Genomic DNA, 60948 nt, shown 5'->3' with positions numbered 1-60948 from the left:
TTAATCATGTAACGAAGTTAAGTATAGCGTAATTGAATTGAGGTATAGATTGCAAACTCTTGGTTGCATGTTTTTCATGAGATTCGCTACCAATGGTGTGCCTGGATAAATCTTTCATTCATAGTCGAGGTTAAGATATCGCTGTTTGAGATATTGTAACCTACCACTGTCTCTTTCGCGCTCTTAAGGCCGTATTGCACGTCGCACGATACGCCTATCGCGTTCACCTACGCATCAGCTCCGTAAACGTAAACATCGGAAACTGCAGACCGGTTCACGTTGCCCGATCAGACGACGCACGGATGATAGTCCTCACGCGAATACGTGCATCCACACTAGATGACAACACCATGCGAAACTCTTAGGGAACCATCTGATTTCTTGTGAAACCGTTCATTTTAATTACATTTTCTGAGAACTTAAAGTTCATATTTATTAAGTAGTCGTTATATTTTTTTTGTCATTTTTTATTGAGTAATTGTTCTCTCATATAGCTATCACCGAATTATGCTACAGTATTAGTGTTCTGTCTTATGGTCTCAACTATTCGTTTTATTTTATGGCACTTAAGTTGCACAAGCTTATATTTATATATATTTATCGAAATTTACATTTATACAGCATTTCGCCCATGGAGGACGCATTGACATTCGAGGTGCTGGCCTGTAACCCTTAAGATTAGGGCAGGATGACGTCGACGAAAAGCCAGACGTTGTTGGGTTAAAACCATGACTGGGAAGAAGGGGCAAAGGCAGACGTGATGTGACTCATATCATACTATCAATGAAGAAGTTAAGTCCACACAGTTTATTCATTCATTTCGTGATCGGACCATCTCACCGACTTCTGTCAGTTTCTCTTTCCTGGCGTACTAAAATAAAGCAAAATATGCAATCAAATCAGACGTGACCTTTCGTCAATTTTAACACATTACCCATACAAATCGAAAATGACACTTGTAAAGTCATATGCATGATTACTCAGAAATAAACGATTGGTGGCGTGTCTTATCACGATACAGTGGGTCGTGGGAGGAATACAAACACCTTTCCTCGCAATATGCCTGAATTAAGACGATTAATGCTTGTTTGATCCATTCTATTTCTAGAATAAGAAGCAATCAAAGTACAAAGAATCTCTTTCGAAAATAGCTTGAGTAAAGAAAGTCTGCTGGAAAAAAATTGTTTAGTTGTTATATTTATAAAAATTTGAAGAATGGACAAAATCTTCAATATAAAAACTTGAAGTTGGGATCTGGACACAGACGTTAATAGCAACAGTAAACCATAAACAAATAAGCAGAAAGCTGACTGCAGTACCCCCTTGTGCGCATGCGCGAGTTATTCCTATATAGTGCACATGCGCGGATTCGTATCATCCTACGTTTTTCTGTGCTCTTTCCAATTCCACAGCACCTTATATTTCATAATAAAGCAGCTGTCAGCCCTCACACACTGCAAATTTAGCTTAACTTTTGTTTCGTCGAAATACAAAGCATAGGTATTTTGCTTTTAATTTGTCTGAGAACTTGCTTCTGCCACTACTATTTATGTGAGAAGACGACATACTTCTAAAGTGTAGGATACAATCGTATACAGCGACATTACTTCACTGCTAATTTGCTAATTCTGTTAGTTCAACCAGTGCTGCCACTAAATGGCTGTCGCACTAGACTAATATTACAGAGCCTATATAGAGAGAATATAGGCTCTCTATCCAATACCTTTCTTGGCGTATCGCCGTGTAATACCGTCTTTAAACAAAAGCTTTTTAATGAATAATTTCAAGTTCGAGTTTCGAATGTTATCCTGTTCAGATTCATATTAAATTTTAGTGAGGTAATGTTGTTGTATACGATTGAATCCTACTGTTTAGAAGTATGTCGTCTTCTCAGGTAAATAGTAATGACCGGCAAGTTCTCAGACAAATTAAAAGCAAAATAACTAAGCTTTGTATTTAGAAGAAATGAAAGTTAAGCTAAATTTGCTGTGTGGGAGGGCTGTCAGCTGCGTTATGAATTACAAGGGTGATGTGGACTTGGAAAGGCATCTTAGCACAGAAAAACTTAGGATGATATGAACCAAACCACGTCTGCCTCACTGCTACATTTTGTTACTATAAAACAGACGTCTGTAGTTAGATACGTTCAAGCCACACAACCAAACCGGCATACCACGTAATTTTGCACCACCTTTCGCATACAATCGATTCCTCTTTCCTGGCATACTGAAATAAAACAGTAGAGGCAATCAAATCAGACGTGACATTTCATCAATTAAGGCATTACACGTATAAATCGAGAATCACACTTGTAACGTCATATGCATGTTTACTCAGAAATAAACTATTTCTGGCATATGTTATCATAACACAGTCCGATTCTAACCTCATTGACAATTTCAGACATGTCCTGCCATCTGTGAGTAAGATGTGGAACTTTTTGCATTCGGTAAGAATCGTGCCATCGCAGACTAGAATGAATCGTGAAAGAATCGTGAACGAATCGTAGGAATCGATTCGCAATGTGAGATTGAATCGTAGGAATCGAATCGGGAAAAAGAATCGTGATGCCCAACTCTACTGTCAACACTACACTGGCGAATAAACTTCCAACAACGAGTCCAACCAGCCAGAGAGTGCACACAGCGCAGTCAGCGATTTTAACAGAGAGCGCTACGTGGCGTTACCAACATAAAAACCTAAACAGCCTACTTACAGTAGTTGCCGATCTAGTGGTGTTAACATTGGCACACGCATGGGTCGTCGGCTGCGGAGGCCCATGATTAGGAGTGTTCGGTGCACCGTGTGTTCAAAGACACTTGCACTCTGCCCAGCATTAAAGTCTGATATTAGTTCCGTTACTGTTCACCGCCCGTCCAGTTTTACATTTGCCCTTACTACGACGTCCGACATTCGTAATGGGGGGTGACCGCCAAACCCCACGACGTCAGGACGTGGTTTCACCTTGATTTTGCCAAGTGTTGAAGACACTCACCACAGCACTCCTCGAGCACCCGGCAAGTCGTGGAGTTTCCGAAATGCTCCTGCCGAGCCTCCTGGCCGTCACGATCTGCCTTCGTTCAAACTCAGGTAGATAGCGCGCCTTCCCCACTCTACGCACGGACAGCACGCTCACTGATACTACACGCACCGTGCGTGTGTCTGACTACCAGTCGTTCGTCGCCAGGTGATGCTACAATCGCCTGACGTGTTTATATCGATAGTAGGTCTGTGGTCATAATACTCTGGCTGATCAGTGTAGATATCCCATCAGGGCCAGTTGCTTTTCCGTGTTCAGCGATGTTAGCTGAGTTTCTATCCCACGGTTACTTATTTTGATACTTGTTATTTTGACGTTCACTATACAATTGAAAGGGGAACCGCATTTCGATTTTCCTCAATAAACGACATTTATAAAAATGAATTTACTATTTTTGTGTTCTTTCTGTTATCCTCTGTTTGGATGTCATTAATGTCACAGAGTGTATATACAAATGGCTTTCATCTGTTTACTATTTAACATGAGATGGGTTTTCTGTCAGATCGTTAGATAAAATTTTACTGTCGAATTTGCTGAGAGCTTCACGCAAGGCTCTTCATACACTAATTTTGGCTTCGTTCAGCAATTCAAGAATCTGGCTACGTGCAAAACTGCAGTGAAGCTTTCTATGCTTTCGGGACAACTTTCTAACACGACTGTCAAATCACAGTGATTCCTTCTCATCTGTCGTACCTTTGCACGGCACATACGTTTCAAAGGCGCAGTGTACAACACCCTTGAACTTTGTCGATTTACACTGCACGCTTATAACAGAGAAGGATGTTTGATGTTGAGTGCTCAGGTATTCTGAGATATGTTGCTTGTCAGGCTTATTAAGCAGAAACATCTTACATTTCTCTATGTTCTCTATAAATTCAATGATGATATAGTGGCCTCTTTCTCTGTTGTAAGATGAGCCGAAAAGTTCGGGCCTGGTGGTGATCAGGAGATCTAATATGTTATTTTCAGGAGTCGGTTCTCTGATTAACAGCTCTAGGTAATTTTCTTAGGCTTTTAGAACAATATCATACGATTCCCTGTCCCAGATATTCGCCTTAATTGCCTGTCTGCCAGTCTGTAACTCGAAAGTCAAAATCTCCCACTAATCTTTAATGCGCGGAAGCGCTATAACAAATATGCATGAAAAGGCCGCATCGCGGTTTGGAGGGGTCTTGTTGCTCGGTTCCTATTTGAGCCAGGAACATGGAGTAAAAAACTTTTAGTTCAGTCCGGACCAGCGGCCATCTGTACACCCATTCGAAATCTGTCTTACTGGAGCTATATTTCAGTATATTAAGCAAGGTTTGAACGACAAACCGGAGTAGGCGCCCAGAAAATTGTGCGAATCGATTAATTACTTTGGCGAAAGATTTTAATTGGGTTGAAATTAATGATCAGCTAATGTCACCATTTGTATGTGCGCCGTTCGGATTTTATGTGTAAAAACAATCACTCTCGTTCGGATTTTAGGTGCAAAAATAGCCACCCTTAATAACTCGGAGCTGGAGCGAAACTGATTCGATCTACCGTTTGAAAAATGTTTCTTCGTTTGGATTTGACGTGCAAAAAACACGTTTCTCTGGGAGGTTTTAAAGCGTACCATTTCCATACCTCAAACTTGTACGAGTCGATAATACTTGCCCGAAGTCAGATAAATGGATAAAGTAAAAACGAACTTTTTTATCCAATAATCTTTATCTGTTGTCGAGATACGATTGTTTAAAAGTCAAGCTAGTTGTAGCACGTGAAGTTCGTTCTTTAGTGAACTGAATGCGCGGTAACGGTTAAAGGTGAATCAAATAAACAAAAATATGCACTCTTACGATATAATTGAAAAATCACTGTCAATAATTTAGCTTGATTTCGATTTTACTTCCAGAAAACACGTTCTTTGTGATTTTTTAAATTTTTTTTTTTACGCTCACCACTTCTATATTTCAACGTTTCAAATTTGTGCGAGCCGGTTCAAAGTTTGTAAGAAGTTAGACAAATACATGTAGTTAGTGGCCGTCCTGTTGTTTTGTTAAAGCTTTATCCGTTGCCACGATATAAGCAACGTAGTTCGGAAAAAAAAACCTGTACGGGATCAATCGTCGCCTGAGTCAACAAAAGTCTATATTGTTGCCAAGTTATGACAGTCTATTGGCAAAATTATGGTAGAGTAAAAGTTGAGAACAAGAATGAAAATGCTTCTATCAAAGCATAAAAAGCGGGAATATGTTCTAGGCAGAGTAAACTGTGTGAAAGAAGGGAACTAGCTTTTAGACTTATCTGGAAGCATCAAAGACATTTAAATTAAAATACCTTGACGTATTCGCCCGTTTTTACGAGTTAACCCCACTTCCCCAGTGCAGTGAGCTCTCTTAGCTGCAATATGTTGGCACAGCTGCATCTTGCAATTTATAATCGGAAGTCCCTAATCCCCTGCTCGAAATCCAGAAGATTCGCCCGCCATAGTAACAATCTGTACTCTCATATCAAACTTGAATGATACGTTGTGTCACGTTGCACGACATGACAAATGCCATGTTTGATGACTTGATGGCAAGTGTCATGTTATACGACATGACAACGTGTATCATGTTACTTTACTTGGAAAATTGGAAATTTGTGGTAAGGTCTTATGAGACCAAACTGCTGAGGTCATAGGTCCCTAAGCCTACACCCTACTTACTCTAACACTACTTACGGTATGGACAACACACACATCCATGCCCGAGGGAGGACTCGAACCTCGAATGGGGGAAGCCTCACGGGTCGAGCGGCTACCCCGCGCGGCAGGTTACTTTACTTGACGCGAAGCTTTATATCACGAAACAAGGGTATTAATACCAGGAAGTAAAAGAGCGCGAATATGTCCAGATGTTTAGACTTAAAGGTTCTTGATGCTTCCAGATAAATGGAAAAGCAGGTTCCCTTTTTTCACATCCGTAACTCTGCCCAGGACATATTAACCTTCTTTTGTGCTGTAAGGGGAACATTTTTTCATTTCGGTTAATAATATGATAAGAAAATTACGCGCGACCTTCTCGAAGTTTTTCTTGAAATATTCCGCCACACGGGCACCTGAGATCGTGGCCTCATAAAAGCATTTTACTACATTTAACAATTATCTTCACCGAAATTACGTGCAATCGGGTTAAGTATTAACTACAATAGCTACTATCATAATATTTATGGCTATAGAGACACCCCACCACCGGCATCCAGCCTATACTTGCGATATAAATTCCAAATAGAAATTGGAATTTCATTGGTATAAACATTTGGTTTCAAAAAAATGGTTGAAATGGCTCTGAGCACTATGGGACTTAACATCTGTGGTCATCAGTCCCCTAGACCTTAGAACTACTTAAACCTAACTAACCTAAGGACATCATACACATCCATGCCCGAGGCAGGATTCGAACCTGCGACCGTAGCAGTCGCGCGGTTCCGGACTGAGCGCCTAGAACCGCTAGACCACCGCGGCCGGCATTTGGTTTCAGCCAGCAATTTAATCATACCAGTTATCCGATAACATTTCCACAAAATTTACTTAATAAGGGACTGGTATTTCATAGTGTAACACACTCCATTTCCGTCAGCGTATTTGGTGAAAGACTTCTGTATAGCGCTTGTTAATTGGCTGTATGAATTTTCAGACAGCAGATTTTGGGAGCCGAGGAGTGTAATACAGCGCAATTGAGTACAAGCCTGCTTGTACGCAGCCTTCATATTGTCCTCGTTCGGGCATTACTCCGGTTTATTTGCAGTATTCGTAACGTCAAAACTGAAAATAAAAGAAGTTACCGCGTAGGAACTCGACCCCAGGACCCTCGTGTTGCCGCTCTGTAGTATTTCCGCTGCTTGATCTGTCTGTAATCTACTCCAACATAAATGGCTCATGACTCGTCCTACCCGCTCCAAAAATACTATTTTTCCTAAACGGTTTGCCAACTGAAGCTCCAGCTTCTGTGACAGCCAAAGTTGGGCAAAATCGGTGATGGCAAGTAGGCACGATCCCTTTGTCAGTTGTGATTTGCAGCCATCCGGGATGGCCGATCGGTTCTAGGCGCTACAGTCTGGAACCGCGCGACCGCTACGGTCGCAGGTTCAAATCCTGCCTCGGGCATGGATGTGTGTGGTGTCCTTAGGTTAGTTAGGTTTAAGTAGTTCTAAGTTCTAGGGGACTGATGACCTCAGAAGTTAAGTCCCATAGTGCTCAGAGCCATTTGAACCCTTTTTTCCGGCCGGAGTGGCCAAGCGTTTCTAGGCGCTGCAGTCCGGGACCACGCGACCGCCCCGGTCGCAGGTTCGAATCCTGCCTCGGGCATGGATGTGTGTGATGCCCTTAGGTTAGTTAGGTTTAAGTAGTTCTAAGTTCTAGGGGACTGATGACCACAGCAGTTAAGTCCCATAGTGCTCAGAGCCATTTGAACCATTTTTGAACCTTTTTTTTTGTGATTTGCAGACATTGCAGTTAGTGGAAATGAAATGCTTTACAGCTGAAAAACGCATTGTCATCGTTAAAACAATATACAGGTAAAGTTCTTTAGTGAAACTTCGCAAATTGCGTACATTTTCAGTTGTCAAAGCGTATCGGCTACAATGACATCTCCGTGGAAAAGTTTCAAGAAAATAATTCAGATGGCAATGCCGGCTTGTCTGCTGAAAATATTATTCCAGTAACTGAGAGAGTAGCCAAAAGATAAACCTCGACTTGTCGTTGATCAGAAGAAATGATAATTTCGAGGAGCACCATGCAGCGAATTTCAACAAAGGACTTTCATTTACGCACTTACATGGTTCATCTGACGTCACAACTACTGTCAAACGACGATTTGCAATAGCTCGGGCCGCAGTAGAAAGTACTTATCGGTAGAAGCGCCGTATTTTCCATCAGCGCGTCGCCCCGTGCCTTGGGGTGGAAAGTGCATTAGCACCAGGATGCGGCCGGGGAAAGCGTACCTGACGGGGGGTGAAAGCGCCCCTTCTAGAGATACCCCGGCCGGCGGCCGAGTCAGTCCACACGATGCCGCTGCCCGGGTCGCTGCTGGTGGTACTGGTGCTGTGCGCGTCGCTGGGTCCGCGAGCCGCCTCCGGCCGCCCCCAGGCACCCGCGCCGCCCCCGCAGCCGGTGTCGCCGCACGTGCTGGCCGCCGCCAGCAGGGGCAGCACCCACCACCTGGCCAGGGTGCTCTCCGACGACGGCTTCGTGCGCCGCCAGATCGAGTGCGTTCTGGGCGACGCCCCCTGCGACGCCATCGGGCGCAATCTCAAGCGTGAGTGCGCCTGCTCTGCCGCACAGGCTCGTACACCAATCTCAAGCGTACATGCCTTGGCCCACTTGCGAAATACGGCACAATGATAAGCATTACTTTTATAGGCTGGGCGGACCTCTCACTTTTTTTTTTTTTTGCATCATCAGATTCTGACTTGTTTGACACACCCGCCACGAATTTCTCTCCCATGCTAACATACACTGAAGAGCCAAAGAAACTAGTTCACCTGCTTGTTGAAAGTTGAAATAAGTAGTTCATGTAATGTTCAAATGGTTCAAATGGCTCTGAGCACTATGGGACTTAACTACTGTGGTCATCAGTCCCCTAGAACTTAGAACTACTTGAACCTAACTAACCTAAGGACATCACACACATCCATGCCCGAGGCAGGATTCGAACCTGCGACCGTAGCGGTCACGCGGTTCCAGACTGTAGCGCCTATAACCGCACGGCCACTCCGGCCGGCTCATGTAATGTTAAACAGCTGATTCCTCAAACTGGGGGGCTATCAGGTACGGGGTCCCACAGGGTTCGGTCTTAGGTCCTTTACTGTTCTTGATATACATTAATGACTTACCATTCCACATTGATGAAGATGCAAAGTTAGTTCTTTTTGCTGATGATACAAGTATAGTAATAATAACATCCAAAAACCAAGAACTAAGTGATGTAATTGTAAATGATGTTTTTCACAAAATTATTAAGTGGTTCTCAGCAAACGGACTCTCTTTAAATTTTGATAAAACACAGTATATACAGTTCCGTACAGTAAATGGCACAACTCCAGTAATAAATATAGACTTTGAACGGAAGTCTGTAGCTAAGGTAGAATTTTCAAAATTTTTAGGTGTGTCCATTGATGAGAGGTTAAACTGGAAGCAACACATTGATGGTCTGCTGAAATGTCTGAGTTCAGCTACGTATGCTATTAGGGTTACTGCAAATTTTAGTGATAAGAATCTCAGTAAATTAGCTTACTATGCCTACTTTCATTCACTGCTTTCGTATGGCATCATATTCTGGGGTAATTCATCGTTGAGTAGAAAAGTATTTATTGCTCAAAAACGTATAATCAGAATAATTGCTGGTGTCCACCCACGGTCATCCTGCAGATATCTATTTAAGGATCTAGGGATCCTCACAGTAACCTCACAGTATATATATTCACTTATGAAATTTGTTGTTAATACTCCAACCCAGTTCAAAAGTAATAGCAGTGTGCATAGCTATAACACCGGGAGAAAGGATGATCTTCATTATGCAGGGTTAAATCTGACTTTGGCACAGAAAGGGGTAAATTATGCTGCTACAAAAGTCTTTGGTCACCTACCAAAGTGCTCCCATAGTGCTCAGAGCCATTTGAACCATTTAGGGAAATCACGGAAAGAACGTGAATGGATGCAGGTGATCAGACAGGATGCTTACATACCTGTCACCTGTCAGAGTCGTATCTAGATGTATCAGGGGCCCCTTATCACTCCAACTGCACACGTCCCACACCATTGCCGGCCGGGGTGGCCGAGCGGTTCTCGGCGCTACAGACTGGAACCGCGCGACCGCTTCGGTCGCAGGTTCGAATCCTGCCTCGGGCATGGATGTGTGTGATCTTCTTAGGTTAGTTAAGTTTAAGTAGTTCTAAGTTCTAGGGGACTGATGACCTCAGAAGTTAAGTCCCATAGTGCTCAGAGCCATTTGAACCACACCATTACAGAGCCTCCACCCGCTTCAACAGTCCATTGCTGATATGCAAGGTCCATGGTTGTCTCCATACCGGTACACGACCATCCGCTCGATACAATTTGAAACGAGTCTTGTCTGACTACGCAACGTGTTTCCAGTCATCAACAGTCCAATGTCGGTGTCGATGGGCCCAGGCGAGGCGTAAAGCTTTGTGTCGTATAGTCATCAAGGGTACACAAGTGGACCTTCGGCTCCGAAAGCCCATATTGACTGTGACACTTGCTGATGGCCCAGCATTGAAATGTGTAGCAAAGTGCGGAAGAGTTGCACTTCTGTCACGTTGAACGATTCTCTTCAGTCGTCGTTGGTCCCGTTCTTGCAGGATCTTTTTCCGGCAGTAGCGATGTCGGATATCTGATGTTTTACCGGATTCCTGATATTCACGTTACAGTCGTGAAATGGTCGCACAGGAAAATCCCCCTTCATCGCTACCTCGGAGATGCTGTCCTATCGCTCATGTGTGGATTTTAACACCACGTTCAAACTCACTTAATGTTGGTAACCTGCCATTGTAGCAGCAGAAACCGATCTAACAACTGCGCAGACACTTGTTTTATATAGGCATTGCCGACCGCAGCGCCGTATTCTACCTGTTCACATATCTCTGTATACGCATGCCTATACCAGTTTCTTTGCCGCTTCAGAGTATTTCTCAGATATAAGCCCATTGCACCCAACATCTTCGATGATTTGTAGCATATGTTCTAATCTGTCTTCTCCTACAATTTTTACCCCTCTCTGTCTCCCTCAAGCACTATGAAAAGTATTCCTTGACGTCCAACACATATACTACCATGCTCCCCGTTATTCTCGGCAGTGTTTTCCACATATTGTTCTCCTCACTGCTTCTGCGGAGAACCAATTCAGTTGTTTTATACTATCAGTACGTCGAATTTTCAGTTTCTGCTGATCGTTTGACCTTGATTATAAAACACTTAGTTCAGAATGCTCTACAAACTCTCGTATACACTTCTGCTGTTACATTTTATTCTAAACTGTAGCGGATGTGGCCTTACCTAGGTCGTTCATCAGTGGCCAGAAGAGTTATTCCTTTATGTTCAGCTGAGCTTGGTGCAAAACGACTGACAACACAAGCGGGCGGAGAAAGCACTTTTTTGAAAATTTGTGAATTTTGGCAGCGCTGAAATTTCCGAGCAATGTAATGCGCTAAAACAGGCCTGGGAAAGCAAAAGGACCCAGTGCCCGGTGGTTCCCGAGGCGGATTTCCTGGGAAAATGTTTTTGAACACAAAGTTCACGGTGTCAATCTAACCGGCTGTTTTGTCATGGTTCGCAGCTAGCAAACTGGTAAGTAGTCACCCTGTCCGTTAACCCTAGAACACTACAGAGGGACAATGTTGAATTATTACTGAACCATCGTAAATTTTGCTACTCCATATTTTGCTGAAAGGACGTCATGATTTATAGTTTATGCACTAATTAACTACAATTATAAGGTTGCTAATGATATGTCACATAGAAAATAAATATAAGGTGTCCTGTTTTACACGCTGTGCTGACAATACCAGACTGGCAGGAAACGCGAATTGGTACCAACTGCAATCGTAAATTTTACAAGAGTTTAGTAATCTAGGATTAAGATACTCTGCCAAAAGTTTGTTTCAGCCTACTTCCATCTGCTAAGAGCATAGCACTTTACAGCCAAATCAGGGTACGTCTGCTGGCTCACTTACGAAGACTGCACAGTGCGAGTGCCTTTGCAGTCGACTATACTGCTAGTAATGTTCAGACTCGTGGAAGTTGATTAATTTTTCCAAGGGGTTCGCAGGCATATAAAATTTTTAAGGACTTCTAAGTCGTTTTTGATTGTTAAATATATTTATTGTTGAAAACGACAACTGCCATATCTTCCCTGAGCCATTTTTAAGTAGAAAATTCAAAAAATTTCGATCGTCAGTTTTTTTTAAATTTTGACATGTGCTGAAGCACGAAATTTTCAGTGTTTTCTTGCAGAAAATTTTCAGGAATCTCACACTTTTTACTGATTATGCGGTTATCTATAACGTAGTATTCCCTGAAAGAGTTTAAAGTTTTGCTTCACTGAACGCAAAAACTACAGTATCGGAGAGTCACACTTGGCTCAAGCCATTTCACACAAATACACTGTGTGATCAAAAGTATCCGGGCACCTAACTTACAAGTTCGTGGCACCCTCCATCGGTAATGCTGGAATTCAATATGGTGTAGGCCCAACGTTAACCTTGATGACAGCTTCCATTCTCGCAGGCATACGTTCAATCAGGTGCCGGAAGGTTTCTTGGGGAATGGCAGCCCATTCTTCACGGTGTGCTGCACTGAGGAGAGGTATCGATTTCGGTCGGTGAAGCCTGGCACGAAGTCGGCGTTCCAAAACATCCCAAAGCTGTTCTATAGGATTCGGTCAGGACTCTGTGCAGGCTAGTCCATTACAGGGATATTATTGTCGTGTAATCACTCCGCCACAGGCCGTGGATTATAAACAGGTGCTCGATCGTGTTGAAAGAGGCAATCGCCATCCCCGAATTGTTCTTCAACAGTGAGAAGCAAGAAGGTGCTTAAAACATCAATGTTGGCCTGTGCTGTGATGGTGCCGCGCAAAACAACAAGAAGTGCAAGCCCCCTCCATGAAAACCACGATCACACCATAATACCACCGCTGGCAGATGACGTTCACCGGGCATTCGCCATATCTTACTATCGGATCGCCACATTGTGTACCGTGATTCGTCACAACGTTTTCCCACTGTTCAGTCGCCCAATATTTACGCTCCTTACACCAAGCGAGACGTCGTTTGGCATTTACCGTCGCGATGTGTGGCTTATCAATAGTCGCTCGATCATGAAATCCAAGTTTTGTCATCTGCCGCCTAACCGCCATAGTACATGCAGTGGATCCTGATGCAGTTTGGGATTCCTGTGTGGTGGTCTGGATAGATGCCTGCCTATTACACATTACTACCTTCTTCACCTGTCGGCGGTCTCTGTCAGTCAACAGACGAGGTCGGCCAGAACGCTTTTGTATTGTACGTGTCCCTTCACGTTTGCACTTCACTATCACATCGGAAACAGTGGACCTAGGGATGTTTAGGAGTGTGGAAATCTCACCTACAGACGTATGACACAAGTGACACCCAATCACCTGACCACGTTCGAAGTCATTGAGTCCCGCGGAACGCCCCATTCTGCTCTCTCACGATGTCTAATGACTACTGAGGTCACTGATATGGAGTACTTGGCAGTAGGTGGCAGCACAATGTACCTAATATGAAAAAGTATTTTTTGGGGTGTCCGGATACGTTTGATCACATAGTGTACCTGGGGTGAAATGCAGTGATGACATAGGCTCAGTCGTAGATGAGGCAGCTTTAGATTCATTCCTAGGATACCGGGAGCATTCAAAGATTATACGAATGAAATTGCGAAAGCACGCGTGTCACTCAGATTTCTAGTCATAATATATGACGTGAACGGGGGATATTGAACGTATACAAAGAAAGGCAGCAAGAATGGCCGGAGGTTTGCTGGACCCACGTTAGAGTCTTACAGCAAATGCTGAGGTGCGTGAACTACCTGGCACTTGGTATCAGACGCCAACTATTCTGCAAAAACCTACTTGCAATGTTTCGAGAAACAGTATTAAATGGGGAATCTAGGAATATGAGACAACTTCCTATGTATCACTAATCTGAGGATCACGAATATACGTGAATTCTGTACACAGGTCCTACCTGGCCTATCGGTACCGACCGACCACAGTGTCATCCTTCCCAATGGCGGAGCTGGCTGGGATGGCCGAGCGGTTCTCGGCGCTACAGTCTGGAACCGCGCGACCGTTACGGTCGCAGGTTCGAATCCTGCCTCGGGCATGGACGTGTGTGATGTCCTTAGGTTATTTAGGTTTAAGTAGTTCTAAGTTCTAGGGGACTGATGACCTCAGAAGTTAAGTCCATAGCGCTCAGAGTCATTTGAACCATTTGAACCCAATGGCGTCATTGGATGTGGTATGGGGAGAGGGGGCGGCGATGTGAGGTCACCACAACGCTCTCCTGTCCGTTGTGTTCTCGTGTCCAGGAGTCGCTACTTCTCGTTTAGGTAGCTCCTCAGTTTGCACCACGAGGTTGTGTACACCCCGTTCCAGTCCTCCCACAAACGAAAATTCGCCAACAGCGCTGGGAATCGAACCCAGGCCCTCCACATGGAAGTCAGCTAAGGGGGCGGAGCCCATAGAGATAGGATGAGACAAATTACAGCGCGCACGTAGGCATTTAAGCAATCGTTATCTCTGCACTCCATACGCCAATCGAAAGGAAAGAAACAACTTGTTAACTTCGATCTCCATTTTCTCGCAAGAATTTTTGACGAGGCCTGGCCCTGGAGCATCCTGTGAACAGGCGAAGCTCATTTTTCTCTGATGGGTGAGGCGAAAGCACAGAATTTCCGATTGTGGGGATCTCCACCTCCAGTCACTGTGCATGAATTTCCTCTGTATGGTGAACGTGTCACCGGGTGGTGTGGCTCCATCACTACGTTCGTTATTGGCGCATTCTTTTTTGAACAGATTGGCGCCTAAGGGCCAAAGACGTGCTGTGTGACTGGCCAGCGTTACTGCGATATGCTTTGCCAACATGTCATTCCCTCCCTACAGGAGAGAGACGAATTGAACTCAAAAGTTTTCATGTAAGATGGGCCCCACCGCACATTAATCGTGAAGTTCATCTGCTTCTTCGAAACGCATTTGGAAACGATTGAATTATCAGTCGATCGTTTCCAAATGCTTGGCCGACTCGATCACCTGATCTCACTCCCTGTGATTTCTGATTGTGGGGCTACCTGAAGGACAAGGTTTACCAGGAGATCATTCGCACGTATGCTGATCTGCAGCCCAGCATATCAAGAGAGGTAGTCAGCATACATACGGTCATGCTTCCTTCTGCTGTGTACAATGTGAACCTGCGCTTTCAGACTCTTCTGGACACTGAAGGGCGCCATATTGAGCCCCTTTTGTAGCAGTAATGGTACCGGTATGTAATGGTATGACGTACCGTAGCAGCACATTAAAAGTGTTGTAAGTAGGCTGTTTAGGTTTTTATATTGGTAACGCCACGTAGCGCTCGGTATGAAAATCACTGGCTGTGCTGTGTGCAGTCTGTGGCTGGTTTGCATTTTTGTTGGCTATTGTAGTGTTGGGCAGTTGGCTGTTCACAGCGCGTAGCGTTGCGCAGTTGGAGGTGAGCCGCCAGCAGTGGTGGATGTGGGGGAGAGAGATGGCGGAATTTTGAGAGCGGACGATCTGGACGTGTGTCCATCAGAAAGAGTAAATTTGTAATATTGGATATCATGGACATATATAATATTATGACTTTTGAACACTATTAAGGTAAGTACATTGCTTGTTCTCTATCAAAATCTTTCATTTGCTAACTATGCCTATCAGTAGTTAGTGCCTTCAGTAGTTTGAATCTTTTATTTAGCTGGCAGTAGTGGCGCTCGCTGTATTGCAGTAGCTTGAGTAACGAAGATTTTCGTGAGGTAAGTGATTTGTGAAAGGTATAGGTTTATGTTAGTCAGGGCCATTCTTTTGTAGGGATTATTGAAAGTCAGATTCCGTTGCCCTAAAAATATTGTGTCAGTTTAAGCACAGTCATGTATAATTTTTCTAAGGGGACGTTTCAGTGTTTCAATTGAATTGATTTTGCGTTATTTCCCTTCCCCATGTCCTTGACATTATTTCTACCAAGTTTGGTACTCGCTCGGTAATTAGTTTCCATTTTACAACGCGTTAAATAGGTAAAATTTAATTATAGCCACACGGTATTTTACTCAAAAATTAAATTGCTCTGTCTTATTAGGATACCCTTTAGCATACTGTATACACATAACAAGTAAAATTTCGTTATTTTCTATTCTTCTTGGCTTTGCAGTACTTACGTCCAACAATGTGCAAGATACATCTCGCGTAATGATCACTGCGCTAAAATGAGAGAAATCGACCCACATGGTGAGGTTCCGGCACCCTTTCTTCTCGCGTACCACCCGAAAATGGAGTATCAAAAGCGGGGTGAGAGGAGTGAATGAACCTGGTGCATATGTTCAAAAATGTTCAAATGTGTGTGAAATCTTATGTGATTTAACTATTAAGGTCATCAGGCCCTAAGCTTACACACTACTTTACCTCAATTATCCTAAGGACAAACACATACAACGATGCCCGAGGGAGGACTCGAACCTCCGCCGGGACCAGCCGCACAGTGCAGTATGTATCCTCCCCGATAACCAGCACGATGGCTTGACGGGTAAAGACGTACACTATCTGATCAAAAGTATCCTAACACCATTTAATGGACAGTAATGCAGGATGTTCCCATCCTTCCCTTTTATGACGGCTTGAACTCTGTTGGCGACAGTTTCAGTGATGTGTCTCAATGTCGGTGCAGGAAAGGCCGCCCAGTCTTCCCCAAGATCGGAGACCAGAGAAAGTGTTGAAGCGGACGCTGGGGTCTGGAGTGAAATCGACGTTCTAATTTATACTAAAGTTGCTACAATGGATTCAAGTCGGGACTCTCACCAGGCCTGTCCATTTCGCGAATGTTATTCACAAATCACTACCTCACAAATGCTACTAAATGACTTGGTCCATTGTCTTGCTGATAAAGAACAGTTCCTCAGCTACAAGCAGTGCGCAACGCTGTAACAATGTGTCCATATCCTTCCGTATGAAGCGTTTTCTCAACTGCAATAGTGGAGCCACACACTAACCACAAAAACACCCCAGTTCCATAATACCAATTCCTCTGTACTCCACCACTGGATGTAGCCATAATGGCAGATAACGCTCTCCAGGCATTCGACAAATCCAAACGCTTTCGTCGGATTGCCACAAGGTAGAGCATGATACGCCATTCCAAATCATTCGTTTCCAGTCCTCCAAAGTCCTGTGGTGCCGCTCTTCACACCATCTCAAGCGTCACATAGCACTGACTGCAGAAATGTATTGCTTATCAGGAGGTACTCGACCATTGTACACTTTTTTTAACTTACTTCGCCTTGCTGATAACACATTGAAACTCACGAGTGATTGCTTGTGGTGATTTCATGTGATTCTTTACAACCGTCTCCCGCAATACTCGTCGGTCCCTGTTCGTCAGTACTTGAGGTCCATCTGCTCTTGGTTTAGCTGTGATTGTTCCTTCGCGTCTCCACTTCACTTTCACACCACCAACAGTCAACTGGTCAACTTGAGAAGGCTTGAAATGTCCCTCATAGATTTGTCCCTCAGGTGACAAAAACAGGTGACTATAATCCGTTCATCATAAGAATAAACCTGATGTAAACAAACACAAACGCGATGATTGGTCAGAATCCGTAGCACACGTACACTGGTGTTGTTACGCTCTTGGAAGTAGGTCCTACTAATGTATTAGATATCTTATTACTAAATTACATTAAATGAAACTTTAAGATATTCAAATGTACACTACTGGCCATTAAAATTGCTACACCAAGAAGAAATGCAGATGATAAACGGGTATTCATTGGACAAATATATTATACTAGAACTGACATGTGATTACATTTTCACGCAATTTGGGTGCATAGATCCTGAGAAATCAGTACCCAGAACAACCACCTCTGGCCGTAATAACGGCCTTGATACACCTGGGCATTGAGTCAAACAGAACTATGATGGCGTGTACAGGTACAGCTGCCCATGCAGCTTCAACACGAGCCAGTTGCTCGTCCACAATTGACCAGACTTTTCAATTGGTGAGCGATCTGGAGAATGTGCTGGCCAGGGCAGCAGCCGAACATTTTCTGTATCCAGAAAGGCCCGTACAGGACCTGCAACATGCAGTCGTGCATTATCCTGCTGAAATGTAGGGTTTCGCAGGGATCGAATGAACCACGGGTCGTAACACATCTGAAATGTAACGTCCACTGTTCATAGTGCCGTCAATGCGAACAACAGGTGACCGAGACGTGTAACCAATGGCACCCCATACCATCGCGCCGGGTGATACGCCAGTATGGCGATGAATACACGCGCTTCCAATGTGCGTTCACCGCGATGTCGCCAAACACGGATGCGACCATCATGATGCTGTAAACAGAACCTGGATTCGTCCGAAAAAATGACGTTTTGCCATTCGTGCACCCAGGTTCGTCGTTGAGTACACCATCGCAGGCGCTCCTGTCTGTGATGCAGCGTCAAGGGTAACCGCAGCCATGGTCTCCGAGATGATAGTCCATGCTGCTGCAAACGTCATCGAACTGTTCGTGCAGATGGTTGTTGTCTTGCAAACGTCGCCATCTGTTGACTCAGGGATCGAGACGTGGCTGCACGATCCGTTACAGCCATGCGAATAAGATGCCTGTCATCTCGACTGCTAGGGATACGAGGCCGTTGGGATCCAGCATCGCGTCCCATATTACCCTCCTGAACCCACCGATTTCAAATTCTGCTAACAGTCATTGGATCTCGACCAACGCGAGCAGCAATGTCGCGATACGATAAACCGCAATCGCGATATCCTACAATCTGTCCTTTATCAAATTCTGAAACGTGATGGTATGCATTTCTCCTCCTTACACGAGGCATCACAACAACGTTTCACCAGGCAACGCCGGTTAACTGCTGTTTGTGTATGAGAAATCGGTTGGAAACTTTCCTCATTGTCAGCACGTTGAAGGTGTCGCCACCGGCGCCAACCTTGTGTGAATGCTCTAAAAAGCTAATCATTTGCACATCACAGGATCTTCTTCCTTCGTAGTGTAGCAAATTTAATGGACAGTAGTGTATTAACAGCCATCAACGTTTTTCTTAATACGCTTTAGCTACGTAGTTTTTATTTCAAAAATCGTGTAGTCACAGCCTCTGCAGGGTTGTGCTCTGATTGTCGTGCTGTTAATGCGCAGTTTGGAAATGGCTGAGGCTGCTTTCTGTTCCGTAATGAAACGCGCTTGGAACACAATTAAAAATGCCGAGAAATAGGCTGTTCTTAATGTTTTTCATAAATTTACGAAGATATTCGGCTTTGAAGTTTTCCCAGCGATGTATATAATGCAGTTGATAAAGAAACACCCATAAGGGGCTCCGGAAAGGCTCAAAATCCTGAAAAGTTCAATTTTTACTTTTTTGCGTTTTCTGAATCTGCAGACTATTACCTTTTAATAGATATATAATTTATTCAATTCCGAAAACTACAACTATTTTTAAATTTTTTTTGAAATGTGTTCTACATGGGCGTGACCCACTGTGGCGCTGTTAAACTGCTGTCAAATGGTGTTATTATTAACGTCCGTGTTCATCAGGTACATTTTAGTGATGTGAGATAAAGTATGTGTTGTGGCTAACCTGTGATGGTTCAATATATATCGCTGGTGTGATTGTCGATTGTTTCATATTTATTTACTCTGTCGTTATCTCGAAAATATTCGTAATTAATTCTGTTTGTTGAGTCTCTGTTTTGTTGAAGTATAATAATAAGTAAAAGTAAAGTTATTAGAAATCCTCTGAAGGCTTTTAAGAAAAGGAGAAATGTTGGAAAGCCAAAGGTATGTGTTATTACTGTAAACAATAAAGACGATAACCAAGTGAGTGAACCTAACCTCTCAAGTACACCTGCGCATAGCAGTCAAAGCGGGAAAGAAAATACTTCACAGAAGAAGCTTGGTTCAATGAGTGAAAACTATGAATGTTTTATGGGCGAATCGGATGTGAATGAAATATTTGATATGTCGGTTCTCAAAGGATTTTTTTCAAACTGTGTAAGATGTATTCATTGTAGTGAAGTTGGTCTGGAACTCTCCATAATAATGCACGTAGGACTTGCTAGTGAAATACGACTGAAATGTGATAAGTGTTCATACATGACCACCTTTTGGAACAGTGCTGCAGTAGCTGCAACTGAAGAAAATGGTAGCAAAATCTACGAACACAACAACGAGCGATGCTTGCTTTAGACAAGGAACGCCTTCAGGCTGCAGACAGGGCTGTAAAGAGTCTAGAAATACAAGCAAGAGTAAACAGGAGGAGGAACAAGAGGAAGCTGGAGGAGGAGTTTGCAGAGGATGAAGATAATCCATCCTATGGACCTGGAATGCACTAAAAAGTTAATCCAATCTTTGTCGCTCGATTCCCAAAACTTTTATTTTCTCATACTAATTACATGTTTTCTAAGGATCTTCCAAACATATTTGTTTCAAACTTTCAGTAAATGTTACACAGTACCTTCTGCATAATTTAACACAGCCTTTTTCCAAAAAACTGTATATTTTTGAATACATAAATAAAAAATTGCAAAAAAATGTTGTGAATTTTCATTACAATTGAAAAAAAATCATATTTAATAACTGAACTAAAATTTTGTAAAATCCCTGTGTTAAGTTGTAGCCCATATTCCAATAAATAATCTGTAAAAAGTTCAACTTCCTACCTCAAATACTTTGAGCGGAAAGATGTAATTTATAAGCGTTATTTTAACACTGCAAGTATAGGGCGTTCCGGAGCCCCTTAACGTGTAGCGCAGTCGGTAGCGTGACGGGTCGTGAACCAAATGCGGTTTTCATTTGTTGGTTCAAATCACCCCAGTATCATTTCTCGTTCAATTTGAAATACCTAACTAACTCACGCCGTCTTTCGGCCACGAGAGGCCATTCGGTACCATACGGCCGCCTTGTCATCCCCAGCTAAGGATGCGGATAGGAGGAGCGTGTGGTCAGAACACCGCTCTCCCGGCCTTTACGGAGCCGCTACTATTCCGTCGAGTAGGTCCTCAGTTTGGATTACGAGGCTAAGTGCACCCCGAAAAATGGCAACGGCGGATGGCGGCCCGGATGGTCACCCATCCAAGTGCCGGCCACGCCCGACAGCGCTTAACTTCGGTGATCTGACGGGAAACCGTGTATCCACTGCGACAAGGCAGTTGCCTCTTGAAATATCTACATCTCGTAATTGTACAACTCATCATCATTTTCTATGAATAATGGTTCAAATGGTTCTAAGCGCTATGGGACTTTACATCCGAGGGCATCAGTCCCCTAGACTTAGAACTTCTTAAACCTAACTAACCTAAGGACATCACACACATCCATTCCCGAGGCAGCATTCGAACCTGAGACCATAGCAGCAGCGCAGTTACGGACTGAAGCGCCTAGAACCGCTCGGTTTTATGAATAATGCACATCTTCTTGTTTCTAATTACATATTGGACGCGAAATTCCTGTTTCCATTTCAAATACAAAATATTAATTATTGATGTTGCACACAGCTTATGCATAAGTTTCCCTGTGGTTAAGTCAGGAATTTTCATTATTCTTGTTTTTAATTACAATAGTACGTTAGCTAATAACGATATGGTGTTGAGTATTTCGTCTAGTCGTCTAAGGAGCGTATTGTGGATGATTTGCAGTGTATTATTTCATTCTGCTAAAAAATTAAATCACATTCGAATCTGTATTGCTCGTCTCTTTTTACGTGTGAACTGCAGCTGGCCACGTCACTGCAGGCTAGCTGTACCAGCTGACCGGGCACTGCTGTCCAAATTAAATGCGCCGGTAAAGCTGTTGCCCCGTATTATCGCTAAGTCGATGTGCGCGTAACGCACAACACAAAACGTGCCCTTATTATTGTACCTGATACCACTCGAGACAGCTTGGCTGCAGTCCCACATGAAACCGAAATCCAATGAGGTTCCAGCAAGCGCGGAAGAACACATTGTGCAATGATTACATCAGGTTTATTCTTATGTTGAACGGATTATAGTCCACGTTCGACGTCACTGACCCCTTCTGAACGACCCGTTCTGCTGTTACTGTTTCTTGTACCGACAATGTTCCCCACCTCCTTTCATACTGGCGAGTCAGATACTCGTGACATCTAGTGCATAATTCCACATTACGTAGATACTTTTGATCATGTGGTGTGTAACGTTCCTGTTATTGCTGAATAAGTGATCACCGCAGGGTAGGCTATGTATAACATTGTGGGGCGAGGACTGCAAATTTGTGTACTGTATTAGTAAACAAACTTGTAAACGTTCGCGATAGAGTTAGCTGTATTTAAATTTTACCAGGTTCAGAATTGCGATGGGTGAACTGATCTATTATTCAAATATAAATACAATGGCAATACATTAAACTTATTAATTGATGAGGAAGGGATATATAGTATCTATAGAAAGCAAACGATTAATTCATATTACTTCTGCTCACTTAATATTTCTTCTATAGCCTTACTTGACAGATTGGTTTAGGCCGGCCTGGGTGGCCGAGCGGTTCTAGGCGGTACAGACTGGAACCGCGCGACCGCTACGGTCGCAGGTTCGAATCCTGCCTCAGGCATGGATGTGTGTGTGTTGTCCTTAGGGTAGTTAGGTTTAAGTAGTTCTAAGTTCTAGGGGACTGATGACCTTAGAAGTTAAGTCCCATAGTGCTCAGAGCCATTTGAACAATTTAGAACGGTTTAGATAGCATTGACATACGAAGAAAAAAAAATCAAGTCATAATATCAATACGTGGACACGAAAATTGAAGTACTGATTTTTAATATTAATTGTGCAAGGACACCAATGAGCCGCGCGGGATTAGCCGAGCGGTCTCAGGCGCTGCAGTCATGAACTGTGCGGCTGGTCCCGGCGGAGGTTCGAGTCCTCTCTCGGGCATGGGTGTGTGTTTTTGTCCTTAGGATAATTTAGGTTAAGTAGTGTGTAAGCTTAGGGATTGATGACCTTAGTAGTTAAGTCCCATAAGATTTCACACACATTTGAACATTTGACACCAATGATCCTTATATAATCCTAAACGTATTTTGCCATGGATGTGCACAAAGAAAAAATAATGTGCGTATGTGACCATTAAGAGCGGTCAAAGGACAAGATGCCTTCACATTCATGGAAAAACTAGTAGAAGCCAACCTTGGGGAAGATCAGTTAGGATTCCGTAGAAATATTGGAACACGTGAGGCAATACTGACCTTACGACTTATCTTAGAAGAAAGATTAAGGAAAGGTAAACCTACGTTTCTAGCATTTGTAGACTTAGAGAAAGCTTTTGACAATGTTGACTGGAACACTCTCTTTCAAATTCTAAAGGTGGCAGGAGTAAAATACAGGGAGCGAAAGGCTATTTACAATTTGTACAGAAACCAGATGGCAGTTATAAGAGTCGAGGGGCATGAAAGGGAAGCACTGGTTGGGAAGGGAGTGAGACAGGGTTGTAGCCTCTCCCCAATGTTATTCAATCTGTATATTGAGCAAGCAGTAAAGGAAACAAAAGAAAACTTCGGAGTTGGTATTAAAATCCATGGAGAAGAAATAAAAACTTTGAGGTTCGCCGATGACATTGTAATTCTGTCAGAGACAGCAAAGGACTTGGAAGAGCAGTTGAATGGAATGGACAGTGCCTTGAAAGGAGGATGTAAGATGATCATCAACAAAAGCAAAACGAGGATAATGGAATGTAGTCGAATTGAATCGGGTGATGCTGAGGGAATTAGAGTAGGAAATGAGACACTAGAAGTAGTAAAGGAGTTTTGCTATTTGGGGAGCAAAATAACTGATGATGGTCGAAGTAGAGAGGATATAAAATGTAGACTGGCAATGGCAAGGAAAGCGTTTCCGAAGAAGAGAAATTTGTTAACATCGAGTATAGATTTAAGTGTAAGGAAGTCGTTTATGAAAGTATTTGTATGGAGTGTAGCCATGTATGGAAGTGAAACATGGACGATAAGTAGTTTGGACAAGAAGAGAATAGAAGTTTTTGAAATGTGGTGCTACAAAAGAATGCTGAAGATTAGATGGGTAGATCACATAACTAATGAGGAGATATTGAATACAATTGGGGAGAAGAGGAGTTTGTGGCACAACTTGACAAGAAGAAGGGACCGGTTGGTAGGACATGTTCTGAGGCATCAAGGGATCACAAATTTAACGTTGAAGGGCAGTGTGGAGGGTAAAAATCATAGAGGGAGACCAAGAGATGAATACACTAAGGAGATTCAGAAGGACGTAGATTGCACTAAGTACTGGGAGATGAAGAAGCTTGCACAGGATAGAGTAGCATGGAGAGCTGCATCAAACCAGTCTCAGGACTGAAGACCACAACAACAACATCAACAACCAACCTCTGCCCTGGGCACCGATCAGATTATGTGGTAGAAACTATACACGAAAGCGACAACATTTCGTGAAATCTCATTATAGGGACTTTCATATTTATATGGTTCATTTGCAGTAAAACATGCATACCGGGCAGTTACAATGCGACAACTGTTACGTCATAACATATTGTAGTAACGGGGTCTGTAAATAAGGTTGTACATTGGCGTCGTTATTTCGCTTGCTTTTCTGTAGGAGCAACTGTGTGCTCATTTCCTGCCATTACCAGAAGTTATTAATTTTTCAGTCCTTCATTTTGAGTAAAAGCTACGACTTCTGGCTTATGCAGAAACTGCATATTTTTTCAGGACATGCCTAAACGTAGCATGCCAACGGGCCAGAGTGGAAGATGCAGAGCTAGACAGATACAATTTTTGCGTAGAGAATGCAGTAGTACTGTGGACATTCATAATGATAATGCATCTGTTTTATTTAACGATAATAATATAAATACGTGAGCATCGAAAATTGAAGTACCGATTGTTAAAATTAATTATTCCCGGAGCCAATGAAACTTAAATAATTCGAAGGGAACTTTGCTGTAGATGTGCTCAACAGAAAAAAATCACATGTGTACATAAACGTTAGGAGAGGTAAATGGAAGTAGACACAGTTGAGAAGTTTTCCTTTGTCTCTGACTTTGCTGCCAACTTCTACCACGCGTAACGATCGGGTGCTACTGTAGAAATGACACACGAAAGTAACGTTTCGTGAAGTTACATTCTAGGGACGTTCATGTTTAAATGTTTCAGATAGTTCATTTGCAGTAACACATGCATACTGGACAGCTACAATACCGAACTGATACATCGTTGATGTTGTCAACAGTGGAAAACTAAACGCCGTAACGAAGCCGTCGGGGACAACAAATGTTGTTTATGTTTTTTCACTTTCTTTGGTCTAAGAGTAAACGGAACTACCTCTGTGTTTGTTTGCCGCCATCACCACAAAATTTAGTGTGTTCCTAATTTTCAGTATCTTCATTTTGAGTAACTACTACGTCCCTTATTATAGGGAAACTATATTTATTTTAGGCTATGCCTGCAAGAAGAACATTAACGGGTTGAACTGAAAGACGAAGAGCTAGAGAGACACAATTCCTATGTAGAGAAAGTAATAGGAGTAATGCATATGTTGATAACGATACTTCTACGACATTCTGAAAGATACATTTAAATGTGCACTGAGCATAATTCCAAATAAATTTGAGAACTGTAATTGCGGTTTGATGAATTTACAGTGCGCATTTTGTAATGCAAATCATTTCGCGTCTGAGGTGACTTTACGCGATAGAGCGGCATTCATATTTTGTTGTCATAAGGGAAAAGTTAATTTGCCGCCATTAACACAAAATTTATTTTTCAACGCAGTGTATCAAGAACTCACTTCAGATGATCGAACAATTAAAGAGAAACCAAAGAATTATTTCATGAACACACGTGGCTACAACGTAGAATTTACGACGTATCAGTTCTGCTACTGAAACTGCAGACACTTTAAGATCCAATTCCATTTGCTATCACAAATCAGGTCCACTGACGCAACTCGTCGAATTTCGACCACAGGCGATAATAGTGGTTTTTCATCTGCTTAGGGGATCTCTAATACCACACATAAAACTCTCGTCTGCGTGGACCGTACGGAAACCTGGTGAGACAAGAGAGATGGAAGTGCATACTGTCCATCACCTGGGCTCAAGGCTTATGGAATTTGGTAGAACCACATACAATCGCATGGATCATCATATATGGCTACGAGAAGTTTAATCAAGCATCAAAAGTGTACCGAAGCCACCCATTCGGTATTTGTATGAGCAGTTCTTGAAAAATAAGCAGCAGGATATGAGTAATTAATTTATAATCCATTCGTGAACTGAAAATCAGGAATCTAATTAGGTTACCGAAATTAATCTGATGAAAAACTCACATCTTAGAATGAACAATGCCTAATAGAACTTAACACACAACCTGCAGTACTGCATTTACCATCAAAAAGTCGGTGCTGATTTCCTCCAACGACAGTAGTCGCGATGCCGCTAACGTCCAGCTTCCTGCGTCTGCCTCCTCCAGAGTCCATCGGCCAAGAACCTTGTATTTCGGAATCTAAAACCAGAATAAATACGCTACGTCTTTTCTAAGCCCCACTTATACTCTGAATAAGAAAACGCTTAATCCAGTTTGCTGGCTAATCACGTACAAGCAACTATTGATCCGCCAGTCAGGTGCGAATCTGTTTTCATTTCATACCATCTCTACATTAAATTTTGGAGTTCAGCCAACGGGGCAGAGAGAAACTGATTTTTTCTCATCCCCTCCTAACGAGCCTCAGAGGAAATTTTCCACGAAAGATTTATACAGAAATAGACAGAAAAGGAACAAGAGAGACAGTGCGTGTTTGTGCAAACCATTTTGGTGCCAATTTGTCATGGATTTTGGATCCTTTTAGAAAATGTCTTTATGTTGTAACTACAAAGAGTGCTTCTCTTTCCACTGTCTATCCCAAGACATGTCCGAGCATCTACTGGGAAGATATAGTCATTCAGCCCAGCCTCGTCTGGTGCCACCAGTTCAGCCCATCTAACTTTACATCTAACGTCTCCGTCGCCGTTTAGTTCAACACCTGGAAGTCGCCTAACATCACCGGAGGAACATGTAACTATCTCCTATTGTTAGGGAGTGGCTATCTCTCCCCCGACAGCACTGGCCACCGTCGAAGCGACGTCCCCTCTTATACAAAACTCACTTCACAAGGACTCGCCCCAGCCGTGTCCTTACACAGGCGTGAAGCCAAAATCAAGCTTTAAGTTAAGACTTCGCTCTCAGTGGGGTGCCGCAAGGTTCGGTCTTGGGTCCTCTGCGGTTCTTAATATATATTGATGACTTACCATTCTATATTCACGAAGATGCAGAGCTGGTACTTTTTGCCGATGATACAAGTATAGCTATCACACCCGACAGACAAGAATTAACTGGTGAAATTGTAAACGATGTTTTTCAGAAAATCATTAAGTGGTTCTCTGCAAATGGGCTCTCATTAAACTTTGACAAAACACAGTATATACAGTTCCATACAGTAAATGGAATGACCCCATTAATAAATATAGACTTCGATCAGAAATCGGTAGGTAAGAGTCTATGCATTGACGAGGGGTTGAACTGGAAAAAGCACACTGAGGATCTGCTGAAACGTTTGAGTTCAGCTACTTATGCTATTAGGGTCATTGCCTATTTTGGCGATATACATCAGAGTAAATTAGCTTACCACGCCTATTTTCATTCTCTGCTTTCGTACGGCATCATATTCTGGGTAACTCATCATTGAGTGAAAGAGTGTTCATTGCACAAAAGCGTGTAATCAGAATAATTGGTGGAGCTCATCCAAGATCATCCTGCAGACACTTATTTAAAGAGCTAGAAATCTTCACTGTAGCCTCACAATATATATATTCAGTTATGAGATTTGTTATTAACAATCCGAATGCATTCAAAAGTAATAGCAGTGTACATGGCTACAACACTAGGAGAAAGGGTGATCTTCACTACTCTGGGTTAAATCTAACTTTGGCTCAGAAGGGGGTAAATTATGCTGCCACAAAAGTCTTTGGTCACTTACCTAATAGCATCAAAAGTCTGGCAGGTAGCCATATAGCATTTAAAAGGAAATTAAAAGAATTTCTTAATGGCAACCCCTTCTACTCATTAGATGAATTTTTGGATATAGTAAGTGGGTAATTTCCCAACCCCTACAAAAAATTACAATAAATAAAAATATAAAAAAATTAAAAATATTGAGTGTCATGTAATATTTTGTGTAATGTAATATCTTGTATAGACACCTTTTATTATCCTGACACGTTGCACATCATTACGAAGTGTCGTATTCATGACCTATGGAACAAGTACTAATCTAATCTAATCTCTTATACCAGCAATTAAAACTGCTCATACTCTGCTAAGAATAGGAAATCAGAGGACTGGATGGGGGAAAATCTCATACGTGTTCTCTCACAACTGCTCCTGATAATTTTCGTTGCCTTACCCACTCCCTTTCCTATTAAAGGGGGCGGAAATTAAACAGCATAAGCGGAGATTGCTCTCAGTGTAACAACCCAGTTGACCATTAGCTGGACCCTTGAAAGTGTTTTTGTACGCTGCAGACCTGTTAATTGTGATCCTCGCAATGTCATTCGGTATTGTGATGGGGTTAAATTAAAAATTAAAAATATTGAGTGTCATGTAATATTTTGTGTAATGTTATATCTTGTATAGACACCTTTTATTATCCTGACACGTTGCACATGTAATATGCAACGTCACACAGTGCATCCGCTTGTTACATGTTGGACACGGTGTTGCAGGGGTGATTCCCGAGGTGGTGCTGAACGAGTGCCGGCGGTGCTCACCGCAGCAGGCGGCCAGTGCGATGCACCTCATGGACTTCCTGGACAGCCGGCACCCCGGCGTCTGGCAGGCCGTCCGGGAAAAGTACTCCAGCGGACGCTGACCGTCGCGGATCTACCTATCTAACATATTCTTTTTATAATAAAACTATATCTAAAAAGTAAACAGTTTTTGTTCGGAATGTGTTCCTACAGCCATACTCCTAACGACAGCAAAACTCCTCCAACGGACCCTCAAGCCCGCTGATCAGTAGCTGTGTTACCCTCTGCCAACAGCGTCATTTGGATCGACAGATATTGTCAGTTCGCTGAAACATTTCATTAGTGCTGTTCGTCAGTTGGAACCAAAGTGTTAAAATCAACCCATACCTCGAGCAAAATAGTAAAGTGACTGACAGTGTAGCATCAGAGGGGCCATGGACGTCAGCAGAAATTTTTCCAAGGGTGGCGAGATTTGAAACTTGAGAGTTTTATACAGCTGATTCGGTGAGTTCGAAAACCTGTAGACGGCCACTGTGGCCGAGCGGTTCTAGGCGCTTCAATCCGGTCGCAGGTTCGAATCCTGCCTCGGGCATGGATGTGTGTGATGTCCTTAAGTTAGGTTTACGTAGTTCTAAGTCTAGGGGACTGACGACCTCAGATTTTAAGACCCATAGTGCTTAGAGCAATCTGAACCATTAGAAGATATGCCCCAAGAACTAAGTTTAACGAGAAGTACCCAAAACTTACTCTACCTCAAAAGATTTATATCTATATACTTAATATTTTTTATTTCTAATATTTTTAACAAATGTCATGTCTAGTCCGAAAAAAAAAACACCAAGTATATAACTAAGGTGAGGACAGTCAGTGGTCACTTCAGTGTGGATCCACATCACGCTCGAACTCTTATTGGAATCGGCAAAATGCCGCAAGTAATGAGGATAATGGGGCACTACGTCAGTAATGTCTGGATAAGCTGAGAATTTCCGTGTAACGGGAGGCGTACTAGAGTACTCCCTGCAGGTATGATGATAATTGTGTCTGGGTGGCCCAAGGGTTTGCCGGCACGGTAGCTCAGCGTGTTCGGTCAAAGAGCTAATTGCCCTCTGTAAAGAAAAAACTGAGTAACTGGATCAATGATGAACTTGAACGGGTGTCATGCGACGTCCACCTTGAACAAATGCAACGATGAATAACGAACAAAGTGAGATTTTTTTTTAAAAAAAAGTTATTCAGCATATCTGCCTACTAAGCAGGAGACTAAAGTTCAAATCTCATTGGGTACAAATTTTCATTTTTCCCCATTCATTTAAATCAATACCCACTGGCAGTTAATGTCATTAATTCCTCTATCTTAACATTTTAAGTTAGATTACTTTGGAACATACACAGAAAGCATATTTAAATTGGCTTTTGACTGTTCATACTGACATTTCCACTTGCATGACAACTGGTTACATCAGCGACATTACTATCTCCTCCCTTTCCACGTTTCCTCTTCTTTCTTCGTATCTTTACCTTCGGCATCTGATGTTGTGACATAATTTTCAGAATCTTTATCATCAGACTCTGTAGCTGTGGATCCAGAGAAATCCTTGATAGTCAAGACAGGAATTTAGTTTATTTGATAACTAGTTTCGGCTTATACACAAGCCATCTTAATACCAGAACTGTAAAACTGATTAGTGCAAAATTGCCAAACGGTGGGATACAGTGTCATCATTTGTATGAGCTGGATTGTTTGCCGTACACTAATAAACATATATTGTTTTGATCTGATGAAGGCTTGTGCGTAAGACGAAACTAGTTATCAAATAAAATAAATTGCGATCTTGACTATCAACGATTTCACTGAATTCACAGCTTCAGTACAACAGGACGCGTATCTCCATTTTGACCACATCAAACAATAGGACTCAGCCTATGAATTCATGTCCTCATCCCTAGTAAGCTGCATTTAGAATATTCTAGCTCTTATTTCATCCCAAGAATTCAAAATTGGATCGCCATTGTGGTCGAGCTTAACAACTCACATCTGCCATTGTTGTTTTTGTTGTGACTGAGTGAGTGACGTGTAACGTTCTTTCGTTTCCGGCAGATACAAGTGAGAGAAACATTCAAATTTTGTTAAAAATATGCAGTGCATGAATAAAGGTTTGCCTCGGGAAAGACTCCCTACAAAAATGATGTGCTCAAAGCGCTTGGTAACTTTATACACATTGAGATACAATTAATTTTCTACCGTACTGAATTACCATCGTCTAAATACATATGCCGTCGTGCATCATGATCTTTTGATGTATAAGGCACTGGTGGTTATTGAAAATCATCATTGTTTAAATGCTAGTTGACCGTAAAAATACTATAGTGACATCAATGTGAAAAATTGATAATAAATATTAATTCGGTCTCGGTAAAAGTAGGCCTGCAAGTTCGACTTGTGGAGAATACAATGCTAAAACTACGCCATACGAAACTGAATCGCCCGTTCTGCCTTCAAACAATGTCCGCACAGTTTCTTTACACATCTAGCCGAAACATTTGAGATCATTCAACAAAATTAATATGATGATGACAAAAGTTTGTACAACAACAGCAGCCGCTAGTAATAATGAATGAATTGATTATTATTCGATAAATCAGAGCTAATATATCAAGGAGCTTTGGAACATACGTGAGAAGCCACAAGAGGAAGTGTTAACTTCCTAATGCTTGTACATCGCTTGCCTCTAAAAAAGTACAGGGGATGCTTATTACGCTTCAGCATATTGTCAGTGAATCCAGTCTTTGATATTACAAATACATTTTGAAAGACGAGAGTGTCTTACATTCGTAAAAATAATAACTAATAAATCATATTTTTATATGACACGCTTCAATCGTCACGTCGATTGGCGCCATCACTGCATTCCATATAGCTCGCTTCACTTGTCTCTTAATCATCATTGCCCCTACTCGACATTCAGTACAACATAACTACACCATAGTAACCTCACTCTTACATTCCTCACTACTGCCTTCCTCGCTGTCTGCTGTTCTGTGTACTATCTCGATGTGTGTGGCATCACTAGCTCTCGTGTAAACGTTACTTTCTTTGCTGTCGAGTTTTAGTGCCCCTTCCTTGCCTGTGACGTCACTCGTGTTGGTGTGTTCACTACTCATTCCGACTTCTTGTAGCTGATTTATTAAAATTGGCCAAACAATATCTGCAGTAATACCTATAGTTTTCATTCTGATCGTGTCATCTAACTGGCTCGTAGTGACTATCTTCTTTCTGGTGTACTTAGTGTTCGTGGTCCTGACTGTTGTCTCGCATATGTGCAAGCCTCCACATATGCTCGCCTCTACTATCCTCCTGGTTTGTTTAGATGACATTGAATCTAATAATGTAATAGATATACTATGCCTGTCTGAGCATCACACTGTGTCTGATATGGAAAAGGTAAATATCTGTGGTTATAAACTAGCTGCACATATGAGTAGAGAGAATAAGGTGGGAGGAGGAGTTGCCACATACGTCAAAAGTTATCACTGTGTAGAAAGCTTAGACACAATAAAGTTTTGTCTAGAGCAACATATAGAAGCATGTGCCTGTCAACTTAAACTGAAGGAGGGTTCTTTTATAATTGTAACAGTGTATAGGTCCCCTTCAGGAAACTATCATTTATTCCTGGAAAACTTGGATGCCTTGTTGTGCTATCTGTCAGATAGGGGAAAGCAAATTATTATTTGTGGGGACTTCAATGTTGATTAATTGAAAGAGTGTAATAGGAAGAATGGCCTGGAAGTCTTGCTCGGTTCTTTCAATTTGACATCTGTCATTAATTTTCCTACTCGGGTAGTAAAGGACAGCAGCACATTGATAGATAACACTTTTATAGACCAAGATAGGTTTAAAAACATAAATTCTTGTCCTGTTGAGAATGGGCTTTCTGATCACGATGCTCAGCTAGTTACAGTATATGACATAGGTCCATTCAGTAATTCAAAACTACCCTCCAAAGTTGTGCATTCAATTAATGACTCAACAATTAGAAACTTCAGAGAAAATCTTCAGCAGTTAGACTGGGATGAGGTTTACAAGGAGCCTGATGCTAATTTAAAATGTAACTTATTTCATGATACACTTGTAAGAGAATTTGAAAACTATTTCCTCAAGAAAGTAGTTAAATCTAATTATAAGAAACTATGCAAAAAACCTTGGCTTACTAAAGGAATAAAAATATCTTGTAACCACAAAAGGGAACTGTATCTAGCAACAAGAAAGAGTAACGACCCAGAAACAGTCAAATATTATAAAAACTACTGTGCTACATTAAGAAAGGTTATTAAAAAGTCCAGAAGCATGTGCATCATGTCTGAGATTAATACCTCTGATAACAAAATCAAAACAATTTGTACTATTATTACAAGGGAGACAGGACAACCAAGAATACAGGATGACGGAATCACCATCAAAGCAAATGGAAACTTGATAAACAACAAGCCAGAAGTCGAAAACATTTTGAATAATCATTTTTTAAATGTTGTAGAGAAAATAGGATCTAAATGTTCATTAGAAGAAGCAAGGCAGTTAATGGAAGAGGCCTTACCCAAACCACTTGATACAATTGAAATTCCACCCACCTCTCCATCTGAAATTAGGAAGATAATAAACTCTCTCAAGAACAAAAGCTCACATGGGATTGATGGCATTTTCAGCAGGATAATAAAAGCTTGTTCCCAAGAAATAAGTGGGATCCTTAGCCATATATGTAATAGCTCTCTGAAGCAGGGTATTTTCTTAGAGAGACTGAAATATGCCATTGTTATACCACTGCATAAAAAAGGGGATACGTCTGATGTCAACAACTACTGCCCAATCTCTCTTCTGACGGCCTTGTCCAAAATTCTTGAAAAAGTAATGTATTGTAGAGTAGCTTCACACCTTTGTAAAAATAAAGTTTTAACAAAATCTCAGTTTGGTTTCCAGAAGGGTTTTTCAACGTAAAATGCTATATATACTTCCACTAATGAAATATTAAATGCTCTGAGTAACCGGAAGTCACCCGTTGGGATATTTTGTGATCTATCAAAGGCTTTTGATTGTGTAAATCATGGAATACTTCTAGATAAACTCAAGTATTGTGGTATGAATGGAATAGTGCTCAAATGGTTTAAATCATACCTAACTGGAAGAGTGTAGAAAGTTGAAATAAACAGGTCACATAATACGCAAAAAACTGTTGATTTCTCAAACTGGGGAACAATCAAGAATGGGGTGCCACAAGGTTCGGTCTTGGGTCCTCTGCTGTTCTCAATATATTCTATATTCACGAAGATGCAAAGCTGGTACTTTTCCCGATGATACAAGTATAGCTATCACACCCGACAGACAAGAATTAACTGGTGAAATTGTAAATGATGTTTTTCAGAAAATCATTAAGTGATTCTCTGCAAATGGGCTCTCATTAAACTTTGACAAAACACAGTATATACAGTTCCACACAGTAAATGGAATGACGGCATTAATAAATATAGACTTCGATCAGAAATCGGTAGCTAAGGTAGAATATTCAAAATTTCTAGGTGTATGCATTGATGAGGGGCTGAACTGGAAAAAACACACTGAGGATCTGCTGAAACCTTTGAGTTCAGCTACTTATGCTATTAGGGTCATTGCAAATTTTGGCGATATACATCTGAGTAAATTAGCTTACCACGTCTATTTTCATTCTCTGCTTTCGTATGGCATAATATTCTGGGGTAACTCGTCATTGAGTAAAAGAGTGTTCATTGCACAAAAGCGTGTAATCAGAATAATTGGTGGAGCTCATCCAAGATCATCCTGCAGACACTTATTTAAAGAGCTAGAAATCTTCACTGTAGCCTCACAATATATATATTCTCTTATGAAATTTGTTATTAACAATCCGAACGAATTCAAAAGTAATAGCAGTGTGCATGGCTACAACACTAGGAGAAAGGATGATCTTCACTACTCAAGGTTAAATCTAACTTTGGCTCAGAAGGGGGTAAATTATGCTGCCACAAAAGTCTTTGGTCACTTACCTAATAGCATCGAAAGTCTGACAGCTAGCCATATAGCATTTAAAAGGAAATTAAAAGAATTTCTTAATGGGAACTCCATCTACACAATAGATGAATTTTTGGATATAGTAAATGGGTAATCTCCCAACCTCCAAAAAAAAATATAAAAAAATAAAAATAAAAAAAATTATTGAGTGTCATGTAATATTTTGCGTAATGTAATATCTTGTATAGACACCTTTTATTATCCTGACACGTTCCACAGCATTACGAAGTGTCGTATTCTTGATCTATGGAACAAGTACTAATCGAATCTAATCTAATCTTATTTTACTAATGATCTCTTGTCTTTTCGTTTCCCTCTACTGTTCTTTTTCCACAGTTAGGTCTTCGTTAGTCTCGTCTTCCACACCGTTCATGTTCGTTGTTACCATCGTTCCTCGATCTTTATATACTCTGAAGAGCCAAATAAACTAGTACATCTCCCTAACATCGGGTAGGGCCCCCGTCAGCACGCAGAAATGCCGCAACATGACGTGGCATGGACTCGACTAATGTCTGAAGTAGTGCTGGAGGGAACTGACGCCATGAATCCTTCAGGGCTGTTCGTAAATCCGTAAGAGTACGAGGGGGTGGAGATCTCTTCTGAGCAGCACATTGCAAGATATCGTAGATATACTCAATAATGTTCATGTCTGGGGAGTTTGGTGGCCAGCAGAAGTGTTTAAACTCAGAAGACTGTTCCTGGAGCCAATCTGTAGCAATTATGGACTTTTGGGGTGTCGCACTGTCATGCTGGAATTGACCAAGTACGTTGATATGCACAATGAACATGAATGGATGCAGATGATCAGACAGGATGCTTATGTACATATCACCTATCAGAGTCGTATCTAGACGTATCAGGGGTCCCATATCACTCCAATTGCACACTCCCCTCACCATTACAGATGCTCCACCAGTTATAACAGTCCTCTGCTGACATGCAGGGTCCATGGATTCATGAGGTTGTCTCCAAACCCGTGCACGTTCATCGGCTCGATGTAATTTGAAACGAGACTCGTCCGGCCAGACAGCATGTTTCTATTCATCAACAGTCCAATGTCGGCGTTGACGGACCCTGGCGAGGCGTAAAACTTTGTGTCGTGCTGCCACCAAGGATAGACAAGTGGGCCTTCGGCTCCGAAAGCCCATGTCGATGATGTTTCGTTGAATGGTTCACACGCTGACACTCGTTGATGGCCCAGCATTGAAATGTGCAGCCATTTGCGGAATTGTCGCCCTTCTGTCACCTTGAACGGTTCTCTTCAGTCATTTTTGATCGCGTTCTTGTAGGATCTTTTTCCGGCCGCAGCGATGTCGGAGATTTGGATTTTCTCGGATTCCTGGTATTCATGGCACATTCGTGAAATTGTACGGGAAAACCGCCACTTCATCGCTATCACAGAGATGCTGTGTCCCATTGCTCGTGCGCCGACTATAAAACCACCTTCAAACTCATTTAAATCTTCATAGCTTGCCATTGTAGCAGCAGTAACCACTTTAACAACTGCTGCAGACAATTGTTTAGAAAGGCGTTGCTGACCGCAGTGCCGTATTCGTCCTGTTTACATATCTCTGTATTTGAATACGTATGCCTATACCAGCTTCTTTGGCGCTTCAGTGTAATGTAAGTGTGGTTCAGACACACTATTGCTTTTGAAGTTTGATTCCGCTCACTCTACTCTTTTCATAAAACTGTCTACATTCTTCCACGGTTCTCCACCAGTCAACTCTTGCGCTACTGCACGAGCTATCGGCCGAGTGCTCCTCGGCCTTTGTCAAATGGTTGCTGCTATTGTCCTTATATAGCAGCACTGCCTTCCGTGACGTCACTGATGCTCCAGCGCCATTTAAGGCAATGTTTCCGTTGCGCTCCCTCCGCATCTGCTTCAGTCTTCCGGTGGCCAGGTCCCAAGCCGTACTTCGTTGCAGCCCACCATCATTACTGTGGGTTTTTATTTCAATCGCTTCTTTCGTTACGCTGTCCCAGAAGCTATTAGTCCATATAATAACAATGTCTCTTCAAATGCAATACGATATCTGTTTTCTAGAGCATTCTGTGCTACCGCTGATTTCTCAGGCTACCAAAGGTCCGCCCCGATAGTTGAGTGGTCAGCACGACAGACCGTCATGCCAAGGGGCTTACAAGGGAACCTCCCCATCGCACCCCCCTCAGATTTAGTTATAAGTTGGCACAGTAGATAGGCCTTGAAAAACTGAACACAGATCAATCGAGAAAACAGGAAGAAGTTGTGTGGAACTATGAAAAAAAAGCAAAATATACAAACTGAATAGTCCATGCCAAAGATAGGAAACATCAAGGACACTCTTAGCTCGGGAGCGCCGTGGTCCCGTGGTCAGCGTGAGCAGCTGCGGAATAAGAAGTCCGTGGTTCGAGTCTTCCCTCAAGTGAAAATCTTAATTTCTTTATTTTCGCAAAGTTATGATCTGTCCGTTCGTTCATTGACGTTTCTGTTCACTGTAATAAGTTTAGTGTCTGTGTTTTGCGACCGCACCGCAAAACCGTGCGATTAGTAGACGAAAGGACGTGCCTCTCCAATAGGATCCGAAAACATTTGATCGCAAGGTCATAGGTCAACCGATTTCTCCACAGCAAAACACGTCTGATATATTCTATACGACACTGGTGACGGCATGTGCGTCACATGACAGGAATATGTTGTCGACCCACCTAACTTGCACACTTGGCGAACCGAGCGAGGTGGCGCAGTGGTTAGCACACTGGACTCGCATCCGGGAGGGCGACGGCTCAATCCCGTCTCCGGCCATCCTGATTTAGGTTTTCCGTGATTTCCCTAAATCGCTTCAGGCAAATGCCGGGATGGTTCCTTTGAAAGGGCACGGCCGATTTCCTTCCCCATCCTTCACTCACCCAAGCTTGCGCTCCGTCTCTAATGACCTCGTTGTCGACGGGACGTTAAACACTAATATCCTCCTCCTCCTCCACACTTGGCGAATGGGTAAAAAAATTCTTCTACCTTGCCCGATTTAGGTTTTCTTGTGGCTGTGATAATCACTCCCAAAAAAGTGATGAAAACATAAGAGTTTGTCACACAAACTGCAACAAATGAATGCAACAGTTTCACAGTCGTACAGTTTTCCCTGTGCTCTGTCAAAACATATGTTTTTAACGTTTTCAAATTTTTCCTTGTGTAGACCGTCAAATCCTGCATATGTTCAAGCAAATCTGAACATGTCCTGGAATTTTGGAGAGCGAAATTGATGTGTGAGTGCCTGAACTTTGATAATTGTCTGAAAACAAAAGATTAAACTTTTCACTCGAGGGTAGAGTTGAACCGAGGACCTCTCGTTCCACAGGTGCTCACGCTAACCACGAGGCCACGGTGCTCCTAAGGTTACATCATCCTTGTTGTTGCCTATTGTCTGCATGGACTACTCAGTTTCTATATTTTGCTTATTTTTTCATAGTTTGTAATATTATTGGTATTTCCGTACTACGAAAGCTTTGAGTATTCTTTGAAAGACATTTGTTTTGTATAATTTACGTAACTGTAAAGATGCGCATCTAGCGCGGACGCTAATACATCGATTGCGCAGTCAAAGAAACATTTTAACAGAAGCTGAACTGTCGTTCCGCTTCGATCTAAATAAAAGATGACGGTAGAAAACGTTTGTAGATCTTCAGATTTTAATGTACTTCTGCTTGTGGTGTGAAAGCGTGAAGAAGGTCGACTTTAAGCTAAAAAAGTGAGAGGTCTTGCCAGCGTGCAGACAACATTATTAATTAATAACATTCAAGTAATTTATGTTCGAAATTGTAACTCGGCAAGCTATTGTTATCGGGGGTGTTGGACAGTGCAAGAATTGTCTTCAACGAAGGAGAAAAGTGACTGTAATTTGTGACAAAAAAAACGCGAACATGGGAAACAGCACAGGACAGGCTGAAATCTGATCGCACCATACTGTTAGAAAAGTAATTATGTAAGTTGTATTGTTTATAAATAAGCCCTAATTTGGTAGTGAGAATTGTTTGAATATATTTAGTGTTTACCAGACTTCTAATTCTGTTCTTTTTCCTTTATATTTTTTTTTCCTCCATGCCATATTATTTTTGTAAATGTCAAACAGCCTTTACTACAGCAGAGAATACTGCGGCATCCTGGTCGTAGACAGAAGGCCGCTCCTTGTCATCTATACAACTCATAGCTGCCCCATTTATGAATGATTTCATTTGCAAATGCATTTTTTCTTACTGTTCATTGTTAAAGGTCCCTTAGGTAATTTAAAAATCATACTGATTACGTAAAGAAATCCGGGTTGTTGTTTTCCAAGTAATAGAAGTCTTTGCGTATTCAAAAACTAGCCTCCTTCTGACAACGATCAGGAGCCGACCAGAAGACGGACGTCTTCGACCGCTTTCGTGTGTCCTGTGGCAAAGCTGTGCCAAACTGGGAACACGCCATTCTAGTATGAAATACCGATCTAAATTGAAAGAATTGAAATATATTTAATAGTAATAATAATTTTTTTTTTTTATCATACTAGATCTGGCGCCCGAACAGGGACCTGATAAAAAAATTTTTAATCTGTTCTGTTATTGTTTCATGACATCATCCGGTGGACATCGGGAAGCCGTAAAGGAAGTACTGAACGAAATCGAGGAAGTATAAAAAACAAAGAGAAAAATTCGAAAAATAACAGCAGTGCGCAAAACGACTGATGTAAGTACGGTTTTCATTACGCATAAAATCTCGCGTCTTGTATAATATAACTGATTTCCGGAATTTCTTTCCTTACTGCTTCATTTTATCCTATCGCTGTTATTTCCTTGCAGAGTTGCTTATTTACGTAGTTAGAATTCATTTCTGATCATCTCTTCATGCAAAGTTTATTTGTTAGTATTATGAGCATCTTCATTGTTGCTACGGTTAAGAACACAAGATGGATGCCATAATAGCAGGATTCAGTGTCTAGTAGGTGTTTGTCACTTATTTTCAAAGTTAGGTGCCATCTTGTCTTCTACCCGGTATAGCTTTGCAATTGTCACCTACCGCGGTGTGACGTTTGACTATCAGCGCGCGCATCTGAGAGTTGACGATCGGCGTACCGCGAAATATTTCTTTGAGCAGTTACGTCACAAACTTGAAAATAAACATGGCAGATGACAAAGGAAAGCCGACAAACAGTCTGGATGACGGTGATGACACAGTTGTCAAGTCATACCCACTACGTTCGCGAACGGGAACAGGCAGACCCGAATCGCGAATGGAGACAACGGTAGACGATGATGGTGTGCGTGACGTATCGTCACAGCAATCATCGTCACAGCAAGCGGGAGAAAATTCGATGGTTGAAATGATGAGAATTTTTTTTCAAGAAAGAGAACAGGAGAAACGGGAAAGGGAAGCTTATAAATTACAAAAACAACGAGATAGACAAGAAAGGGAACAAAAAGAAAGGGAAAAGGAACGGGAGACAGAGCGAAAATGGTTTGACCTGAATACCATGATTGGTACAATGAAAAATAGGTTAGATAATATTGATGCCAACTTAGAGGCAAGAATTAGGACAGTCACGGTGGAATATATTTCGGAATTAAGTACTAAAGTTAATGAAAGGATAGAAGGTATTCTGCAGAAGGTAGATGCATGTGAGAGCACAGTAGGTAACGTGCACAAAGACATCAAAGTACAAATCGAAAGTTGCCAGGCAGTTACAACAGAAGTTTCAAAAAAGTCCGCTGAGGTCGGAGCTAAAGTAAACAAGCTTGCAGACAATGTCGTCACTCTGCAAGGCCAGGTCAATGACCTGACACAGGCGCTATCCGAAATAAACATTGAAAAGAGGGTGAATGATGCTGCAGCCAACGTACGTTCCACGATAGGAAAAGAATTTGTAGAATGGGTCGAGACTAAGGAACAGTACATAGCAAACAAGGTTCAACACGACTTAAAAGAAGCCGTTAAGTCAGCCACAGTTGAAGTTTTAGCTGCTCCAGGTACATCAGGAGATACGATTCTCACTGAATTAGGAGAGATTCGTAGAGTTTTTCACCGAGATCTTCCCGAGTGGAAACGACACCTCACTGAGGAAATCGAGCAGTTGAAACGACAAGTCAATGATTTTCCTAATGACAATAGAAGTGAGCATTCACACTTGCTTTCTTCAGAACATGAATACAATAATAATCCCGTGTCTCGTGTAGAATTCTCTCCACTTGTACATGGACACAGTAGTAAGAATCCTTTAGTACGCAACCAGAATGATAAGTAACTCTTGTCGAGCTAATGAAAGAAGAAAGCGTTCTCAAGCACCGCGTGTTCCAGCCTTTTCTGCCGGAGAAACGCAACATCCACCCAATGGTTTTTCTGAAGTCATTTAATGGTGTTTTTCCTGAGAGCTGGGATGACAAACAACGTATGCGCTTTATAGTAGGTTACATTCAAGGAGAGGGTTCTGTCTGGGGAACAGAAGTAATTGACAGATGTAATAATTACGCTGACTTCGAAAAGCAATTTCTGAACAAATTCTGGAGTTCAGGCATACAACAACGCCTTAGAAAGGAGGTATATAATGCTGAACCATTTAATACGAGAAGTGCTGGTCTCCGTAGGTACTTCGAGAAATACCTGCGAAAAAATACAATATTGGGACACGCCCATTTCCCCGAAGGACGTAATTATGATTCTTAAGTCAAAGCTACCGGTATCAATCAGGGAGAAGTTAGTAAATGTCAGTGACGACGACACGGAGGCTTTTCTGTCAGTACTTGACAACCTTGACATGATTCAAGAAGACGAGCGTGCTAGTGCGCGGAGTAATTGTAATCTTGGCCCGCACACTACACAGCCGCACGGTGTAGGCGCAGACTCAGGTATGTCATACCAACCCAACAACAGTAAAGGACACGACGTTCCGTGCGATAATAACAACTACTATTGCCGTAACGGGAAGCAGAAACATAAATTCCAGGATCAAAATAGGTACCACCCCATATACCAGACAACACAACAGCAATACGGTAATTCAACAGTTAATTACAATGATCGCTATCACTACAATAACGATCGCCAAAATAATAATAATTTCAATGGAAAGGGACGTTGGATTAACACCAACAGTAAACAGCAGTATGGTAACCAGCCTAGATTCCAGCACTGTTCTCAAGGGAGAAATGCTCCAGATCCTTCCAAGCAATACAAACAACGGTATGCTCCAAAGTTTAGGAATAGTCCTCCACCTTTTACTAACTATCAAAGTCAAAATCATGAACCTCAAAATTCTCGCATCTATTTTGCCCAAGAAAACCAGCCAACACACACCATCTCGACTGAAATTCCGGCAAATAGGTCGCAACTTAGGTGGAATACGGAAGCAAACTTCGTACCGAGCGTACCGCCCGGTACTTCAAAAGTAGTTGTGAGCGAAATTCAACCTAATGAATATACGGAAAACTAAAAGCACACTTCTACCGGATTCACACCTTCAGAACTAATCTCCAGCCAAAAGGAAAGCAATGAATGAACTGATCCTATCCCCAAGATAGAAGGTCCAGAAGTCAACCTAGATAATAAGTTAAGACAAGCCCTGATCTCTCTCACAACTCATGCCAATTTAAGAAAAAAGGCATTTGACAAGCATGTCAATAAAGTTCTGTCGTATCGCCTGAACGAGCGTGTTCTTCTGAGGACACACTTCAAACCATCTCTCATCTTACGTAACAATCGTAAGTGGCAACACTTATACGAAGGACCGTTTGTTATAGTCAGGAAGCCACATATTGGTTGTTACGTGTTGGCAGATCCAGTTAGTGGACGAATAAAAGGGACTTTACCACCATGTAGACATGAAGAAGTACCATGAAAAACATAAAAAAAAAATCATTTATTATGTTAAGCTGCAACTTGAAACAAGAGTGTGATCTGTTTAGAAAGTAAGTGAATCAACAGCATGTACATGTATTCTGCAGGTGACGTAATCATTTGAGTGAAGTGGTCATGAAGTAATGATGGAGCTTGAAAGACATGAAGTTATTGAAGAAGGTACTCTACGTATTTGGAAAATAAGATTTGCTTTAGTTTTAAGGTAGTTTTAAGTCTCTTGAGCACGAGAAGACTGCAGTCGTTGGATTGAGTAAGGGATGTGCCAAAGTGCCACCTGCTGCTTTAGTTTTAAGTTATGGCAAATCTCCTTTTTACCAAGTAGTAAAGGTTTTCTTTAAATCCCTCATTCAGACCAGAATGTCCGTATATGTGAAGTATTAACCTAAGTTAAGCCTTCAAAGGATTGATATTTTAAGTCGCTAGAACCATGTACGATGCAAAACTGATACATTGTAATCTGTAGATTACACCGAGTATAAGCAGCAACATATAGTTAATGTACAAAGAAATGAATAATGGTACTCGCAACTGGAGAGCAACCTTAATTTATTTGTTACTATGAGTCAACCAGTTAAGAAATTTGCATTTATAGTAAGAATTAGGTCCTGTATTGGAGAAACTTAGAGAGACTATTCCTATGTCACGAGTATTATACAGAAACCTTCGATATTAAGACACCTAGTTGAGGACTGAGATAATCTGCTTATATTCTTCTGCTATGTCCGCATGCCGTGATGTTGAGATATATTTGAAGATGCTTTGGAAACGGATTTGTGCGAAATTTTAATACTGAAGTCAAGTTATGCCACGTGGATGACATTAAAAACGGTGGAGCCGAAGAATGAATTTGCTCAACTGATTATTTCACCTATTATCTATCTTCGTATCTTTCATTTCCTTGCACTATCCTATTGTAGTTTTCTTCTTTAGCGTTCTTACCTTTCTACCCTACCCGGTAGGGGAAGAAATTTGGAAATTGGTTCAAAAGACTTGACGTGTGTATATTGTGTGTATTGACGATCGTGGCTCGTTGGTTAATGCGTATCTGCGGTTACTTATCGGAACGTGATGTAAATCTGATTTGCTGTGAGCAAAAGCATCCCAGGAAATAGGAATAATTTTCCCGATTTCTGCTAGATGAAGTTTTGAACGTGAACTGTTCGGCACGCCAAAGTGGGTATATTTACTGATTATTGATGTAACCGAATAAATGAAAAAAAAGGGGCTGTTATAGAACAATAAGAAAAGGAAAAGAATCAGATTTAAAATATATATAAAATCTAACGTGCTTCAGAAGCACCATTCAGAATAGCAAACACGTTTTTCGTTAGGTCTTGGACAGTAATTAAAAAAAAAAAACTATGTATATTTTGTAAATGATCCTTTCATGATAAGTAATTTTAGCATTACCTGTGCTACTCTGTGGTATAGAGAGACCTATATGGACACGTATGGATTGCTGCGTGTGACTCTGTGACAAAATGATGGACACGTGTGTAAAATAGTAATTTGACACATGTATGGGCACGAGAAACTAGTTATCTCTTGTGTGAATCAGAACTGTAATAAACTTATGGACACGAGTGATGTGCCGCGTGTGAAGTAGCATTACAAGTATTCTCACGTTGCAACGACGATACAGTGACTATCAGTCAAAGGATAGACAAGCTATTGTACTTACTGCAATAGGAGACAGTAGTCATTTTCATCGATGACTGTTCTTCGTCGCTGGTGCAGTCAATTTACCGTCCAGGGTGACCATGTCGCCTTGACGAGCTGCTCCAGTACCCACGATTCAACAAAATGCACAAGTTAAAAGAAAGGTTGGCAGCCACAGAACTATCTGCCTCGTGCAGGACGCGGACTGCCAACGCTGTTAAACCGCCAGTTCGTTACCACGTGACTGTGAAGCACTGTGGCAACATTCAATGACTGCTCGCCGGCCCGTACTCAACAATAAGCATTCCTCTCCGTAACGGGCGCGAGCGTGCTCCAGATTTGAGATGAAAATGGACATAAAAATAATAAAACGTTAATAAACTACGAACGATTTTACTATATTTACATTAAAAGGACACTAATGATGACTTTTCCTTAACTATGAAAATTGCTACGGCAATATTGCTAAATACATTGCTTAAGAAAGACCTGTACAAGACGAAACGTGTTTTGCTAATATTTGCTAACTAAAGAACATAAAACCTAGACACAAAATATGAATAATATATAATGTATATGTACATAGTCTATGTAGTAATTTTTATTGTCTTAAATTCTTACTCTATATTCCCTTAGATTAAGATGTTAGTTAATGAGCAAGTCCTAATACAGATTTTTTTTTCTGTATTTTCATGTGCTGAAACATGAATTGGAATGAGATTAAGACAGCCACCAAACTGACTCATTCGTCATTGAACCAGTCATCAACTTTCCTGATTCCCGACATGACCCGGTGGATCGTCGAGTCAAGAAATATCACTTCCCCCTTCACATAGTGAAATTCCCAGTGTTTTTCCACCAGAATGTGAAAAGGTGATCCCCAGTTTTAGTGCAGTGAAAAGTGACAGGTGATGAAAGAATTCCCCTGTGAAAATCACCCGAGTTCATGGGAAATACTCCCAACTACAGAGTGAAGAGTGACGTCGCTACGAGAAAGACTGATAAAAGTTTTATGTTCTGTTCACAATTGGGGGAAATGCACCAATACTGTAATAGAATTTTTTTTATTGTCAATATTTATGTATATATGTATCTGTATGTGTATTTAATTTGTACTGGTATCTATGTTAGTATTTCAATGTTTCAATTGACTGAATGAGAGTAATTCTTGAGAACCTATGTTAAATCCTTGAACACTTATGATGACATCATGCCACAACCAAGTTTGTTAATGATCAAGCAACTTGTAACGCCGGAAATGCATCTCATCCTATTTCCATCTATTGTACTATTATTTTTTTTCCTTGTTTTGTTACCTCAAGATATGACATTTCTGTCTCTTTATATATTGTAATTGTTTTACTGTTTGTATATATATATATATTTATGCACTCATGTCGATGTATAATTGGTTTGTTTCGTAAATATTATTTGTATTTTTACGCTGGGTCTTGCCTAGGGAAATCTGCTATCGAACGATTACATCGATAGGTCGTGTGAAGACTCAAAGTGTGTAGGATCTTTGGTAGTGTTAACTCTGCCGCGTGAAGCGCGGGCAGAACAGTGAGAGTCTGGCGGGAGTAGCGAGTGGAGCAGGTGTTCTGTGACGCTCCCGCGAGTTGCCGCGCTTTCGGGGTTTGGCAGCATGTAATTGCGCTCGACTCGCGATGATAGTTTCTGACATGGTGTCGCGGACGGGAAGCATTAGCTGGCGCACATCAAGAGCCCGTTTCGCCTGGTGACCGTGTCGAGAAGAAGGCGCGCCAACATCCAGCTTCTGCAACAGCGACGGCCGACAATGAGTGACTGTCGCCACCTCCTCGATCGACGGTTTCAAACCTTCAATCAACCAACAAGGAAGACTAAAAGCACGTAAAGTTTCAGAACTGTATGGCAGACCTCAGCTTTTCAAATTGTTCCAGTTGCCTCGCAAAATTACAGCAACTTAGCATGAACCTTTGTTGCTCATTGTCCCAATTGCATTGCCAAGCAGGGTCCCTTCCTTTTCCGAAATGAACCCGAGTGTCGTTGAAATTCAAACGCCAGCATTAAAATAATATAATTAGATTTCACTGCTTTAATTTCAAAGTTCAGTAGCTGGCTACAATATTTAGGTTACACGAGCACAAATTTAGAGTGCGAGTTTTGTTAGCATATTTTAGCTTACCTGTGACTGCAGCTCAGCTTGGTACGTACTAAATTTTACTATTGTTAATAGTTCAGAATCATTTAATTCAAGTTCAAAGTTAAATCTCTTGTTTCTAAATTGCGTAGAGTCAAGTTGCTTTTGAAATGATTGTTGAGGTAGTCCAAGACTAACCGTATTTTACTGGATTTCGATGTGCTTCAGAAAGAAAGCTCACTATTAACTTCAGTCACTAAATTAACTTTCGATTTTCCGGTTTTATTAATTCTTTTGCTAAATTAAGTCAGAGTGTAGCGAAATTTATTACTTCTGACAAACTTTCAGTTTTCACACTACACGTGTCAACCTTCAGTTGCCACGCTTCTAGTGTTAATTATATGTGTAATAACCTTTCTTTTTCAGTTACTATAGTAATTGTCCTTAGGACTGGCGACCGTGATTTCCCCCAAATCTCAAATATCTAATTACCGCTAGTTAATTGTTAACGTAACGGCCGCACATTTACTTTCTTTATTATCTTTACCCCTTTTCAAAATTAATTTCCACCAGTTTCATTTGCATTTTTCCTTTCATTTAGATGTAACCCTTTCCTCCCTCTTTACCGACAGATTAACTTCGGTGACGATTGCTTTTCCCAAATTTCCATTAGGTACACGCGGTTTAATTTTTCACTGTCATTAAGGTCGATAAGTGAGGGGGAGGTTACACGTGGCGACCTGGTAACAGGACAATCTTCAAATTTGAGGTTGTTCTGGACACGAATTTTGCATTGTGCAAATCTCGTAACAAAGTACTGGTTACGAAATGGTCGATACGTCAGCGAGAATATTCGTGTGAGGAATCCTAATTAGAGTTGAGATTTGGCAGTTATATTGAAAATTATTAAAATGAGTGAAGGCAACAATTGCCAAAATTTGGTAGACTTGGATACGGAACAATCGGTCGAACAGTGGGAAACGCGCACCGCGGTACCCATTGTTCAGGGGCAGGCGGCTAGCATGAAAGACGCGACCGGCGAAACGCAACAAAGAGCAGAAATGGAATTCCAAACTTTAGAAAATGTTTCGGAATCAGAAGTGAAAATCAAATCTGAATCCCTCGATGACGAATACGGGGGGACAATTAAAGAGGAAGCCGCTACGGAAGTAAAACCGGTAGTTTCCGGGAATTTAACTGATTTATTGAACGTTTTGATTAACGAAATCAAGAGTCAATCGGTCAAGCAAGAAGCTCAGTCTGAAAAATTTGAACGGATGCTAGACAATCAGAACAAAGCTATTAACGTTGTTAACAACAATGTTCGAGTTGTTAACACAAAAGTTGATAAAATCAAAGAAGATATTGTTGTAATTAATACCGAAATCGGTAATCTTAAACAGGAAATGATAGGCGTTCAGGCGGAAATTGCGAGCATAAATACTCGTTTTAATTCTGAAATTAGCAGAATCGAGAAAAGTGTAGGAGAATCAGTTGCTCCGATCATCGAGAATAAGGTGACGGAACAAATTCAATTAGTGAAAAAAGAGGATCAAAAGAAGGTGGAAACTTTAAAGGCTTTAGTATCCGAAGTAGATACCAAAGTGACGAAGCAGGCTAATACCTGCGAAGAGAAAAAGAGGGAAGTGGAAACGCTTGCGCCAACCACTTGCCAAGTGATTACGAGGGTGTCGGAATTAGAAAGGAAACTTGACGAAAAACAGAGCTATGTGCCAATCTGTGCACATAGTTCGGAGTTGTTGACGAAAGAGGAGCGGTTCGACCCCTTGAAAAAAGGCGGTATACACCCGACGGATTTCATTAAAAATTGTGAAAGAGTTTTACCCAGATCATGGACTGATGAGAGAAAAATTAATGCGATTATTGATGTGTTGGCTGGTGATGCCAAGCGTTGGGGCTTAAACCTCAACATTACGAACCTGACTTTTGACGAATTTAAAAATTTGTTTCTGGCTGAATACTGGTCAGAGCAAAAACAGCAAAGTGTCTGGCGCGAATTTGTCGTATCGAGGCCTTTCGATGCGAATTCGCGCGGTTCGATGAAGGAGTTTTGTGAGGGCTGGATCCGCAAGTTGGAATATTTGCGTGACCGCCGCTCGGAATCCGAAATAGTCTGGGAACTCTACAAGAAGCTTCCAGATGATACAAAACGATACGTAGGAAGCAATTACAGGACAATCAATGATTTCCTGGAAAGAGTGGAGGACGAGGACAATTGGCGCAATAATCGCGACAGTGGTAGAGGCCGTGGTAACAACAACGGGTACCACAGCAACCACACCAACGATAACCATGGGAATAATGCATACCGCAACCATGGCAGCAATAACAATAATGGTTCGGACCGTAATAACAATCGGTACAATGCAAATAATAACCGGAATGACGGAAACCAGTATCATACTAGCGTGATACGGGCTGCGCAGAACAGTAATAACGCCAGAGGGTGTGACCAGCCGCCTCAGCAGTATCCGGGGAGCGTATCTGCTGGGACGAGACAGGGAAACCATTAGCCGCGCCGGTGAGGGGCCGACCGGGCGTGGAGAAATTTTGGCGGCCCAATAACAGGAGAAAACCCGGGTGTCGTCGTTATGAAAATTCCGTATGGAATAATCAACGGCGGGAGAGTGTGCCAGTGTTAGGAGAAAGGAGTGCGCCCACAAGTAGTAGATCAGCTGTATACACGGCAGTAGAAAATACCTTCACTGTCAGTGAGAACAATTTAAGTAGTGTTCCGGAAATCGATTATAAAGTGGCAGCTGTAATACCCACAGCGGAACTGGAGATTGAGTTTAAGAATGATTCGCAATTGTTGAGAGAAGATCAGATGTCGGATAAAACGTCCGTCATCGAGCGAGGGGATGCAGAGAGGGATGAGGTCTGGTTAAGGCAGTTCGGTCGCTTATACGACGAACTAAGAGATTATAGGGGCCTGTATGGGAGAAGCGTTTATGGGGAGCGCGTGAAGGATTTTCCGCGTCTCGTCCCGCAGGAAGATAGTGTTTGTGAAATGATAGAAAGTTCTGGCCCTAATCGGCAGACTTTGCTAGAAATAGTTGATATTAAGGGGGAGCACGAGCAAGATTCGTCGTGTTTCGTCCCGCAGGAGTTAGATGTTGAAGTAGTAACGGAAAGTTCTGGCCCTAACCGGCAGAACTTACCGAAAGTTTCAGTGGTAGAAGTAACCGACCCATCCGACGCAAACCTCCAGTTTAAACATTGCGAGAGTATTAAGGAGAAAGATTGCGAAAATTTTAGTGATAGCCGGACACGATTGGTAGAAAAGCACGTAGATTACAACGTGTATGAGGTTAGAGCTGACATTATACGGTCAGACGATAGCAGTGTGGGTTGCGCAGATCTAGCGGAAGTAATTGCAGAAACTACTGGACACATTCCTCCAGGTAGATTGGCGGGTGAGATTAATCTGACCAAAGTGGAATCAACGAAGGTGACGATTAGTGAATTGATAGCAAAGCAACACTCACTAGTTGACGAGTTACAGGAAAAGGTTTCGGTATTGGAGGCGAAGCTACAGACTAAGCCTCAGGACAAACGTGTTAAAATTAAAACTGTATGTAAACAGAGGCTGAAAAAGCCGCCAGATAAATCGGATTTAGGATCAAAGCCGGATGGTTTTTTCTGGAGTGACGTGGATATAGACGAGGATTTACTGTGGGAAAATAAAGAAACAGTCGAGGACAAGTGTAGACAGATAGTAGTGTCTGTTAATATGCACGACCTACAACTAAACGTGTTGATTGACACCGGTGCAGAATTGAGTGCTGTATCTGGGAAAATATTTGAGTTACTGAAAAACAGACCCGGCATCGTAGTTATGCCAGTAACAGGAGTGAAAATTATCGGTGCTACTGGGAAGGCCAGTAAACCGGTCACAAAACAGATTTTTGTCAACTTCGAGATATGTGGGGCACAATTTGAGCAAGAGTTTGTCGTCGTGCCAGACTTAACTACGGAAGTAATTATCGGGTTAGATTGGCTATTAAAGTACCGTGCAGTGATTAACTGCGAAAGCAAAACTTTGACATGTATGTCACTAGATAAAACAATGGTAGTTGGTTTTGACGAGGCAGGAGACGGTGTGCATAGGCAATACCAGCCTATACACATTGTTAACTGGCCGGATGACATTGACGTAGGAATGAGTTTGAACTGCCGTAACATGAGGAATCTCGGCACTGACAAAAGTGTAGAAAGTGAATTGGAAGAGATAGTCAAATTCCCTCCACGGATTAACATTAGTATTGGTGTGAAAAAAGATCGTTTGAGAGAAGTAATGAAGCTAAAAGCCGATGCTCGCATACGTCGTCATGACGCTAAAGCGCGTTTTGCTAAGTTTGCAATCGGAGACGTAGTACTTGTAAAAGCTCATGAGAAATCGAGCGAGATAGACCATGAAATCTCTATTAACAAGTAATTAATTTTTGATTAGACGTTTTAACCAACTGAAAAATCCAAGCTGCTAGTTTAAGTTTTCAGCTGAGTCACAGTAGATTAAGCAATGTAAATATGATTTTGTAACTAGCTGTAAGATTTCATGAATATGTGTTTTACTAGTCATTGCCGATGTACTTAGACGGTGTTTTAAGTTTCAGGCTAGTACATGCGTGTGATGATGGACAGTGTTGAGTTATCCACTGTGATAGTATTAAGGGACTCCTTGAGATTACTCGGGAGTGAGTTTTACCGAAAGAATTCAGTGAAACGGACGTTCTGGAAATGCCGTTACAAGGGCGAGAGAGATCAAGCGTGCCGCACAGGCGGGCGCAACAATACTGGCGAGGCGGTGCCGCTATCGGCTCATGTGCCGCTGTCGGCATTCTTTGCACTTGCGAGTACGAAAGGCGGAATAGTTTTTCTTCCCGGACAGCTGATGTGAAAGAATTCTGCTCTCAATATTTATGTTTTTTTTCGATCTGATGTGTGTTATTTTCTTGTTTAGCGTTTAATGGACTCTCATGGCAAGAGTATTAATTACGAAAAGGTTATATAAAATGTGTATTCTATGTAATTAATAATTAATTTTCGTATTTTGATCTACCTGTTTTTATGACCATGCAATCTAATTAATTTTGCAAATAGTATTCCATTTCTCATAGTGTTACAAATTTTAATGATTTTGGAATAGCTAAACCATTTTCTATATTTTCTATGAATTTTAATATGTTGTCAACCTGTTTTATTTTGTGCAAGATGACAGAGTGGAATACGATTAGGAGTGTCTCCACTCAATTATTATGGTTTAAAAATTGATTTATGGTTAATTAGACGAATGCTAAATTTTGTTGATGTTTTGAGCATATGCATTTCCGCTGTTTTTTTTTGGGACATTTTCTGAGTCTGTTTACGTTACACGAACATCCTCAGACAATGTGGGGCACGTGTAACGCCGGAAATGCATCTCATCCTATTTCCATCTATTGTACTATTATTTTTTTTCCTTGTTTTGTTACCTCAAGATATGACATTTCTGTCTCTTTATATGTTGTAATTGTTTTACTGTTTGTATATATATATATTTATGCACTCATGTCGATGTATAATTGGTTTGTTTCGTAAATATTATTTGTATTTTTACGCTGGGTCTTGCCTAGGGAAATCTGCTATCGAACGATTACATCGATAGGTCGTGTGAAGACTCAAAGTGTGTAGGATCTTTGGTAGTGTTAACTCTGCCGCGTGAAGCGCGGGCAGAACAGTGAGAGTCTGGCGGGAGTAGCGAGTGGAGCAGGTGTTCTGTGACGCTCCCGCGAGTTGCCGCGCTTTCGGGGTTTGGCAGCATGTAATTGCGCTCGACTCGCGATGATAGTTTCTGACATGGTGTCGCGGACGGGAAGCATTAGCTGGCGCACATCAAGAGCCCGTTTCGCCTGGTGACCGTGTCGAGAAGAAGGCGCGCCAACATCCAGCTTCTGCAACAGCGACGGCCGACAATGAGTGACTGTCGCCACCTCCTCGATCGACGGTTTCAAACCTTCAATCAACCAACAAGGAAGACTAAAAGCACGTAAAGTTTCAGAACTGTATGGCAGACCTCAGCTTTTCAAATTGTTCCAGTTGCCTCGCAAAATTACAGCAACTTAGCATGAACCTTTGTTGCTCATTGTCCCAATTGCATTGCCAAGCAGGGTCCCTTCCTTTTCCGAAATGAACCCGAGTGTCGTTGAAATTCAAACGCCAGCATTAAAATAATATAATTAGATTTCACTGCTTTAATTTCAAAGTTCAGTAGCTGGCTACAATATTTAGGTTACACGAGCACAAATTTAGAGTGCGAGTTTTGTTAGCATATTTTAGCTTACCTGTGACTGCAGCTCAGCTTGGTACGTACTAAATTTTACTATTGTTAATAGTTCAGAATCATTTAATTCAAGTTCAAAGTTAAATCTCTTGTTTCTAAATTGCGTAGAGTCAAGTTGCTTTTGAAATGATTGTTGAGGTAGTCCAAGACTAACCGTATTTTACTGGATTTCGATGTGCTTCAGAAAGAAAGCTCACTATTAACTTCAGTCACTAAATTAACTTTCGATTTTCCGGTTTTATTAATTCTTTTGCTAAATTAAGTCAGAGTGTAGCGAAATTTATTACTTCTGACAAACTTTCAGTTTTCACACTACACGTGTCAACCTTCAGTTGCCACGCTTCTAGTGTTAATTATATGTGTAATAACCTTTCTTTTTCAGTTACTATAGTAATTGTCCTTAGGACTGGCGACCGTGATTTCCCCCAAATCTCAAATATCTAATTACCGCTAGTTAATTGTTAACGTAACGGCCGCACATTTACTTTCTTTATTATCTTTACCCCTTTTCAAAATTAATTTCCACCAGTTTCATTTGCATTTTTCCTTTCATTTAGATGTAACCCTTTCCTCCCTCTTTACCGACAGATTAACTTCGGTGACGATTGCTTTTCCCAAATTTCCATTAGGTACACGCGGTTTAATTTTTCACTGTCATTAAGGTCGATAAGTGAGGGGGAGGTTACACGTGGCGACCTGGTAACAGGACAATCTTCAAATTTGAGGTTGTTCTGGACACGAATTTTGCATTGTGCAAATCTCGTAACAAAGTACTGGTTACGAAATGGTCGATACGTCAGCGAGAATATTCGTGTGAGGAATCCTAATTAGAGTTGAGATTTGGCAGTTATATTGAAAATTATTAAAATGAGTGAAGGCAACAATTGCCAAAATTTGGTAGACTTGGATACGGAACAATCGGTCGAACAGTGGGAAACGCGCACCGCGGTACCCATTGTTCAGGGGCAGGCGGCTAGCATGAAAGACGCGACCGGCGAAACGCAACAAAGAGCAGAAATGGAATTCCAAACTTTAGAAAATGTTTCGGAATCAGAAGTGAAAATCAAATCTGAATCCCTCGATGACGAATACGGGGGGACAATTAAAGAGGAAGCCGCTACGGAAGTAAAACCGGTAGTTTCCGGGAATTTAACTGATTTATTGAACGTTTTGATTAACGAAATCAAGAGTCAATCGGTCAAGCAAGAAGCTCAGTCTGAAAAATTTGAACGGATGCTAGACAATCAGAACAAAGCTATTAACGTTGTTAACAACAATGTTCGAGTTGTTAACACAAAAGTTGATAAAATCAAAGAAGATATTGTTGTAATTAATACCGAAATCGGTAATCTTAAACAGGAAATGATAGGCGTTCAGGCGGAAATTGCGAGCATAAATACTCGTTTTAATTCTGAAATTAGCAGAATCGAGAAAAGTGTAGGAGAATCAGTTGCTCCGATCATCGAGAATAAGGTGACGGAACAAATTCAATTAGTGAAAAAAGAGGATCAAAAGAAGGTGGAAACTTTAAAGGCTTTAGTATCCGAAGTAGATACCAAAGTGACGAAGCAGGCTAATACCTGCGAAGAGAAAAAGAGGGAAGTGGAAACGCTTGCGACAACCACTTGCCAAGTGATTACGAGGGTGTCGGAATTAGAAAGGAAACTTGACGAAAAACAGAGCTATGTGCCAATCTGTGCACATAGTTCGGAGTTGTTGACGAAAGAGGAGCGGTTCGACCCCTTGAAAAAAGGCGGTATACACCCGACGGATTTCATTAAAAATTGTGAAAGAGTTTTACCCAGATCATGGACTGATGAGAGAAAAATTAATGCGATTATTGATGTGTTGGCTGGTGATGCCAAGCGTTGGGGCTTAAACCTCAACATTACGAACCTGACTTTTGACGAATTTAAAAATTTGTTTCTGGCTGAATACTGGTCAGAGCAAAAACAGCAAAGTGTCTGGCGCGAATTTGTCGTATCGAGGCCTTTCGATGCGAATTCGCGCGGTTCGATGAAGGAGTTTTGTGAGGGCTGGATCCGCAAGTTGGAATATTTGCGTGACCGCCGCTCGGAATCCGAAATAGTCTGGGAACTCTACAAGAAGCTTCCAGATGATACAAAACGATACGTAGGAAGCAATTACAGGACAATCAATGATTTCCTGGAAAGAGTGGAGGACGAGGACAATTGGCGCAATAATCGCGACAGTGGTAGAGGCCGTGGTAACAACAACGGGTACCACAGCAACGACACCAACGATAACCATGGGAATAATGCATACCGCAACCATGGCAGCAATAACAATAATGGTTCGGACCGTAATAACAATCGGTACAATGCAAATAATAACCGGAATGACGGAAACCAGTATCATACTAGCGTGATACGGGCTGCGCAGAACAGTAATAACGCCAGAGGGTGTGACCAGCCGCCTCAGCAGTATCCGGGGAGCGTATCTGCTGGGACGAGACAGGGAAACCATTAGCCGCGCCGGTGAGGGGCCGACCGGGCGTGGAGAAATTTTGGCGGCCCAATAACAGGAGAAAACCCGGGTGTCGTCGTTATGAAAATTCCGTATGGAATAATCAACGGCGGGAGAGTGTGCCAGTGTTAGGAGAAAGGAGTGCGCCCACAAGTAGTAGATCAGCTGTATACACGGCAGTAGAAAATACCTTCACTGTCAGTGAGAACAATTTAAGTAGTGTTCCGGAAATCGATTATAAAGTGGCAGCTGTAATACCCACAGCGGAACTGGAGATTGAGTTTAAGAATGATTCGCAATTGTTGAGAGAAGATCAGATGTCGGATAAAACGTCCGTCATCGAGCGAGGGGATGCAGAGAGGGATGAGGTCTGGTTAAGGCAGTTCGGTCGCTTATACGACGAACTAAGAGATTATAGGGGCCTGTATGGGAGAAGCGTTTATGGGGAGCGCGTGAAGGATTTTCCGCGTCTCGTCCCGCAGGAAGATAGTGTTTGTGAAATGATAGAAAGTTCTGGCCCTAATCGGCAGACTTTGCTAGAAATAGTTGATATTAAGGGGGAGCACGAGCAAGATTCGTCGTGTTTCGTCCCGCAGGAGTTAGATGTTGAAGTAGTAACGGAAAGTTCTGGCCCTAACCGGCAGAACTTACCGAAAGTTTCAGTGGTAGAAGTAACCGACCCATCCGACGCAAACCTCCAGTTTAAACATTGCGAGAGTATTAAGGAGAAAGATTGCGAAAATTTTAGTGATAGCCGGACACGATTGGTAGAAAAGCACGTAGATTACAACGTGTATGAGGTTAGAGCTGACATTATACGGTCAGACGATAGCAGTGTGGGTTGCGCAGATCTAGCGGAAGTAATTGCAGAAACTACTGGACACATTCCTCCAGGTAGATTGGCGGGTGAGATTAATCTGACCAAAGTGGAATCAACGAAGGTGACGATTAGTGAATTGATAGCAAAGCAACACTCACTAGTTGACGAGTTACAGGAAAAGGTTTCGGTATTGGAGGCGAAGCTACAGACTAAGCCTCAGGACAAACGTGTTAAAATTAAAACTGTATGTAAACAGAGGCTGAAAAAGCCGCCAGATAAATCGGATTTAGGATCAAAGCCGGATGGTTTTTTCTGGAGTGACGTGGATATAGACGAGGATTTACTGTGGGAAAATAAAGAAACAGTCGAGGACAAGTGTAGACAGATAGTAGTGTCTGTTAATATGCACGACCTACAACTAAACGTGTTGATTGACACCGGTGCAGAATTGAGTGCTGTATCTGGGAAAATATTTGAGTTACTGAAAAACAGACCCGGCATCGTAGTTATGCCAGTAACAGGAGTGAAAATTATCGGTGCTACTGGGAAGGCCAGTAAACCGGTCACAAAACAGATTTTTGTCAACTTCGAGATATGTGGGGCACAATTTGAGCAAGAGTTTGTCGTCGTGCCAGACTTAACTACGGAAGTAATTATCGGGTTAGATTGGCTATTAAAGTACCGTGCAGTGATTAACTGCGAAAGCAAAACTTTGACATGTATGTCACTAGATAAAACAATGGTAGTTGGTTTTGACGAGGCAGGAGACGGTGTGCATAGGCAATACCAGCCTATACACATTGTTAACTGGCCGGATGACATTGACGTAGGAATGAGTTTGAACTGCCGTAACATGAGGAATCTCGGCACTGACAAAAGTGTAGAAAGTGAATTGGAAGAGATAGTCAAATTCCCTCCACGGATTAACATTAGTATTGGTGTGAAAAAAGATCGTTTGAGAGAAGTAATGAAGCTAAAAGCCGATGCTCGCATACGTCGTCATGACGCTAAAGCGCGTTTTGCTAAGTTTGCAATCGGAGACGTAGTACTTGTAAAAGCTCATGAGAAATCGAGCGAGATAGACCATGAAATCTCTATTAACAAGTAATTAATTTTTGATTAGACGTTTTAACCAACTGAAAAATCCAAGCTGCTAGTTTAAGTTTTCAGCTGAGTCACAGTAGATTAAGCAATGTAAATATGATTTTGTAACTAGCTGTAAGATTTCATGAATATGTGTTTTACTAGTCATTGCCGATGTACTTAGACGGTGTTTTAAGTTTCAGGCTAGTACATGCGTGTGATGATGGACAGTGTTGAGTTATCCACTGTGATAGTATTAAGGGACTCCTTGAGATTACTCGGGAGTGAGTTTTACCGAAAGAATTCAGTGAAACGGACGTTCTGGAAATGCCGTTACAAGGGCGAGAGAGATCAAGCGTGCCGCACAGGCGGGCGCAACAATACTGGCGAGGCGGTGCCGCTATCGGCTCATGTGCCGCTGTCGGCATTCTTTGCACTTGCGAGTACGAAAGGCGGAATAGTTTTTCTTCCCGGACAGCTGATGTGAAAGAATTCTGCTCTCAATATTTATGTTTTTTTTCGATCTGATGTGTGTTATTTTCTTGTTTAGCGTTTAATGGACTCTCATGGCAAGAGTATTAATTACGAAAAGGTTATATAAAATGTGTATTCTATGTAATTAATAATTAATTTTCGTATTTTGATCTACCTGTTTTTATGACCATGCAATCTAATTAATTTTGCAAATAGTATTCCATTTCTCATAGTGTTACAAATTTTAATGATTTTGGAATAGCTAAACCATTTTCTATATTTTCTATGAATTTTAATATGTTGTCAACCTGTTTTATTTTGTGCAAGATGACAGAGTGGAATACGATTAGGAGTGTCTCCACTCAATTATTATGGTTTAAAAATTGATTTATGGTTAATTAGACGAATGCTAAATTTTGTTGATGTTTTGAGCATATGCATTTCCGCTGTTTTTTTTTGGGACATTTTCTGAGTCTGTTTACGTTACACGAACATCCTCAGACAATGTGGGGCACGTGTAACGCCGGAAATGCATCTCATCCTATTTCCATCTATTGTAGTATTATTTTTTTTCCTTGTTTTGTTACCTCAAGTTGGGAGGCCCTAGCCAAACATTTCAGCCGGCCGCGGTGGTCTACCGGTTCTAGCGCTGCAGTCCGGAAACGCGGGACTGCTACGGTCGCAGGTTCGAATCCTGCCTCGGGCATGGGTGTGTGTGATGTCCTTAGGTTAGTTAGGTTTAAGTAGTTGTAAGTTCTAGAGGACTTATGACCTAAGATGTTGAGTTCCATAGTGCTCAGAGCCATTTGAACTATTTTTGAACAAAACATTTCATTTCATTTCATTTCAGGGTACCGAAAGCTAAAGCGTCTCTCGTATTCTACGCATCACTGTTCAATCGCACGCATAGGATGCTTGTTATAAAACTGTCCACACCCACACGGCATTTTATATAGTGCCGGCGTTCTGGGGCCTACATTGTCCTTCACAGGCCTCATGGGTTGTCGAATTTTTGTTGGAGCCCTGAAGACCGATTTTATGCCTCTTTAGGAGCTGGTTAATCTTTGCTGTTACTGGACTGTACGCACTATTGAACAGCGCTATGTAGAACACGAGAGATGCTCTCGCCTTTGATACCCTGAGAAATCAACGGTAGCAAAGCATGCTCTAGAAAAAGGACATCGTGTAGCACTTAGAACATCTGTTGTTACATGAACTGAAAGCTTTTGCTAATAAATGTGTTTGTGTGACGCAACTTGTTAAGCATTCGCTGACAGTAGGTCTTCACTATACCTTGGCCTCTATGTGAACTCTCTTATTACATTTGCCCGTATCTCGGTGACCAATATTTGAGAATAAACTCTTTGAATATTTAGTATTGCTTGCTGTCATCTTGCATCAAACTACATGCCACTTTTATTTTCATCACTTACTTCCAATGAGCTCACATTTTTCATTCAAAAACTTTTCAGGGTATACAGTCCTCCTTTTCTAAATTCCAAATTGCTGAATTCGTGTTTCACAATGACACTCAAAAGTTTCATGCTGCATACCACACGTAACAACATTCGTGGAACCTAATCGTATTTGTTGACCTACCTTACGTATTTCCTGTTCTAGTACAAGGGTCCGTGTCTACAGTGTTTGTATTTTTAACCATGGCTTTTTACATGTTTTCCGGTGAATTCCTTCACACTGCTCTCCACGGACTTTTTCAGAAAATTTTTTCTCTATTTGATCTGCTACATTCAATATCTTCTTCTCCTTAGTCTTCTGTGTTTGTTCCTTTACAGCTTGATTTTCTCATCAAATTCCAGTCTCAGACTTTTAAGTCCCAGTTCCACTTTAGCGCCGGCCGCTGTGACCGAGCGGCTCTAGGCACTTCAGTCTGGAACCGCGCTGCTGCTACGGTCGCAGGTTCGAGTCCTGCCTCGGGCATGGATGTCCTTAGGTTAGTTTGGTTTAAGTATAGGTGACTGATGACCTCAGATGTTAAGTCCCATAGTGCTTAGAGCCATTTGAACCATTTTTTCCACTTTAGCAATAACGCCATCCAACTCAATTGATCTTAAGTAGTCTTATCTCCTAGCATGTCTCACCCATCCTTCATTTCGGTTTTCAAATGTGTGTGAATTCCTAAGGGACCAAACTGCTGAGGTCATCGGTCCCTAGACTTACACACTGCTTAAACTAACTTATGCTAAGAACAAGGACTTGAAGCTCCGGCGGGAGGCACCGCGCAGTCAGTGGCGTGGCGCCTCTAACAGCGCGGCTTTCGATTTTGAATTCCATTTTAAGTCTGCTCTGCCCTTTTTTAAAATATAGTTTAATGAACTTCTCTTTTGTTCTCTAATCTGATTTGCATTTGTTTCTGAGCAATTGCCTAAACAGAACATTGGTATTCATTTCTTCCGCTGATCCTAGGGGTATCTCTACTTAAGTATTTGTTACTGTGCTTGACTGTCTGCTGTCTCACCTAACCCTTTTGCCTCCTGCACATTGTTGCTTCTCGGCACCTCTTTTGTTGCATCTTCTACCAACGCCACTTCGGTGCCTTTTAATTTTGCTTGTGTCCCTGTAAGCTTGTACTGTCACCCAACCGCTATCTCTTGTCGGAAGACTGTTGAAATGCTCTAAATAGGCGGTGTTTGTTATGACTTTTAAAGCCTGTGGACCATTGTCAGTAAATAAAGTGTTTGTTATTGTCGTCTAACTGCCTGACTATTAGAACTCTTTAGCACTGTAATACTGTTGTTCCAATGTGTATGAATGAAGAATGTGCCAATGGTTACAGTAATTAATGTAAAGCCGCCATCTTTGCGCCTGTTACTGATATGTCAGATTAAATTGGAAACGTCACAGGAATTAATGAAAAGTCACTATCTTTTCACCTGTTACTGATGTATCAGATTAAATTAGTAAAAAATTGGAAATTTGTGTTAACGATTTATGGGACCAAACTGCTGATGTCATCGGTCCCTAAGCTTACGCACTACTTAAACTAACTTATGCTAAGGACGACGCACACACACCCATGCCCGAGGGCCGGCCAGAGTGGCCGTGCGGTTCTAGGCGCTACAGTCTGGAACCGAGTGACCGCTACGGTCGCAGGTTCGAATCCTGCCTCGGGCATGGATGTGTGTGATGTCCTTAGGTTAGTTAGGTTTCATTAGTTCTAAGTTCTAGGCGACTGATGACCTTAGAAGTTAAGCCGCATAGTGCCCAGAGCCATTTTGAACCATGCCCGAGGGAGGACTCGAGCGTCTGACGGGGGAAGCCGCGCGGACCGTGACAAGGCGCCTCAGACCGCTCGGACCGTGACAAGACGTCTTAGACAGCGCGGACCGTGACAAGACGCCAATCGACCGCGCGGCCGATTACATTAGGATCGAGGAAGTACGCGCGGCCGATTAAATAAGGAACGAGGAAGTATATACATTGAAATG

At 41.8% G+C, this 60948-nt stretch overlaps 1 protein-coding gene across 1 annotated transcript; it reads left to right on the top strand.

The window, feature by feature from the left end:
* Positions 1–7969: 7969 nt before the first annotated feature.
* On the top strand, positions 7970–28699 carry LOC126484865 (allergen Tha p 1-like). Its single transcript, XM_050108461.1, has 3 exons — positions 7970–8106; positions 8192–8304; positions 28554–28699. Exons 1-3 carry the CDS (start codon positions 7970–7972, stop codon positions 28697–28699), a joined length of 396 nt encoding a protein of 131 aa, XP_049964418.1.
* Positions 28700–60948: the final 32249 nt, after the last annotated feature.

This window comes from Schistocerca serialis, chromosome 6, assembly GCF_023864345.2.
Source record: "Schistocerca serialis cubense isolate TAMUIC-IGC-003099 chromosome 6, iqSchSeri2.2, whole genome shotgun sequence".
NCBI classification, from domain to species: domain Eukaryota; kingdom Metazoa; phylum Arthropoda; class Insecta; order Orthoptera; family Acrididae; genus Schistocerca; species Schistocerca serialis.
The sequence above is the reverse complement of the archived record's forward strand: the minus strand, read 5'-3'. Positions and strand labels throughout refer to the sequence as shown.

Bases quoted from the DNA above. Each gene is read 5' to 3' on its own strand.
- LOC126484865 (XM_050108461.1), top strand. From the start codon at position 7,970: ATGCGGCCGGGGAAAGCGTACCTGACGGGGGGTGAAAGCGCCCCTTCT. The intron at 8,107-8,191 runs GTCCGCGAGCCG...CGCCGCCAGCAG, and splicing joins GGTGCTGTGCGCGTCGCTGG to GGGCAGCACCCACCACCTGG. The intron at 8,305-28,553 runs GTGAGTGCGCCT...ACGGTGTTGCAG, and splicing joins CATCGGGCGCAATCTCAAGC to GGGTGATTCCCGAGGTGGTG.